Below are 72,089 nucleotides of genomic sequence, written 5' to 3'. Positions count from 1 at the left end.
CGTTCTAATTTGGATTCATGTCTCTCTCTGCAGCTCGGCTCAATCCGTGAAGCAATTGGTAGTCTGTGGCACACCCAGAAAAAACTTAGCTGTGTCGGATAAGACCTTGCAAGTTCTGACCAATGGTAACTTTATGAACATATGTAACAATTGCCCAGTCTTGAGGATTTCGTCAAGGTTAATCAATCAAGTGTGACATAGGGAAGAAGGCCAAAAATCTCTCCCACTATATTACAGACTTTCAATCATGGACAACCAAAAATCCTTTATGTATGCATACCCAGGAACTCACCCCTTATAAGAAAATAATCATTATGAGGCAATTTGACAATCCGTTCCTGGAATCTGAACAAACATTCCAGCAAGGCACAACAGTGCTTTTTGGCTGGTCCCACACTACGGAGTCTCATGTGAGACCTGAGTTTCTCCTGGCGTATACAACTTTCAAATAACTTCCGGGAATTCAGCCAGGTAACACTTTCAGCGACCGCCGATATTTCGGCGGGAGAACACCCCGCCATTTTCAAGGCAAACTGCAAGGAGGCAGTTGAGATTAAACTAGCGAGCAACCTCGTTAACAGGGATGGAGGTTTCTGTTTAAACTCTGTTTGGAATCCGGCTCTCTCCCTTGTCAAAAAACAGAGGAACAGAGTCAGTGCTGCCTCACCTGTGAATTCATAGTCTCACTATCGATATCTCTGACTTTGGTCATCTTTGGTGGCACTAGTGTTCAGTGTGTGTGTTATCTTTCCTGCTTCTGTCGCAGAACCGAGGTATTAAATTTGCATGCACGCCGCCTGTCCGTTGCAGTTTGCCTTGAAAATGGCGGGGTGTTCTCCCGCCGAAATATCGGCGGTCGCTGAAAGTGTTACCTGGCTGAATTCCCGGAAGTTATTTGAAATACGGAGTCTCATGTTTCCTCCTGGCCTTCAGATACTACACTCCTGGAAATGGAAAAAAGAACACATTGACACCGGTGTGTCAGACCCACCATACTTACTCCGGACACTGCGAGAGGGCTGTACAAGCAATGATCACACGCACGGCACAGCGGACACACCAGGAACCGCGGTGTTGGCCGTCGAATGGCGCTAGCTGCGCAGCATTTGTGCACCGCCGCCGTCAGTGTCAGCCATTTTGCCGTGGCATACGGAGCTCCATCGCAGTCTTGAACACTGGTAGCATGCCGCGACAGCGTGGACGTGAACCGTATGTGCAGTTGACGGACTTTGAGCGAGGGCGTATAGTGGGCATGCGGGAGGCCGGGTGGACGTACCGCCGAATTGCTCAACACGTGGGGCGTGAGGTCTCCACAGTACATCGATGTTGTCGCCAGTGGTCGGCGGAAGGTGCACGTGCCCGTCGACCTGGGACCGGACCGCAGCGACGCACGGATGCACGCCAAGACCGTAGGATCCTACGCAGTGCCGTAGGGGACCGCACCGAACACTTCCCAGCAAATTAGGGACACTGTTGCTCCTGGGGTATCGGCGAGGACCATTCGCAACCGTCTCCATGAAGCTGGGCTACGGTCCCGCACACCGTTAGGCCGTCTTCCGCTCACGCCCCAACATCGTGCAGCCCGCCTCCAGTGGTGTCGCGACAGGCGTGAATGGAGGGACGAATGGAGACGTGTCGTCTTCAGCGATGAGAGTCGCTTCTGCCTTGGTGCCAATGATGGTCGTATGCGTGTTTGGCGCCGTGCAGGTGAGCGCCACAATCAGGACTGCATACGACCGAGGCACACAGGGCCAACACCCGGCATCATGGTGTGGGGAGCGATCTCCTACACTGGCCGTACACCACTGGTGATCGTCGAGGGGACACTGAATAGTGCACGGTACATCCAAACCGTCATCGAACCCATCGTTCTACCATTCCTAGACCGGCAAGGGAACTTGCTGTTCCAACAGGACAATGCACGTCCGCATGTATCCCGTGCCACCCAACGTGCTCTAGAAGGTGTACGTCAACTACCCTGGCCAGCAAGATCTCCGGATCTGTCCCCCATTGAGCATGTTTGGGACTGGATGAAGCGTCGTCTCACGCGGTCTGCGCGTCCAGCACGAACGCTGGTCCAACTGAGGCGCCAGGTGGAAATGGCATGGCAAGCCGTTCCACAGGACTACATCCAGCATCTCTACGATCGTCTCCATGGGAGAATAGCAGCCTGCATTGCTGCGAAAGGTGGATATACACTGTACTAGTGCCGACATTGTGCATGCTCTGTTGCCTGTGTCTATGTGCCTGTGGTTCTGTCAGTGTGATCATGTGATGTATCTGACCCCAGGAATGTGTCAATAAAGTTTCCCCTTCCTGGGACAATTAATTCACGGTGTTCTTATTTCAATTTCCAGGAGTGTATATCCCAGGTTACACCGACTCATGCTCGGCAGACACTGCATACTATTTCTCCTAGTCTTTTCCTACATAAAGAGTGGCTTTTAGCACCAAAGAGCTTTGCGACACTTCCGTTCACCTCCCTTCTGCTAGTCTGCTAAAACACCCACAAGTCAGAGGATATAATATGACGCCTTTGCAGTAGCAATAGTAAAAGCTAAAAGAAATATTTATCAGTGCAGTACATCAGTACTGCATTAATGCAGTAAGTGGCAGTCATGAATCCTATTTCTAGTTTTCATACAGCGTAAACGATTTGACTTAATTGACTATTGGGAGGCGCACAATTATTTATAAAACACAGTATGTGAAAGTTTGAGTGTAAACTTCTATGTAACAGAGGTGGAGCAGTTACCAAGTATTGCTAGATTTAAATAAGCAAGGAACACTAGGCTGAATGTAATGAGCCATGAGAACTTAAGGGATGCGCAGTTGTCCGACGACTTAAAGCAGGGAAGAGTAGAAATGTGCAGGAGGAAAAATGCATGTTTTTTCTGTGAGTAAATTTAAGCGGTACTTAAGAAACATGAAGAATAGTGTAGAATGATAGAGTCAATAACGCTATACTGCAGGAAGCGAAACAGAGGATCCTTGAAGCATTTTTGTGGTGTTCATCACCGAAAATATATCGTAGGATGTGCAAGGAATTCTGAAAGACCTTGAATATGGCAGTAGACACTGCGGCAGCATTAGCCAAAATTGATGTGTTAAAGAACCGCGGGAAGAGGGAGTGATACTAATATAGTCTTCATCTGTTTTGAAAGTGATTGTCCCGGCTGTAATAATTGCAATCACAGGAAGCATCAACGACAAACATGTAAACAGTTTAGGCACACCGAAGAAACTTAAACACGCTATTGCCTACAGAAACAAGGAAGGCAGTGAGAGTGTTCACCAACACTCCTGCATTAAACAGAGTACTGGGTCATGTGGCCACTGAGCGATTCTCCCAGTGAGGGTAAACATTTTTCAGACCAGCTATATGAGAAGTGAATTGCGCAAGGTTTTATTAAGTATGGAATCACAAGTTCAAATATCTCTAAGCATTAGGGGACTTAACATCCGAGGTCATCAGTCCTTTAGACTTAAAACTACTTGAACCTAACTAACCTAAGGACATCACACACATCCATGCTCAAGGCAGGATTCGAACCTGCGACCGTAGCAGCAGCGTGGTTTCGTATTGAAACGCCTCGAATCGCTGGTCCACAGCGGCCGGCGGATCACAAGTGTCATTGCACGTAGGAGCATACGTGGTGAGGTAAAACTAAATCCAACACGCTGGAGGTTAAGCGGAATGGTACGCGGTGATATTCATTGACTCGATTTGGCAAATCCGAGATTCCGACTGGAGGAACGTAGTATGAAGCAATACTTGATTTAGATTTTCTGGCTGCACTTCACTCCAAAGTCGTCTACAAGAATGCATAGTGCAGCTACAAGCAAGTTGCCATGTCGGTGTATTTGCCGCACTCGAGGAGATTCCACGGAGCAACACTTGTAGCTGAATGGTGCAACCACATACACCCATCAAGAGCGTCCCGACATCTATTACACTAAACAGTAAATCATAGAGTACAGAGTAATGCCGGAACTGCCCTCTCCCTCCTGCACTCACCTACCACATTACTTAAGAAGAAAGTAAAAAATTTCTGCTTGATGTCATCAAGCAAAAGAAGTTAATATCCATTAGATACGAAGGATTTACTTTCTTTTTTTTTTCAGTTTTGCTGCGAGGACACTAGGGGCTTTTGTATACCTTAACAGGTAACAAAATGTGACTTTTGATGCTTTCCCGACCGGAACCGTCACATATATATTTCTAGGGTTTGCCGCCGGATTGTATTGTGTAACTGTAGTGGACTGTTAAGGCAGCCAGTCCACAGTGAAGTAGCCGAAGGGGCACGCGTCAACTCACGCCGTCTGGCGTTAAGTCTGGAACAGGATTCGTAATGAATGTGATAAAGAAAAGAACGTAGCTACTAGAACACTTAACTTTTATATTGTCCTTTGGTATACAGCATTCTGGATGATACAAGTGAGACTATCTTGAGGTACATGCAACGTTACAAATGGTTAATGGCGCCTTGCTAGGTCGTAGCCATTAACTTAGCTGAAGGCTATTCTAACTGTCTCTCGGCAAATGAGTGAAAGGCTTCGATCAGTGTAGTCGCTAGCAATGTCGTCGTACAACTGGGGCGAGTGCTAGTAAGTCTCTCGAGACCTGCCTTGTGGTGGCGCTCGGTCTGCGATCCTGACAGTGGCGACACGCGGGTCCGACATGCACTAATGGACCGCGGCCGATTTAAGCTACCACCTAGCAAGTGTGGTGTCTGGCGGTGACACCTCATTCCTCCCCCGCAAATCGGCGAACGGTCGTGTGATAAGGCTTCCGCCCGCCGTGGGGAGGACCCCATGTTGACGTAGGCGATGGGGTGGGGAGCCTAACAACAGGCGAGGCCGTGCGACCCGCACCCTGCCATTCGGTCCGAGGGGAGCGAGGAAACGCCTGAAAACCTAGTCCAGGGTGCACGTCAACATGTGGTGTATGCGCCCGTAATGAGACAGGAAGGGCCGAAGGGTCGACCGCCATTGCGTCGGGGGATCCGACGCGCGATGACGACATCTGGTCCGGAGTGGGCAAGAGTTCCATGGCGGAGGACAGCTGGTCAGGGGAAGCGATCGGCGGCGCGTGACCCAGGGAGGCGCTTGGCGGCTGCAGCGAAGCGTCCACTGCGGGCGGCGGCTGCGGCGGCTGCGGCGGCGGCGGCGCGACGCCATGGGGCAAAATGGAAGGCACCTGGGGATGAGGCGAGCCAGTAGATGGGTCCCCGGACGGCACCGTCGCTGAAAGCAGACGGGTAGCGGCAGAACCCAGGCGACGGCAGAGGCGCAGCTGATTGAGATGCCGACGCACCTCACCAGAGGCCCCCAAACCAAATACATCGCGCGGCCGAGGCAGCGAAGAATGCGCCCTGCGAGCCAACGCCGTGAACCTCGATAGTTGCGATAAAATACAACGTCGCCAGGAGCAAAAACAGGAGTCTGCCGCGGCACAGGAACCTGATGTGGCGGATGCATGAAAGACAACAAGGTTCGATGAGGACGACCGTGGAGCAACTCAGCTTGTGAGCGACCATCGCGGGGCTGAGAGCGATACGAGGACAAAAAGAGCAACAACGCGTCCTCCTGAGAATGCGACTCTTTCAACTTCAACATCTGTGACTTGAAAGTCCGGACCAATCGTTCAGCGGCACAGTTTGACTGAGGCAAAACGGCGCGGATGTCAGATGTTGAATACCATTGGCCTTGCAGAATGACTGAAATTCTGCGGACACGAATGGTGGGCCTTTGTCGGAAACAATAGTCGCCGGAAGACGTTCAATGCAAAATATAGCAGATAACACTCGGATGGTGGCAGATGACGTCGTGGAAGACATCTGGACAACAAAAGGAAAATTACTGAAAGCATCGACCACAACCAACCATCGAGCATTCCAGAATGGACCGGCAAAATCTATGTGCAAGCGTTGCCAAGGGGAAGTGGCGTTCGGCCATGCAAAGAATTTCCGCGGCGGTGCGGATTGTTGTTCGGCACACGCCATGCAAGAAGAGCACATATTCGTAATCGCAGCATCGATTCCGAACCAAGTACAGTGCTGACGAGCAGGTTGTTTCGTACGCACTATACCCCAATGTCCTTGGTGGAGAAGCTTTAAGACAGAGGACTGTAACGATCGTGGGACCACGACCCTGGACTGATCATTATCAGAACGCAACAACAAAACACCACGTCATACAAAAAGTCTCTCCTTGTGAGCAAAAAATCGGCAAACCATCGGATCCTCGATCCGTGACTTTGACAAGGGCCATTGCGTAGCAACAAAACGCAAAACAGTAGCAAGGACAGGGCAGCAGCTGTGGCTGTAGCTAGACGAAAATCAATCGGAAACGTTTCGACCACGTCATCGGTTTCCGAGTCAATGAACATGCAAGCAAGTTCGGAAGAATCGAATGCTTTATCCGCAGCAACAGGCAAACGGGACAACGCATCAGCTTTTCCGTGCGTAGCAGTGGACCGATACAAGATATCGTAGCGATTGGCGACCTCATAACGCAATGCGTGGGGAACATCGCGCGCTCGGAAAATTTTCGGTTGCGCGTTTACTTGCAGTTCCAAATGTGCTGCATAGTTCTCAGCGCAACCAAGGCCCGGTGCAAAAATGGCTGCAAATTCCTCACATAAACGAGAAACACTGTCTGAAGGCACAGTCTGATTCACTGATAGGACCCGATTGACTATAGACAAGTTAAACAACTGAAATAAATCTAAACCAAACAAGTTCACTGCAGTAGAAGAACGAAGAACGTAAAATGACACAAGTTGTGTTTGTCCCTTGTATGTAGCAAGAAGAGTGCACTGTCCTAGTACAGGGATAGCTGGTCCGGAATAACTATGTAACTGAACATTTGCGGCCCGCAACGGAGGTGCGCCCAGTTGTTCGTACGCGGCGTGATTGAGCAATGAAACTGCAGCTCCGGTATCGAGCTGGAACGGTATCACTTGTCCAGCAAAGTCCAAATCTACAAAAAGTTTATTCTCCTGCTGACGACAAGAGCGACTGTTATGTGCAACTTGAACAGACACTGGTACAGAATCACGCGCGACGTGACGGGACTTCCGTCGACGTCGACACACACTTTTTGGGGGACGAACACAGTCACTGTTAGCGAGAGGAACACTGGGCGGAGTGGCATGAACGACATGAATGTCCATGGGCAAAGGTTCACAAGCCTGAGTGTCCTTGGTGCGATTCCGGCGCGAAGCAAAGGGCCGGGAATGGTTGCGATTGTCTGATCTGAGCTTTTTCTGGCAAACACTTTGAACATGCCCTTTCTTATGACAGAAAAAGCAAATAGCTTGGCGTGACGGGCAATTCTCACGCGAATGTCTAGTGGCACACCGCGGGCATGATTTCACTGCATTTGCTTGCTTGCGCAGAACACGTGGCTGCGCGGACGTGTGCGAGGGCAGGTTAGCGTTCCGTGCAGCGGGCCCGGCGGGCCGGTTAATGTGACACACGGCTGGCGAAGTTGCAAATGATGCCTGAGCAAAGTCAAGTGTGTCTTGCCTATCCAATATGTCTATCACTTGTTGAAGGGAGGGATTAACTAGTTTCAAAATCTGTTCCCGTATGCGAACATCAGAAACGTTCTGAGCAATTGCATCACGCACCATAGTATCTGAATACGGGAGTCCACAGTCACATTCAAATTCACACTCCCTAGTAAGTCCTTGCAAAGTTGCAACCCACTCCCGATTAGTTTGACCGGCCGTACGTTTTGTACGGAAGAACGTATACCGTTTTGCAACTACATTAACTGTTTCTTTGAAATAGGCATCTAAAGCAGACAAAATTTCTTCGTATGACAGAGTTGCTACGTCGCGTCGGGGAAGCTATTTCACTATCACACGGTAGGTGGACACACCCACACACGAAAGCAAAAATGGCTGTCGCTCATTACCTTGAATTCTGTAGGCGGCGAGATGAAAGCCAAATTGACGGGACCATTCAGTCCAAGATTCGTTGGCTGCATCAAAACTACGGAAGGATGGCGCAACGGCGTGTTGTGGCTGCGGTAGCGATGAAGCGGCGGCGGCCGCATCGTTTTGCAGCGCACGTTGACCCTGGACGAGCTGTCCAAGGGCATCCAATAATGCCTGCGTCTGCTGATTCTGCAAGTGATAAAATTCGGACAGTACATCTGGAGAATGTGGCGAAGCAATGACACAAGCAAATGAGTGCAATACGAACGCTAAAGACCCTTTTGTGACTCGTCGCCAATGTAGTGGACTGTTAAGGCAGCCAGTCCACAGTGAAGTAGCCGAAAGGGCACGTGTCAACTCACGCCGTCTGGCGTTAAGTCTGGAACAGGATTCGTAATGAATGTGATAAAGAAAAGAACGTAGCTACTAGAACACTTAACTTTTATATTGTCCTTTGGTATACAGCATTCTGGATGATACAAGTGAGACTATCTTGAGGTACATGCAACGTTACAAATGGTTAATGGCGCCTTGCTAGGTCGTAGCCATTAACTTAGCTGAAGGCTATTCTAACTGTCTCTCGGCAAATGAGTGAAAGGCTTCGATCAGTGTAGTCGCTAGCAATGTCGTCGTACAACTGGGGCGAGTGCTACTAAGTCTCTCGAGACCTGCCTTGTGGTGGCGCTCGGTCTGCGATCCTGACAGTGGCGACACGCGGGTCCGACATGTACTAATGGACCGCGGCCGATTTAAGCTACCACCTAGCAAGTGTGGTGTCTGGCGGTGACACCACAGTAACTCTTACATTATTTCATCGATTCAACTGCTCGACATCATCAAGTGGTAGTAGCTGCTGTTGTCACTGCTGCAAGGTTCAAATGTTTCAAATGGCTCTGAGCACTATGGGACTCAACTTCTGTGGTCATTAGTCCCCTAGAACTTAGAACTACTTAAACCTAACCAACCTAAGGACATCACACACATCCATGCCCGAATCAGGATTCGAACCTGCGACCGTAGCAGCCGCACGGTTCCGGACTGCGCGCCTAGAACAGCGAGACCACCGCGGTCGGCTCTGCTGCAAGGCGCGAGTGATTTTACGACTTCCCCCACACACGTGGCACAGTCCAACATCATACTCGATTAGTATTCACTTGCTGGAGAGACAGTCGAGATGGTTATGAAATTAAAGATGTAGTGGTAGGAGGATCGAGGAACTAATAGAATATATTTATTAGATTCAAATGGAGATGCGACTTCATAGGCTAGTGGTCAGTGCGTCTGTCACGTGGATGACAAGTTAAATTCCATATGCAACTAGGTATTTCTCGTAGACAGTACTGGAACGAGATATACTCAGCCACCTGATGCTCGTTACTGATCTTCTTGGATGAGAATTTGTGACTGCAACATCTGGACAGATACCTGTAACAACGGATGGGAGAGTGGTGTACTGGACCCATGCCTTGCACGTCGCACCACTAGAGGACGGCACCGCAGCCGAACATCATCACGTGGTCCCCTTGTTCACTTCTAGGGTCTAATTAGTTTAAACGAAATAAAACAAAACTGATAATTAAGTTCAAAAATTGTGTGAAATTTTTGGATTTCACGAGGAAACTGTTTTCTAAATATTTCTATATACACTCCTGGAAATTGAAATAAGAACACCGTGAATTCATTGTCCCAGGAAGGGGAAACTTTATTGACACATTCCTGGGGTCAGATACATCACATGATCACACTGACAGAACCACAGGCACATAGACACAGGCAACAGAGCATGCACAATGTCGGCACTAGTACAGTGTATATCCACCTTTCGCAGCAATGCAGGCTGCTATTCTCCCATGGAGACGATCGTAGAGATGCTGGATGTAGTCCTGTGGAACGGCTTGCCATGCCATTTCCACCTGGCGCCTCAGTTGGACCAGCGTTCGTGCTGGACGTGCAGACCGCGTGAGACGACGCTTCATCCAGTCCCAAACATGCTCAATGGGGGACAGATCCGGAGATCTTGCTGGCCAGGGTAGTTGACTTACACCTTCTAGAGCACGTTGGGTGGCACGGGATACATGCGGACGTGCATTGTCCTGTTGGAACAGCAAGTTCCCTTGCCGGTCTAGGAATGGTAGAACGATGGGTTCGATGACGGTTTGGATGTACCGTGCACTATTCAGTGTCCCCTCGACGATCACCAGTGGTGTACGGCCAGTGTAGGAGATCGCTCCCCACACCATGATGCCGGGTGTTGGCCCTGTGTGCCTCGGTCGTATGCAGTCCTGATTGTGGCGCTCACCTGCACGGCGCCAAACACGCATACGACCATCATTGGCACCAAGGCAGAAGCGACTCTCATCGCTGAAGACGACATGTCTCCATTCGTCCCTCCATTCACGCCTGTCGCGACACCACTGGAGGCGGGCTGCACGATGTTGGGGCGTGAGCGGAAGACGGCCTAACGGTGTGCGGGACCGTAGCCCAGCTTCATGGAGACGGTTGCGAATGGTCCTCGCCGATACCCCAGGAGCAACAGTGTCCCTAATTTGCTGGGAAGTGGCGGTGCGGTCCCCTACGGCACTGCGTATGATCCTACGGTCTTGGCGTGCATCCGTGCGTCGCTGCGGTCCGGTCCCAGGTCGACGGGCACGTGCACCTTCCGCCGACCACTGGCGACAACATCGATGTACTGTGGAGACCTCACGCCCCACGTGTTGAGCAATTCGGCGGTACGTCCACCCGGCCTCCCGCATGCCCACTATACGCCCTCGCTCAAAGTCCGTCAACTGCACATACGGTTCACGTCCACGCTGTCGCGGCATGCTACCAGTGTTAAAGACTGCGATGGAGCTCCGTATGCCACGGCAAACTGGCTGACACTGACGGCGGCGGTGCACAAATGCTGCGCAGCTAGCGCCATTCGACGGCCAACACCGCGGTTCCTCGTGTGTCCGCTGTTCCGTGCGTGTGATCATTGCTTGTACAGCCCTCTCGCAATGTCCGGAGCAAGTATGGTGGGTCTGACACACCGGTGTCAATGTGTTCTTTTTTCCATTTCCAGGAGTGTATTAATATTCTACATATTAATAGTTACGTCGATTGGGACAAATTCAAGTGGAAGACTAAGTGAAGCATTTTTGACCACAAGTGTTTCAGACAGAATAGCACACTGTCGCTACTGTTCCAAAACAGCGCACATTCTTCTGCGCCGGCCGGAGTGGCCGAGCGGTTCTAGGCGCTACAGTCTGGAACCGCGCGACCGCTGCGGTCGCAGGTTCGAATCCTGCCGCGGGCATAGATGTGCGTGATGTCCGTAGGTTAGTTAGGTTTAAGTAGTTCTAAGTTCTAGGGGACTGATGACCACAGCAGTTAAGTCCCATAGTGCTCAGAGCCATTTGAACCATTCTGCTGCAAAGCGAAAGATTCCACAGGCTGTTCCTAAGCCATTTCTCCGCAATACAGCTACAGTTATTTCCAGAAAGTGTACTGGAGACTTTCTGTGTGGTTTGGAAAGTAGGAAATGAGACGCAAAGCGGAAGTAAGGTTGTGAGGGCGGATACTGAGTAGTGCTTAGGTACTTCTGTCGGTAAACACAATTTTGATCTGCTAGAAAGTTACATTATTACTTTTGTTTACTAGTATGTGGATGAATAAGTTAATTGAAGTTACAAAATATATCAAATGAAGATTAAGTGTGGAGAAGAAAAATACACATATGCTATGGGTGGGAGATAGTGCAGAACCTTCGGCAGAAATTATGAATCAAAAATCTGTTCAATGAACAGATGATAGCACAGGAGTAGGCTCAGAGTAAGCGAAGCAAGAGGTGAAAGTGAAGAAGAATAGCGGAGAAGGGAAGAATGACTTGCTTCACGTACAAACTGGTATAGATTTACGAGTATATACTCAAAATACACTCCTGGAAATTGAAATTAGAACACCGTGAATTCATTGTCCCAGGAAGGGGAAACTTTATTGACACATTCCTGGGGTCAGATACATCACATGATCACACTGACAGAACCACAGGCACATAGACACAGGCAACAGAGCATGCACAATGTCGGCACTAGTACAGTGTATATCCACCTTTCGCAGCAATGCAGGCTGCTATTCTCCCATGGAGACGATCGTAGAGATGCTGGATGTAGTCCTGTGGAACGGCTTGCCATGCCATTTCCACCTGGCGCCTCAGTTGGACCAGCGTTCGTGCTGGACGTGCAGACCGCGTGAGACGACGCTTCATCCAGTCCCAAACATGCTCAATGGGGGACAGATCCGGAGATCTTGCTGGCCAGGGTAGTTGGCTTACACCTTCTAGAGCACGTTGGGTGGCACGGGATACATGCGGACGTGCATTGTCCTGTTGGAACAGCAAGTTCCCTTGACGGTCTAGGAATGGTAGAACGATGGGTTCGATGACGGTTTGGATGTACCGTGCACTATTCAGTGTCCCCTCGACGATCACCAGTGGTGTACGGCCAGTGTAGGAGATCGCTCCCCACACCATGATGCCGGGTGTTGGCCCTGTGTGCCTCGGTCGTATGCAGTCCTGATTGTGGCGCTCACCTGCACGGCGCCAAACACGCATACGACCATCATTGGCACCAAGGCAGAAGCGACTCTCATCGCTGAAGACGACACGTCACCATTCGTCCCTCCATTCACGCCTGTCGCGACACCACTGGAGGCGGGCTGCACGATGTTGGGGCGTGAGCGGAAGACGGCCTAACGGTGTGCGGGACCGTAGCCCAGCTTCATGGAGACGGTTGCGAATGGTCCTCGCCGATACCCCAGGAGCAACAGTGTCCCTAATTTGCTGGGAAGTGGCGGTGCGGTCCCCTACGGCACTGCGTATGATCCTACGGTCTTGGCGTGCATCCGTGCGTCGCTGTGGTCCGGTCCCAGGTCGACGGGCACGTGCACGTTCCGCCGACCACTGGCGACAACATCGATGTACTGTGGAGACCTCACGCCCCACGTGTTGAGCAATTCGGCGGTACGTCCACCCGGCCTCCCGCCTGCCCACTATACGCCCTCGCTCAAAGTCCGTCAACTGCACATACGGTTCACGTCCACGCTGTCGCGGCATGCTACCAGTGTTAAAGACTGCGATGGAGCTCCGTATGCCACGGCAAACTGGCTGACACTGACGGCGGCGGTGCACAAATGCTACGCAGCTAGCGCCATTCGACGGCTAACACCGTGGTTCCTGGTGTGTCCGCTGTGCCGTGCGTGTGATCATTGCTTGTACAGCCCTCTCGCAGTGTCCGGAGCAAGTATGGTGGGTCTGACACACCGGTGTCAATGTGTTCCTTTTTCCATTTCCAGGAGTGTATATTGATTACAGTCAAGTGCCCAATTAGAAATAGGAAAGGAATTCCAAAGTAAATTTTGAAGACGATACAAGAATATCAGGTGGTAAACCATTTTTAGATAAACTGTTTACGTGTATTTTAGGTATAGCTGGTATATGTATGTGAATAAAGTAATATGGGATGAGAACAACGGGAGGATGTCAAATCAACTGGAACTCTAATATCCTAGAAGAGAAGTTTGAGAATCGTATTCTGTCTGTAGTCTTTTTAATTTCCTGACAGTGCTCATATACAACCAGCTGGGTGTATATGTACACAGTATTTAACATTAACGACACTAGAATCAGATGGCATATAACATTTATGAATTTGATATTGTAAATGGTGTAAAAACACCTGAAATTAACACTTCGAAGTAACACATATGTTACATGTTGCCAAGATCCACCTAGTTCATCATATTGTATGCTGAGGTCGTTTTACATTTGGAATATCAAAAAGTGCCACTGAATATTTCCACTTAGTTTAAAATTACATAGAGGGTGTTTAAAAAAGTGTCACATATTCCTACAGGAAGTACCTATTCGTTCCTATAATGTGCCACGGACGGGAGGGTGTCCAATGGTTACCACAGTGGACTAGCTCTCGGAATGCTTCAAATCCACGTCCGGCCGTCCATATTTAGGTTCTCCGTGATCCCCTTAGATAGCAGCAGGTAAACGGCAGGATGGCTGCTATGAAAGTGCCATTCTTAGAACTTACCGAGCTTGTGCTTCGTCTCTAATCACCTCGAAGCCGACGAGAAGTTAACCATAATCTAACTAACTTACAGTGGTAAGTCCGGAAACCGGTACCCGTTTGAGATATGGGAAAAGCTCATTACCATCTTTGGGTAAGCTTGCGGCGGTGGAGCTTCCTTGGCACGCAGCGAGAGGACGACTCTTCGCATGTGCCGTCTTTAAAGAAGATGCGCAAGGATGCTACTAGGGAATGGGATGTGAGCAGTACATTGGAAACAGAGACTCTTAGAAGCCGCAAGGACAATAAAGGCTGCCCAGCACTGTGGCGGGTCCCAACTTGGGAAGACGGCATGTTTTCAGTTTGCAAGTGGCGTCGTCATTGGTGGCCACATATAAAGTAGTCGATTCCTTCGTAGCATTTCCATTGCCGGTTTGGAGCATTTCTTCGCGGAGTTAAGCCACCTAGGTAGTTCACTTAGGTATACCTGCTGCGGGACCACTGTCGCAGTTTTTATCCAGTTACAGCTGATAGTCAACTCCCGTCCGTTTTACTGCTTAATTGGCCCAAAGACGAGTGAACATAGTACTGCTGTGTACTAATCTTAATAGTGCTCGTGGGAACTTGGCTGCCCCATAATTTATGCGTTCTTTTATTTAAATCCCAATGGGAGTACCAGCACTAACGTGTGTATGTTTTGGTTGTTTAGATTTATCTCTAACTATCGCATCGCGTGGCTGAAGTCTTGCTGTACATGGCTTTTGTGTTAATCTGCCTGAACTGAGACTCACAAGTGGACGAGCAGATCTGTTAATCACGAGTTTTTATGAGTCGTAGCTACATTCTAGAGGGATCTGTACTGTCTTTTTATACAACAGCACCTGGTTTTCACGAAGATGGATGTTGCATACCTGAAATGTTAGCGATTGTGGGGCAGGGATTAAGGTACCCGGCTACCATTCTGGCGGTATGTGTTCAGATCTTGACTGTGTACAATTTTTTTTTTTTTAATTTCATCGTACGGATGTTATGGAAAATATTCTAAAATACTCATTTTCGCTCTATCAATTTCATTAATCAATCAATCATTACTTCTCTCCCTGGAGACACCACCTTATCGTAGCACTGTCCGTGCGGGTGGGAGAGATTGCGTGTTCCTGTGATGCTAAGAGCTATACCGGTGGTAGCGTAGCTACTGGCAGGTTCAACCTAGCCGGTCAGGTCTCAGCAGAGGAGCCAGACGAAGTGTGCCTCACAACGACCTACCGTCCTTTCCTCCCTTTCCCTTCCAGTCCCTTCCCTTTCCTTCTTCCCTTCTGTCAGTCTCTTCATCGGTGTAGGAGGCGGGTAATATCGATAGGTAAACACTCACGGCTTCTGTACCGACGAAGCAAGGCAGCTGTGATGTGCCTTAAGGGCGTATGTCAGGATACTTCCAGTGGCATATGGCCATTCACTGCATCCCCTGCCTCTTGCCAGTCGTATCGGCCCTACGATCCACTGCCAACCAGACGCAGAGGACGAGAGAGTGGATCTGCATCTGCGCAACTGCTTGTCCACTTTAAATACCTTCACGCGCAGATGACTCCGGCAAAGTTTCAATGGACTATGAGCTCTGAAAGTCCTGCGGCGATGGAGTACTGATGGTGAGGCAAGGGTTTGGTGTACCTGAACCTTAGTTGGTCCTCTGCACGTTAGGCGGTCAGACGGTTATGGTCGTTCTGGTACTCGTGAGAGACGGGAGGACTGGTTCGGCAGCTCGTCAGACGACAAAGCAGCCCTATTTAGGATCGCTCTGGTTTCCCTAATCCAGGGAGGGGCCTAGAAAAGGTGGCCTAAACATAGCCCGTCTCAACCCAGCACAAGTGGCAAACTGCGGTCACTTGTTCACTAACATATGCGGTCAAAAAAATAATAAAATAAAGAGTTACCTTAAATATCTAATGATTGGAACGTCCGTACTTTACAGGATAACGACGATAATCAGTCCCCAGAGACAAAGACAGGACTTATCGCAAGGGAATTGGCTAGATATAACATCGACATTACCGCCATAAGTGAAACACATCTTAGTGACTCTGGACAGTTATGTGAACCGCTCGGAGGTTATACCTAATACTGGAGTGGAAAATCATCCACTGAAAGGGCGGAAAGTGGGGTAGGCTTTGCCATACGCAAAAAATTGGCATGTTCACTAACAGAAGTCCCAAAAGTTATCAGTGACAGAATAGTAACACTCAGACTTCACCTGGCATCCAAGAAATATCTTCACTTGATCAATGTATACGTACCTACATTGCCATCTCCGGATGAAGAGAAGAACAAGTTCTACCAAGACCTCCGACGTGTCCTTAGGGATATTCCTTCTGCAGATAAACTTCTGTTACTTGGTGATTTTAATGCTCGTGTTGGGAATGATTTCAGTGCTTGGAATGGAGTCCTCGGTCGCCATGGGATTGGAAAATGCAACTCGAATGGTTTGGATCTTCTAACTCTATGTGCCGAGTTTGAACTCTGTCTGACAAATACATATTTTCGTCTGCCTGAAAAATATAAAACGACATGGATGCATCCGCTGTCTAAACACTGGCACCTTCTGGATTATGTGATAGTACGGAAAAACGATCTTGGTGACGTACTGGTCACACGTGCAATGAGAGGCGCTCAGGGATGGACAGACCATCGACTCGTGAGGTCCAAATTAAAGATAACTTTGAAGGCACCACGCCGAGCTTCACACAAAATACCAACAAAATTGTCCTGCAAAATCTTGGCCAATGATCAGACTATGAGAGCAAAACTGGATGAAAAATTTGGTGTCTTTGGCCTTTTGATATCTGAATCTGCCCCTGTAGATGAACAGTGGAGTGCATACGCTAGCAGACTGCGTGGCTGTGCTTCAGAAGTCTTGGGAAAGCCTCAGCCAGGACTGGTTTGACGACTCATATCCAGAGATCAGAAAGCTAATTAATGATTTGAGAACCTCTCTTCGCACCCCTGATGATAACAAGCGTAGAGCAGCGCATTACAATCTGAAAGTGAAGGTACGTGCTCTCAAAGACAGTTGGTGGGCAAATAAAGCAAATGAAATACAGTTATATGCCGACACACACCAAACGGGCAGATTCTTTGAGTCCCTGAAAACTATCTTTGGTCCAAGAGTTGGGAAGATAGCACCAGTCTATAACAAAGATAAAAGTTGTCGGCTGACGCAACAGAGTGACATCCTGTCTCGGTGGGCGGAACATTTTAATGACGTTCTTAATCCCGACCATCAGACAACCGATATTCCATACATAGAAGCACTTGAAGACCTGCCAGTTGAGGAACAACTTGCGGATGCCCCTTCCTACGATCAATTCATTTCAGCACTGGCTAAGCTGAAAAATGACAAAACAGCAGGATTAGATAACTTGCCATCAGAGCTATATAAATATGGGGGGCCAAACATCAAGAAACCATTGTTTGCTCTGATCTTAAGGATTTGGGAGTATGAAATGATTCCACAAGACTGGAAAGATGCTTGTATTTCCAAGATCTATAAAGGCAATGGTGAGATATCAGACTGCAGCTCCCACAGACTGCAGACTCTCAGCAGCGGGAAAAGTCCTTGCCCACATAATTAACACCCGGTTAACACACTTTGCAGAAAAACTGCTACCAGAGACCCAGTGTGGCTCTCGCCCAAACAGAGGCACAGTGGATGCCATATTTGTTGTTAAACAAATGCAAGAGAAAAGCTTAGAGCAACATCGGCCTTTGTTCATATGCTTTGTAGACCTGGAAAAAGCTTTTGATCGTGTCCCACGGGAAGCTCTATGGATCATACTAAAGAAAACTGGGTGCCCTGACAAAATTGTCAGTTTGATTCGGCAGATTCATGAAAACATGATGGCAAAAATCCGCCATGAGGACAAGCTCTCAGAACAGTTTCCCGTGACATGTGGTGTAAAACAAGGCTGAGTTCTGGCTCCCACACTCTTCTCACTTTACTTCGCAGTTGTTATGAGAGACGCGACCAAAGCCTGTAGTAATCAAATTAGTCTCGAGACAAGGACAGACAAAAGTGTCTTCAACATCTCTCGCCTCAGAACAAAAAGTCGCGTAACCAAACTATCCACCTTAGAGATTCTCTACGCGGATGATGTATGCATGATGGCTAATTCTTGCGAAACTCTTCAGACTTACATAAATCTGCTAAATGCCTCCTGCAGAAGATTTGGCTTAGCCATTAGCATCACTAAGACGCAAGTTCTCAAACAGCCACTTAGAGGTCTTAATGCAGATGACTCCAGTATTGAGATAAATAACAAACCCTTGCAAAATGTGTCAAATTTCAAATACCTGGGAAGCCAAATTAGAAGTGACAACAGCCTGACAACGGAAATCGCAGCACGTATAGCCAGCGCAGCCTCAGCCTTCGGTAAGCTTAATGACCGAGTATGGAAATCACATGATCTCAAACTACAAACAAAAATTGCAGTCTACAAAGCAGTAGTATTATCCACCTTACTCTATGCCTCGGAAACCTGGTGCTGTTACAAAGCTGACATTAAGAAGCTAGATAAATTTCATCTTCGATGTCTGAGATCAATTCTGCGCATCAAATGGGAAGACCGTGTCCCAAACACGGAGATTTTGTGCCGCGTGAAACTGGCTGGTATTGAAGCTTTAATAATGAAACATCAACTGAGATGGAGTGGTCACATAGTACGCATGGATGACAGTAGGCTGCCTAAAGCGGTGTTCTACTCGCAGCTCTCGTGCGGGAAGAGGAGGAAAGGTGGTCAACACCTGCGATATAAAGACACCATTAAACGCCACCTTGCAGCCTGTGGCATTCCAAGCAACCGTTGGGAGGAGCTAGCATTGCGCCGATCGGAGTGGCGATCAACTGTACATAAGAGCATCGAACAATTCGAGCAAAAGCGTCTAATGAACCTGGATGCTAAAAGAGAGCTCCGTAAATCTCAGCTCAAGCCTGTCTACACGTATACTTACAACTCTGCTGGTCAACTTCACTGTGCTTCATGCAACAGGATATTCAAAGCGAAATTCGGATTCGCGAGCCACATCCGAGCCTACCACAACAAGGACAGAGAAGACTGACGGAGTCGCTGTCGCCGGACACGGCGAGGAGGACATCATCACTGCAAACTTGCTTCAGATGTGTATTTCGTTTGAAACAGCAGTAGCACCATGGACATGTGATGGAAGCTGTCGCTTATCAGGCATACCGCTTTTTCAGAAGCGATACCAGAAAAAACAGTTTGTTTGGATTCAAAAAGTCTTGCCTTTATTCGATCAAGTACGATGCCAACCACGTGTATTGGACCATTCCTGTGAACGCAGGTGCACTAAATTGATGCGGAATTACGCTATGAATTTTTGCGAAATTTTCATCCGAAGAAGTTTCTGTATTAGTCACGAGCACGTCGGGAGCATTTTGTACTTTTTTCGTGAAAATTTTAGCGTGCCATCAAAAATAAACACAGCGGGGTTTGGAAAAGTTGATTACATTTGACTGGGAAAATTTTCACGTTGGAGGTGCATAATACTGTTTCATCTTCAAAGATTTGATCGTAAAGTCTCATCAGTCTGCCCTCTCCACGAATCAATAATGTAAAGAAATTTTTCTTTCGTCGTACAGAAGAAAGACATATTTTAGAATCTCTTTGTACATCACTTTCGTGGATTTCTCTGATTTTGTGCAGTTCACAATTACAATTTTTTACTGACGAGTCAAATCGTCCATTCTTATTTAAACAATGCGACCAATTTCCCGGATGTTTCCTGGATACATATCTAAATGTAAGGATACATTTTTCTTGGTGCAGTCATAGTATAATGCGCTGTCAAAGACTGATTAATCTTGTTCAAACCGTTTTTCTGCACGGGGTCGGTTTCCACTCCTTTTTCAACAAGGGATCTAGATAGTTACTGGCAAGCGGATTGATAGGTATTAATTACGTAAACGAGGTCAAAATTAGGAAACACTACCTTCGTCTGTACCTGAAATCCTTCAGCAGCTGTTAATACTTCGTCCATCGTCGTGAACCCTTTGTAGCTCTACAATTGTTTGAAATTTTAACTGCGAACTACAAACGAAAAACGCACTTGAAGCAAGGTGCTGTAATGATTGATTCGTTAATGAAATTATTACGTAGAAAATGACCATTTAGGAATAATTTTGTATGATCTTATTATTTAATGATATTCTGTACAATTAAATTGAAGAAATAAAGGTAGACGGGTAGGATACGCATCCGTACCGCCAGGGTGTAAGCCGTTACCATCCCCACTGCCCTAAGATTACATGGATGAAACGTCGCTAATGTTGCCGGTATATAAGGTACGCACAGAGCTTCAACGTCGCTTTTCTCGGAAAACGAAGGCTGTAGCATGAAAACCCTCTCATGACTAGTTCCTCTACAGCATACCTAAGAATTACCCAAATCTGTGATTAACAGATCTGATTGCCCCCTTGTCAGTTTAAATGAGTGCACAGTGGACTATGTTCGGCAACATTGATTTTCGTGAATGCATTTGTGCTGTCAAAGTGTGGTAGAGGTGCAAAACTGACGGCTTCTGTTAAATTTTATGTAATTGTTGGTTTTAAGATATGGTGGTTTCGGAATTCTGAAACTTAATTGTCCTACTGCACCTTTAAATCTGCTAGGATGGACTGTTCGGACATAAGCCAGCTTCTGAACAGGATATTAGGATGAGGACTTTGTGTCCGTCGTCGGTTTCTGGCTGGCGGTATTGGTATAAATTACGGGTTGTGATTCTATGTGTGTTACTGCAGTTCTGTCTGTAGTGTTTGTTGTGTTCTTTGGCTTCTGTAAACAATTTTGTTAATAGCGATTTCTCTTGCAGTTATTTGCGCTTTAAATGGATTTTGACATTAAATTGTATGGTTTAATAATTGGGGCTTTTAAATTAATTTTGATGTTAAGTTGATGTTTAATTAGTGGCGCCCAAATATTTGTTTAGATGTTACACTAGGAAATCTATTCTCTGGCACGTTCAAACATTTTAATATTTATATTTGTATTGTAGACAGTTTTATAATCATTACCAGCGCATAACAGAAGAATTAAAAGCTTCAGGTTAGCGGCGTGTGCCCTATTTATACTGTTTTCAATAAACTCAGTGAATTTATTCTGCCGAGAGTAGGCCAACCGGCTTACCAATCCTTCATCCCCGCATCTTTGAACTACACTCCTGGAAATGGAAAAAAGAACACATTGACACCGGTGTGTCAGACCCACCATACTTGCTCCGGACACTGCGAGAGGGCTGTACAAGCAATGATCACACGCACGGCACAGCGGACACACGAGGAACCGCGGTGTTGGCCGTCGAATGGCGCTAGCTGCGCAGCATTTGTGCACCGCCGCCGTCAGTGTCAGCCAGTTTGCCGTGGCATACGGAGCTCCATCGCAGTCTTTAACACTGGTAGCATGCCGCGACAGCGTGGACGTGAACCGTATGTGCAGTTGACGGACTTTGAGCGAGGGCGTATAGTGGGCATGCGGGAGGCCGGGTGGACGTACCGCCGAATTGCTCAACACGTGGGGCGTGAGGTCTCCACAGTACATCGATGTTGTTGCCAGTGGTCGGCGGAAGGTGCACGTGCCCGTCGACCTGGGACCGGACCGCAGCGACGCACGGATGCACGCCAAGACCGTAGGATCCTACGCAGTGCCGTAGGGGACCGCACCGCCACTTCCCAGCAAATTAGGGACACTGTTGCTCCTGGGGTATCGGCGAGGACCATTCGCAACCGTCTCCATGAAGCTGGGCTACGGTCCCGCACACCGTTAGGCCGTCTTCCGCTCACGCCCCAACATCGTGCAGCCCGCCTCCAGTGGTGTCGCGACAGGCGTGAATGGAGGGACGAATGGAGACGTGTCGTCTTCAGCGATGAGAGTCGCTTCTGCCTTGGTGCCAATGATGGTCGTATGCGTGTTTGGCGCCGTGCAGGTGAGCGCCACAATCAGGACTGCATACGACCGAGGCACACAGGGCCAACACCCGGCATCATGGTGTGGGGAGCGATCTCCTACACTGGCCGTACACCACTGGTGATCGTCGAGGGGACACTGAATAGTGCACGGTACATCCAAACCGTCATCGAACCCATCGTTCTACCATTCCTAGACCGGCAAGGGAACTTGCTGTTCCAACAGGACAATGCACGTCCGCATGTATCCCGTGCCACCCAACGTGCTCTAGAAGGTGTAAGTCAACTACCCTGGCCAGCAAGATCTCCGGATCTGTCCCCCATTGAGCATGTTTGGGACTGGATGAAACGTCGTCTCACGCGGTCTGCACGTCCAGCACGAACGCTGGTCCAACTGAGGCGCCAGGTGGAAATGGCATGGCAAGCCGTTCCACAGGACTACATCCAGAATCTCTACGATCGTCTCCATGGGAGAATAGCAGCCTGCATTGCTGCGAAAGGTGGATATACATTGTACTAGTGCCGACATTGTGCATGCTCTGTTGCCTGTGTCTATGTGCCTGTAGTTCTGTCAGTGTGATCATGTGATGTATCTGACCCCAGGAATGTGTCAATAAAGTTTCCCCTTCCTGGGACAATGAATTCACGGTGTTCTTATTTCAATTTCCAGGAGTGTATTTCAGTATTGTTCGGTTCTAGGCGCTACAGTCTGGAACCGCGAGACCACTACGGTCGCAGGTTCGAATCCTGTTTCGGGCATGGATGTGTGTGATATCCTTAGGTTAGTTAGGTTTAAGTACTTCTAAGTTATCGGGGACTGATGACCTCAGAAGTTGAGTCCCATAGTGCTCAGAGCCATTTGAACCATTTTAGTATTGTTCGTGTACCTTCCTGGAACACATCCGGAGAATGACATTAGTGTTTCTCTGAAACCGATGTTTCTCCAGATTCTCTTCTTAGAGATTTTGCACGTTTGTGAAGGTCATTGTGTGCTATACTAGTGATCTAGTATACATGAGACAAGTGGAAAATAATGTTATGTTCTAATAAACTTTGATTAAGCGGAAAGTGCCTTGTTAATAGCGCCGCATTAGTCTCATTCAACGAGATGTGTAGGATGGGAATCGTGCATTACTTTTTATAGCAGCCCCGTCGAAACGGTTCCGCTGGAGTTGATATTTTAATTAGACTCCTAAATCAGCGGGAATCGTAATTACATTTATTTATGAGACTTGATTTTTGTACTTTTATACACACTGAAAAAATGTAATGAGTATATGCGCTAATTATTTTCATATGGTTTTGTGCAACGCAGTTCTTATGATATTGTTCAGTAATTTTGCCAACGCATCGGAAAATATTGTTTGCCCCCTCTTATTCAGATCGCAGAGGTAACAGTGGATAAGTGGAAACTTGTGAGCGATGTTCTTGAAGTATGTAAGTGAACAGGAAATTGGTTATTTCGACATTGTTCATCAGTGCTTAGATTCTATTCGTGAGTATATAAGAAATGCCTCAGCATACAGAATAACACAGCTGTTGAACACAAATTTATATGAGACCAACCCTCCACATTCAATAAATAATTAACGCTCGTAAATTGTTTCATGGACGAAAATGTCATTATTTCAGAATTGAGTTGATCACAATAAAATAAATAGTTGGGTATCTAGTATCTCTTGTTAAGGAACCATCTTCAGATCATAGTTCCTAACAAAACTAGTATCATAAAGGTCATTGTGACGCTATTTATATCGGGATCTATGATCTACAAATGGTTGTCCAAGAACCGAAAGCAGTTATTTAACTGCTTCCCTATTCTGCGACTGCGACAATTTGTAGTGAACTAATAAGGATCGTTTATCTGACTGTCGGATCAGTCTGTGTTACGTAATTTTGCAACTGATAAATCTTAAAACCAGCAACCATCAGGCTTTCTTACCTTCTATACTACTGTGACTGGAAGGATGTGACCATTTTTTTATGACAAACTGGTCCATAATACTCTACAGGCACTTCCGCTGGGCTCTTTTAAATATGTGGTTGTTTTACATTAAGTGGGGGTACTCCGTGGCTTTCTGGACAGGTAATTCAAAGCTTTTGGGCTCGATCCTCGGCCAATCCTATGCTTTTTATCTGTTTCTTATAACTTCTTGCACGTCCAGCTATGTTTGTCAATTTGAAAAATACGCGCTTGCACTGTCCTTAGACATCAACGTTCGGATGTAGGTGTCCCTGTAACTGGATGGGTAAGTCAGTTCAGAGATTGGAGAAAGGCAACTGCGTACCACCTACAGCAGGGCTTTCCATAGTAAAGAACTCTGGTGTTGATGACTGCTTTAATTATGAGGATAAACACTATACGCAATACTGAAACACTAAAGTAAGTAATGCAAGAAATGAACTACAGCATAAACTACGTAAGTCACCGCATGCTGCACCGCACTGCTAAAAAGAAGCTCATCCTTACTCACCCTGTACGAAAGGCATAGCATTCTTCCGGAAAAGCTACTTTCCCTACCTCTAGCGCTGCTCACGCTTCAGTTAACAGGTCGACAACATCTAATTTCCATAATGATTTGGAGAAAATTGTAATCTATGAAGGGCGTCTGAAGTAAGAAGTAACAGACAAGATCTGTAGATAGCTCTGACTATAATTTTTCTTCCTGTAACTTGGTAATCTAGCAACATTTGTCTTACTTGTGGGTACTACAATATTTAAGAAATAGTCACTCGATCTTTGTACTGTGGTAATAGTCGGAGAAGAGGGTTTCCATAACCTTCAATAGCCAGAGATTCGCCGCCCTATTTTTATATGTACAGATGAACCTATCTACGGGAAAGTATGAATCAGCAGCGCCGAAACAGAATTGTCTTTACCCCCGCCAAAGTGTTTACGCAGTGAGGGAGCAAAATGTTCCGAGCATCTACTATATAATGAAGAATGAAAAAAAAAAAAAAGAATGAGCGATCAAGGCAGTGTTACCTCGACGGACTGCGATGTTTTTGGGCACAACCTAAACCTAACGATTCAACTCAGGTGAGAAAGACCAGTAAATACCTGTATCTGCAGATTCATTGGCGATGAAATGAATCGTTGTATTGCACCTACCTGCTGACAAACAGACGGTTAATTCACCAGTCACTGAAACATGTGAACAGCATCACACAAATGTAGACAGAAGAATCATCTACTCAGAAAAGTACTGTGAAACACATTGCAAATAACGATGACAAGAAATTAGGGAGACGCTTTTAAGCCTTTGTATAAAGAGTTTTTTTCATTTTAAGCCAGTGAGAACAGAATTATAAATTACGAAATTTTATCTCAGTTGGGAATGATTTGGACATCAGCTGCATTAGCCTTAGAAAGAACACCAGTTGTTGAGACATGAAACTTTATGGTGGACTGGGTGTCGAACCCAGATTTCCTACATTTCGTGAGCAGTTTCCTTAACCATTTCGACTACCCGCACACGCTTCCAGGACCGATGTAAACCTCCATATGTCAGTGTCTACGCCCGCAGTGCTCGCAGCTTACCTGGATTCCCGCAACAGGGTTAATGAGACTAAAGTGTGCAACGCCAGTGTCATCACCGTCGTTTCGCCCGTCTGCCCGTTCCTTCAGACACGCTGCATGCATACATTTTAGTACCAAGGATTTCTAGAAGTCGATGACTCTGTGGAGGACGCGAAAATTTCCAGTATCATTTATGACAAGTGTATTGTGTAAGGACATAGACAAAGGGGAAAAAGAAATTTCTAAACGATAAATGGCTCCCATCCTACTGTGGAAGGATTCGGGACACATCGAAGATGAACTAAAACTTTTATCTTAAAAAAGTCTACTGGTCTTAACTAAGCGAGATGTTCTTTTAAAAACGTGAACGCTCCAGTGCTACAGATATTATGACGTCGGTGGCTACGCGGCAAAAAGTAGAGTATCTGTGTTAGTTTCTCTTCCTCAAGAATCTTAATGTCCAAGATGCTGGGACACTGCAAGCACAGGCTCCTCAAGCGACTATTTGCATCACAGAGAGAGCGGTGCCCGTAGGAATGCTGCCAAAGTGCTTGCTACATAGAGTGAAGTCGACGCTCCACAATCAGATGACCGGAACATCGAGTGAGCGTCCAGGACTGAGTGTTCCATATCACAAGCTTGATCCACCCAACTGCTGCAGTATCTGTCCTACAGACTTCAGAACAGGAGTGACGTACCCTTTATCTTAAGAGAAAGACGGAACATGTCTGCGGCAATTCAACTATTTACGGATAGTCGAGACAAAGCTTCAGCAGACAGTTATTGAGAGTAGAAACTGATTATACAACGAGCTAGAGTTCGACATAACGCTTCACTGTAGCCGTAAACCAAGTAGTTATTACACTCTCGAGATATGAGGAAACCATGTTATTGGAATATACAGAAAACCGACTGGTGCACGGTTGCAATCATCAGTGCCAAGTCGAATCATACTGATGGCTATAATGAAACTTACTTCAGCTCTATGTTACGTCGACTCCCATGTTTTCCACTAGTGAATACAGAAATTGAGAAAGAGGTGCGAATTTTAAAACAAATTGCGGGAGGGATGGGTTTACATCCGAACATAGTAGGACGTATGTATAACATACAGTAACACACAAAAGTACTAATGACAGTTAAAGTATACTGATATGAAATATAATGGAACGACATCTGATAAAACCGAGCGAATATATAAAAAACTTTCTTTATAGTGGCGTTTAAAAATAGAAAGGAATAATTTTCTCTTAGACACGATGTAACAACCATAAATAATATAAATTTATGAGTTAAGGTGTAAACATAATTACGTTTGATGAAAAGGTTTATAAAGGCTAAGGAGGTGAAGTTTTATGAAGTGTTATAAAGAACGTACACTGCACGACAAAAAGAAATGAAACACTCAAAATGAGAAGCGGAAACAAAGTGAAATTCTAAGGACTGAGAGCGTTTGTGATGTTATTTCAGTGATTAAATAATCGCCCCATACTGACAAAGAACTTTGCAGTATGAGTCCACTTATCTATGTCACATGGCAAAAAGGTTTCATAAAGCTATTGTATCTTCTCCAGAGGCTAGATGGTTCCCAAGTCTCGCAACTCATATATTCCGTCATTGGGACGGTGTTGATGTCAGAGATGGTTTCCGTCACGTTTTCTTCGGGGCAGAGATTTTGCTGGACACGGGAGTTCCTCAAAATTACGCAGACAGTTCGTAGACACATGTGATACGTGTAGAAGACCATTGTCATGCTAAAATATCGCACCACGATACTGTCGCTTTAGAGGTGACGCATTAGGACGTTGAATGCCCGTGACGTACAGTTGTGCCGCCATCAGAATTCTTTCACTATGATCCGATCTCATACCCGATGGCTCGGCACAGTACAACGCCAGGAGTAACAATAAAGTGCGCCTCCAAAACGTTCTTGGACGGTGCGACTTCCCAGGCCTCCTATATACTGACGATGGTCATATGGTGTAGTGCAGAAAAACGCGATTCGTTGGTTAACACAGTTCGACGTCATTCATTAGTGCTCCTATTCACCCTCCAGTTGCAACCGTTTGTGTTGTGCTGTTAACGAGTCCCTAAAAATTATACCGTAATTTCCTGGTCAGGATGCTATTCTGCTGCCGGTGGTATGCGGTGACAGACTTTTCCTAGCACTCCATTAATTGTTCTTGAATGCCAAGCGCAGATGTGAAGGAGTTAAGTTGTGCTTGGTATACAGTTCGGCGGTCATCCCCTGCAGTGATTAGATATAGTAGAACACAACGGTGAGAACTAGTGTACCTGCCCTCACGTTCCCATACAATCCAACGGTGGGCCACTGTCACATCCGAAAATATATAAATTCATGATACTTCACGACTCGACCAGTCCGCCTAGTTATGAGCCACAATCAAACCGTTTCTAAAATCTGCTGGGTGCGGAAAACGCTGTCTCCTCACAGGCGTACACGGAATTTCCGTGTCCTTGACAGTGATCACTTAGCGCCTGCATTGTTCACGCACTTACTAGGCCTGGTAACAGCACTTAACACGAACAACAACTAATGCAAGCTGATGGCCACTACTTTGTACGTTTACGAAGTTAATTTGACATCCTTGCATGTCCTGAGAGTCCTTCACTTTTTTTGTCAGACAGCGCATATACGCCATTAACGAGACATCATTAAGGTTATACTCACAATTCGAGAAATATGACCTTGCAAAAATCGGTAAACTTTTCTTACACGGCCAACAAGAGACACAGTCTGAACACACTGGAGGACATCGAAATTTGTACATCAAACTGTAAGAAATAGGATAAATTATTGAATGGTTGAAAGGAATCCATCACGGACGCGTATGTAGACAATGACCCCTGCTGTGAAAAGTTGCCCAACAAGAAACACACTGGCTACGATACGATATTTCGGTGCCTGTGTTATTTTGATTATGTTGCAAAGTTCCGCAATATCTTATTTATCTGCTGATACCGGGCAAGCGACTTCCTGAGCTGTACGGGAATATACATAAGATGTTCGAGAACAGGTCGTAAACACTTGCTTGACGACATTTGGAAGTTTGGTTCTGGTCGTGCACGGTAGCTCAGCGTGATCGGCCAGAGGGCTGGCTACACTCTGTAATTAAAAAGTCAGTGAAAAGCTAAACGATTAACTTGACGTCCGACGCGACCAAATGTAAAGAACGAAATAGCACAAAATGATCAATTTAACAAAAAAATGGTAGGGGACCGCTCGCGATAAGCGGTAAATCCGGGTTCGAGTCCCGGTCGGGCACAAATTGTCATTGTCGTCATTCCATTTTACAGTTGATAGTAGTCCTTATTGGCAATTGCGAATTCATTTTACACACTTGTTAATCCAGTGAGTTCCTGTCTCTGCTCAGGTTTAAGGAAGTACAATGTAAACAAACCAACAGTGGAATACGAAGCATCATGTAGTCGAACCGGACAATTCTGGGTCAATAGTTGCAAATTTTTGTAATATTCGTTTTAAACAGAGAGGAAAATTGTGTGCTTAGAAACAAAGCGATATAATTTTTGATGGAATCTTAGTGTTCTTCATTTAAATGGAACAATTTAACACAAGTTTTTCTATCGTTTTGAGACCACCATTATAATATGCCGATGGTGGATAGATTTTTAATTAACTTTTATTTTTCGACTCTACAAAGTAAAATGTGGCAGAATATCTTTCATTAATGACAAGACAAAACATTCTTGTGCACCGACTGCATATGAGAGTATTATTGTCGATTTAATTTACAATACTAAGTGTTTCTTAATGTGACAGCTTTATAGTATCAAGGCTTTGATTTTTATTTTAAGTTCAGAAGATGGGCTTCTGAGGCGTTCGAAGGGGTAATCTAAAAAGAAATCTGTGTTTGTGTAGGAGAATAAAAAGTAAAACATTTTATTCGTTGCATGGTTCAGTATGTCGGCCTTAATATCTACTATTCTATTACGTATTAAGTTTGATATTATTTTATGGGAATGTCTCCCACTCAAAATTAGCTTCCTGCACGTACTTTCTGTAGATATCCCTTCTATTAATTATATATGTAGGGAAGTGTATTTTTAGCAGAACAACAGGAATGAAAACTCATAGTACTTAAATAATAAATGAAGAGCACGAGTTTGCTTTTGTTCTACAATATTACTTATAAAGCTAATCGGTTTTCAGCTTACAAGGCCATCTTCAGACATTTACTGAGTATTATTTGGTGATAATACTCAGTAAATGTCTGAAGATGGCCTTGTAAGCCGAAAACCGGTTAGCAATAAAAGTAATATTGTAGAACAAAAGCAAACGGGTGTTTTTCATTTATTATAATGTTGTTCTACCAAGAACCGACGGAAGATTCTGTTAATAGGATTTAAATACATAGCGTATATATAGCACTTTATGTCCGGTAGATAAGACATGACCTGAGTTCTTATGAAACAACTAAACATGATCTAATAGGTAAAATGACAGGTATAAAACACTAACTGAAGTAATGAAAAGAAGAAATGACGAAGAGAAGGAAACAAACTTCAGAAACAGGTACTTGTAACTCACAATGTTCTGGCGTATGCTTGTACAAATTGTAACAATGCAATAACTAGCTGCGTGTCGGTGCGTTCTGTACTCGTCCGCAGTTCGTGGTGCAATAGCTAGCGTTGCTGCCTCTGGATCACGGGGTCCCGGGTTCGGTTCCCGGCAGGTTTAGGCATTATTTCTTGCCCGGGGACTAGGTGTTTGTGGTGTCCTCATCATTTCGTCATAATCCTCATTCGTGCCACTGGCTAGATTGGACTGTGTAAAGATTTTGACTTTTTACGGGTGCCGATGACCGTTCAGTTGAGCACCCCACAAAAACATTATCATCATCGTAAATTGTAGTTATACGTCACAGATCATGCACTTTGACGACCGCGCTATGCACTATTATGTGCAACATGTGACTTTTGTGAGGCTAGACGAGGACGACATACACATAGTTGTTACAGATGGAAATGCCCGAAACTAGTAGGACTGAATGAAGTAAAATTTTGAAATACAGCCTGTTGGTTTGATGTCTTTTTTCACTCTCAAGGATTTTTCCTGCCAATGTTCCGTTCGTATCAGACTAATACACAACTACCAGTAAATTGGCGCTAAGATTGTCATTGTTCCCGTATTACACAAATATGTAAACTCCTTCAGAATACTTTTTGTGAAGAATAACTGGCAGTAATTATATGTACTCAAATCCATAAATATTGCAGAATTAAATGAAATTATAATATAGACATGTAGCTGTCTCCTAGAAATTGATGACTTGTGAATTTTTGGTTTTCCAATCATTTTGTAATAGTCTCATTAAACAAATCTGCGTTCGGCGACGATTCTTGGTTTTCCAGTCAGTTTGTAGTAGCCTCATTAAACAAATCTGAGTTCGGCATCTGAATAACACTGCTTCGGGAGAATTCGAAATGCAGTGTAAAGAAGAAACGTCAGCTATGTTTGCAAACGAAAAAAGTTGTAAAGTAATAAACGTAAATTATACTACTGCAGCTGTGTCGTTTTAGTTGATATTTACTGCAGATGCTACAGTCAGATACGAGTCTCATTATTAGTAAATGTACCTGATGTAAATTAGTGTCCTGTGCGCTGTTTCGATGTGGAATCGAAACTCGATATAACCTGTTTGCCCGTAGCTAAGCAACCGTCACTTTCATGTTCCAACACGGCCGGCGCTTGCTCTGCCGTACGTTGAGTCAGAATCCATTGACAAAATATAAGTTCTGAATTAATAATTTTCGTTTGATAGGTTTTTGAGGTCTCATTTCGTTGAACAAAAATATTTCAGCGAACGAAATTCTACCTTCGGAAGCAGCAACTGGCGCCTCTAAGACCGGGATTCAAATATTCATGGTGAATAATTAATAGGTTTCTTAGAGTAATGTTGGAACTGTTGAATCCCGGTCTTAGAAGTGCCCAGTTGTTGCTTCCGAAGGTAGAATTTCGTTCGCTGAAATATTTTTGTTCAAAGAAATCAGACTGACTTTTTTTAAAGTGGAGGCTTTTCTAATAGGTGCGTGCTATATTATGAACACTTATTTCGTTATTTAAACTGTAATTAAATATTGGTTTTTGTTAATCAACACCTTGCCGGAATACAAGACAAAAATGGTTAAAGGCTAGCGAAAACAACGGGGGAGTTTTGATTCTACGACATTCTGTCTTATTTTTCATTCCGGCATTGAGTATGGTTTGTCATCTAGCGAATAACCCTTAAAATACTGCTACTACCCACATACCCGCTTTTGAATGCATTTTTAAGCGACGGTTGAAAATGACGTTATTTATACTGTGAAAACAAAACTGAAACTCCTACTAAAATGTCTGTGAGTAAAACACATATACACACATAAATCATAGAATGATTCTTTCTATTAACGTTGCCATTACGAAATCTAAATATAATTACTCATCATAAAAATGCGGTTTTAAATATATTAAAAAATATAAAAGTTTCTCTCTATAAAATAGTTAAAATATTGCATTTTCCTTGATAAATTTAGTGTACTTAAGTGATATTTTACTATTATGCAGTTCTTCTTTGTGGGAAAAATCTCTGAGCAAAGTCAAAACTTTGTGTTTGGAAGCTGTTGCCGTCTAGGTACCTGCTCCAGAGAATTACGAGGAATCACATACTGAGAATGATGAAGAGATTACCAATATCGATGAGGAATAAGATGAAGAAATACATAAAGGTAAAGAACAAGAAGCACTACAGGAAGAAGTTTAAAAAGACTTATAAAAGTTTCCAGTTTTGCTGCTAATACATATTTTTTGTAATAAAGCCACTAAGATAGGATAATTTTGTAATGAAAATTACCATTAAAATAAAAAAAATGTTCACCGAAAACAAGTTTTTTCCACTTCATTAACTTTTTCAAGATTCTTTTCGCCATATTGAATGCGCCATTTTGAATTTCCAAATTTTGAAATAAAAAGAGTTATCAGGAAGGTTAACAACACCATTATAACAGTTTTTGGCCATATTAGAGCAGATTATGCAGTTTTGGACTGGTTTTTTGGATTCTGGGCCATTGCGTGCTGCACCAATTTAACGGCGATTCACATCAGATTTATTTCAGTCTTTGACCGCAGGCATCTGAAGAATGACCAAGCAAAGACAAGGACCAGAAGTAAGTGGGACGTGGCTGCTATGAGGAGTTACTGAAACTGAAACTGTATTGATATTCTGTCAGCTTACGTGTGTGGAGTGTCGATTGTGGTCGGACCATACTCCTAGGATGTACAAAACCAAATTATTGAGCCGGTCAGAATGGGGAACCATCCCAAATGAACAAGCAAAGACACTGTCACTCAACAGAAACCGTCTTTTTTAAATGGATATTAATATCGGTGGCCCAATCAAGCTTGAATCAAATGGGTAGCATCCACTCTCAAGGAGAGGAAGGATCTTCTGGTGACGAATGGATGTGAATGCACACTATAACAAATAGATTTACTGTCTTTGAACATGACAATTATTCACTGACGTCTTGAAAAGGACTATGTCATTACTCTTCTGCCAATCGCTTCGAGGTGGTCAGAGAGATAGTAGACTTCCCCATGACGTGTTTCTTAAGTAGACTAATGAAATACTGTGCATATCGGCACAGCGCGAGAAAGTAGGCTCTCTCAAAAACATACAGAATAACCCATTAAGATTGGCCATCCTCAAAGTTTAAACTGGACGTTAATCTAAGGGACCGTACGGAACATTCACACGCTTTGAGAGAAGGTACACCTTGCTGTGTCTAGACAAGACAGTCTAGACACAAGGGAGGTAGCCGAAAGGGCACACGTCAACTCAAGCCGTCTTGCGTTAAGTCTGGAACAGGATACGTTATGAATGCTATAAAGAAAACAACGGAGCTTCTCGTATACTTAACTTTTATTCACTTCTGCGGTACATCGCTCTTGATAATACAAGTGAGACTCTCTCCAGATATGGTTAATGCGCCTTGCTAGGTCGTAGCCATGGACTTAGCTGAAGGCTATTCTGTCTCTCAGCAATTGAGAGAAAGGCTTCGTACGTGTAGTCGCTAGCAATGTGGTCAGTACAACTGGGGCGAATGCTAGTCCGTCTTTCTAGACCTGTCGTGTGGTGGCGCTCGGTCTACGATCACACAGTGGCGACACGCGGGTCCGACATGTAGTAGTGGACCGCGGCTGATTTAAAGCTACCACCTAGCAAGTGTGGTGTCTGGCGGTGACACCACATTCCTCCCCTGAAATCGGCGAACGGTCGTGTGATAAGGCTTCCGCCCGCCGTGGGGAGGACCCCATGTTGACGTATGCGATGAGGTGGGGAGCCTAACAACAGGCGAGGCTGTGCCACCCGCACCCTGCCATTCGGTCCGAGGGGAGCTAGGAAACGCCTGAAAACCTAGTCCAGGGTGCACGTCAACATGCGGTGTATGCGCCCGTAGAGAGACAGGAGGGGCCGAAGGGTCGACCTCCATTGCGTCGGGGGATCCGACGCGCTACGACGACATCTGGTCCGGAGCGGGCAAGAGTTCCAGTGCGGAGGACATCTGGTCACGGGAAACGATCGGCGGCGCGTGACCCAGGGAGGCGCTTGGCGGCAGCAGCGACGCGTCCACTGCGGTTGGCGCCAGCGGGAGAACAGGCGGCGGCGGCGGTAGCGGCGCGCCGCCATGGGGCAAAATGGAAGGCATCGACGGTAACTCCTGGGGATGAGGCGAGCCAGCAGATGGGTCCCCAGGGCGCTGACCAGACGGCACCGTCGCTGAAAGCAGACGGGGAGCGGCAGAACCCAGGCAACGACAGAGGCGCAGCTGATTGAGATGCCGACGCACCTCACCAGAGGCCCCCAAAACCAAATACATAGCGCGGCCGAGGCAGCGAAGAATGCGCCCTGCGAGCCAACGCCGTGAACCGCGATAGTTGCGATAGAAGACAACGTCGCCAGGAGCAAAAGCAGGAGTCTGCGGCTGCACAGGAACCTGATGCGGCGGATGCAGCAAAGACATCAAGGTTCGATGAGGACGACCGTGGAGCAACTCAGCCGGCGAGCGACCATCACGGGGCTGAGAGCGATACGAGGACAAAAAAGAGCAACAACGCGTCCTCCCGAGAATGCGTCTCTTTCAACTTCAACATGTGTGACTTGAATGTCCGGACCAATCGTTCAGCGGCACCGTTTGACTGAGGCGAAAACGGCGCGGATGTCAGATGTTGAATACCATTGGCCTTGCAGAATGACTGAAATTCTGCGGACATGAATTGTGGGCCATTGTCGGAAACAATAGTCTGCGGAAGACCTTCAACGCAAAAAATAGCGGATAACGCTTGTATGGTGGCAGATGACGTCATGGAAGACATCCGGACAACAAAAGGAAAATTACTGAAAGAATCGACCACAACCAACCATCGAGCATTCCAGAATGGACCGGCAAAATCTATGTGCAAGCGTTGCAAAGGGAAGTGGCTTTCGGCCATGCAAAGAATTTCCGCGGCGGTGCGGATTGTTGTTCGGCACACGCCATGCAAGAAGAGCACATATTCGTAATCGCAGCATCGATTCCGAACCAAGTACAGTGCTGACGAGCAAGTTGTTTCGTTCGCACTATACCCCAATATCCTTGGTGAAGAAGCCGTAAGACAGAGGAGTGTAACGAACGTGGGACCACGACTCTGGACTGATCATTATTAGAACGCAACAACAAAACACCACGTCGTACAAAAAGTCTCTCCTTGTGAGCAAAAAATCGGCGAACCAACGGATCCTCGATCCGCGACTTTGACAAGGGCCATTGCGTAGCAACAAAACGCAAAACAGTAGCAAGGACAGGGTCAGCAGCTGTGGCTGTAGCTACACGACGAAAATCAATCGGAAACGATTCGACCACGGCATCGGTTTCCGAGGTAAGGAACATGCAAGCAAGTTCGGAAGAATCGAATGCTTTATCCTCAGCAACAGGCAAACGGGACAACGCATCAGCGTTGCCGTGCTTAGCAGTGGACCGATACAAGATATCGTAGCGGTACTGCGAGAGGAAAATTGACCAGCGAATGAATTTCTGCGCTGTACGTGGAGGTACAGGCTTGTTCGGATGAAAAAGCGATGTCAAAGGTCCGTGGTCCGTGATGATGGTAAAATGACGACCATACAAGAAATCATGGAACTTAGTAACACCAAAAACGAGAGCCAAAGCTTCTTTCTCTATCTGTGAATAATTTCTTTGCGCAGGTGAGAGCAATTTGGACGCAAAGGCAATAGGGCGATCATGCGATTCATCTTTGTGCGCAAGCACAGCACCGATCCCGAAATCCGATGCATCTACCATCAACAAAAGGGGTTTCTGGGGATCGAAGGGCGTCAGGCAAGTATTTGAAAGCAACGCCGATTTCAACTGGCGAAAGGCGCGTTCGCAGTCCGTCGTCCAGCCAAACGGAACACCTTTACGGCGTAAGCGATGAAGCGGAGCTGAAATGGAAGAGGCATTGCGCAGAAAGCGATGATAATAGTTGATTTTTCCCAGCACACTCTGTAGCTGCTTCAAAGTCTGTGGCGAAGGTAAGTTCTGTATGGCACGGAGGTGCTCTGGACTCGGATGTATGCCTTGGGCATTGATGACATGTCCCAAATATGGTAAGTCACGAGCAAAAAACACACATTTGTCCTTCCGCAAGGGAAGACCATTCTGTCGCAAGACCTGAAATAAGGTGCATATATTTTCTAAATCTTCGTCTGCTGTCCTTCCGGAGATCACAATATCGACCAGATAGTTTGCAGCAGTAGGGACCGACGCACAAACAGTTTGTAAATATTGCTGAAACAATGCAGGTCCGGATGCGCACCCGAATGGCAGTCTTTTGAAGCGGTACAAACCAAGATGCGAGTTAACCACCAAGACGCGCTGGGATTCTTCGTCCACCGGTATTTGCAAGTACGCATCTGCTAGGTCCAACTTTGAAAAATACGTTCCCGGGCACAGTTTCTCAAAAAGATCTTCCGGGCGGGGCAAAGGAAAAGTAGCAGTCACAAGTTGTGGATTCACAGTTGCCTTGAAGTCCACACAAAGTCTCAGTTTTCCGGAAGGTTTTGGCAAAATGACTAAGGGTGATGCCCAGAGAGAAGCTTGCACACTTTCAATGACACCTTGTGATTCTAAATCGTGTAATGTTCTTGCGACCTCATCACGCAATGCGTGGGGAACATTGCGCGCTCTGAAAAATTTCGGTTGCGTGTGTACTTTCAGTTCCAAATGTGCTGCACAGTTCTTAGTGCAACCAAGGCCCGGTGCAAAAATGTCTGCAAATTCTTCACATAAACGAGAAACACTGTCGGAAGGCACAGTCTCGTTCACTGATAGGACCTGATTTACTATAGACATATTAAACAACTGAAATAAATCTAACCCAAACAAGTTCACTGCCGAAGAAGAACGAAGAACGTAAAAAGACACAAGTTTTGTTTGTCCCTTGTATGTTGCAAAAAGGCTGCACTGTCCTAACACAGGGATATTCTGTCTTGAATAACTCTTGAGCTGAACATTTGCGGCAGGCAACGGAGGTGCACGCAGTTGTTTGTACGTGGCGTGATTGAGCAATGAAACTGCAGCTCCGGTATCGAGTTGGAACGGCATCACTTGTCCGGCAAAGTCCAAATCTACAAAAAGTTTATTGTCCTGCTGACGACAAGAGCGACTGTTTTGTGCAACGTGAACAGACACTGGTACAGAATCACGTGCGACGTGACGGAATTTGCGTCGACGTCTACGCACACTCTTTGTGGGACGAACACAGTCACTGTTAGCGAGAGGAACACTGGGCGGAGTGGCACTAACTACATGAATGTCCATGGGCGAAGGTTCCCGAGCCTGTGTGTCCTTGATTCGATTCCGGCGTGAAGCAAAGTGCTGGGAATGGTTGTGAGTGTCTGATCTGAGCTTCTTGTGGCAAACACTTTGAACATGTCCTTTCTTATTACAGAAAAAGCAAATAGCTTGGCGTGACGGGCAATTCTCACGCGAATGTCTAGTTGCACACCGGGGGCATGATTTCACTGCATTTGGTTGCCTACGCGGCACACGTGTTTGAGAGCTAGGCCGCAGCTGCGCGGACGTGCGCGAGGGCTGTGTAGCGGCCCGTGCAGCGCGCCCGGCGGGCCGGTTATTGTGACACACAGCTGGCGAAGTTTCAAATGATTCCTGAGCAAAGTCAAGTGTGTCTTGCCTATCTAATATGTCTATCACTTGTTGAAGGGAGGGATTAACTAGTTTCAATATCCGTTCCCGTATGCGAACATCAGAAACGTTCTGTGCTATTGTATCATGCACCATAGTATCCGAATAAGGGAGTCCACAGTCACATTCAAATGCAAAATCCCTAGTAAGTCCTTGCAAAGTTGCCACCCACTCCCCATTAGTCTGACTGGCCGTACGTTTTGTATGAAAGAACGCATACCGTTTTGCAACGACATTTACTGTTTCCTTGAAATAGGCATCTAAAGTAGACAAAATTTCTTTGTATGACAGAGTTGCTACGTCGCGTCGGGGAAACAATTTCACTATCACACGGTAGGTGGACACACCTACACACGAAAGCAAAAACGGCTGCCGCTCATTACCTTGAATTCTGTAGGCGGCGAGATGAAATCCAAATTGTCGCGACCACTCCGTCAAGCTTTCGTCGTCTGGACGAAAAGTACGGAACGGCGGTGCAACTGCGGGTTGTGGGTGCGGTAGCGATGAAGCGGCGGCGGCCGCATCGTTGTGCAGCGCACGTTGACCCTGGACGAGCTGTCCAAGTGCATCCAATAACGCCTGCGTCTGCTGATTCTGCAAGCGATAAAAGTCGGACAGTACATCTGGAGAATGTGGCGAAGCCATGACACAAGCAAATTAGTGCAAAGTAGAAAGAACACGTTTACACTCGCCGCCACTTATGCTGTGTCTAGACAAGACAGTCTAGACACAAGGGAGGTAGCCGAAAGGGCATGCGTCAACTCAAGCCGTCTTGCGTTAAGTCTGGAACAGGATACGTTATGAATGCTATAAAGAAGAGAACGGAGCTTCTCGTATACTTAACTTTTATTCACTTCTGCAGTACATCGCTCTTGATAATACAAGTGAGACTCTCTCCAGATATGGTTAATGCGCCTTGCTAGGTCGTAGCCATGGACATAGCTGAAGGCTATTCTAACTGTCTCTCGGCAATTGTGAGAAAGGCTTCGTACGTGTAGTCGCTAGCAATGTCGTCCGTACAACTGGGGCAAGTGCTAGTCCATCTCTCTAGACCTGCCGTGTGGTGGCGCTCGGTCTACGATCACACAGTGGCGACACGCGGGTCCGACATGTACTAATGGACCGCGGCCGATTTAAAGCTACCACCTAGCAAGTGTGGTGTCTGGCGGTGACACCACACACCTACCTAGTGATCGATTATCTGGCTAAATGGCCTTCTGCGAAGAATTCTACTCGTATATTTCTTTCGACGGAAGAACATGTGTCCCGCAGCTCTCCTGCAGCGTGTGTTTGGAGCCACAAAGGTCAGCCTCGCTATCTGCGGACGATTGCTACTCCAGAGTATAACAGTTTTATAGCGACAAACTCCTTGCAAGGGGACACTTATCTCGCGCATCCAACTCATGTGCTTCCGGGTCTAGAAAACTTCGACCAACTACATACGAAAAGCAGAAGAAGAAAGAGTGAAGATAATCAATCACCAGAAAGGATAATCGAAATCTGCAAGTAAGGAGCAGTGTAATGAACAACTGCCTGATCGCGAAACTTGCCTATCATCCACTGAAATTTGCTAGTCAACGTTTTCAGAGAAAAAATCCCGAGAAAAACCTTGCTCAGATTTGGTAGTTGAAAGCCCTGAAATTTGGACTAAAATTCTTGTCTGCAGATATCATGGGCAAAGAGGAATTACTGAGGCTAATGGAATATTTTTTGTAGTAACTGAAGGCCTGTAGTTTTTTGTTCGATTTACATGGTAGGAGAAGCACATAACCACGTCAAGGTTTACTTTATAGCACCACTTTCAATTGCCACATCAAATTCAAATATTAAAAATTTAATGGTCATTCCTTCAATTTATACAAGGTTGTTATTTCACATGTTAAAAGAAATGTTTTACATCATCTAGCTGAAATGTTTATTTTGTAAATGTGTTTCTCCTAGATAAAGTGTTTCTCACGGCCTGGAACCTTAACAATCCCAGCTCCTTTCTTACTATCTTTTATCTCTTAGCGCCTATAGCTGTATAGTACCAAAACGTATAATCATACATATTTGCTGTCCAACGTAGTACATAACAATTGTCTACTACAAAGCTGTTAATACTCCAGTTTAATAACTGTAGCAATTAAATAAATTACGAGAACAGCACATCAAATGTTTAAGAGCAACTTCTCAGGTGCACTACATGTATCTTGAAAATGCTATTTGACAAAAGGGAATTGGTACAGTTTATGATCTTGATATGAATGGAACTGTGGTTAATTTTCACTTCTCATCCCATTTGTGAGCTGTAGAGCTGCATAGCAAATATGGATTTCTCTCAGACCAATAAACGATTTGTAAAATGAGATAATGGCACTGTCATATTTTCAAAATAATTTTAACGGATTTATTTATAAACGACAGTGTTTTTTGAATGTTGATAGATCCTCGTATGGAACAATTTCAGCACACACATATAATGACTTTAAATTTCTATGTAGAGAAATTCATGTGACCATTAGTCTCGTTCGGGTTCCCAGAAAAATGTTTAAAGTCGATGTGTGGTGGCTGACACCAACGAAAGGTGATTCCTGCACAAATGATACAGGCCCAGTATATTTGCTATGCAACAATCAGCTTCACATCTTTTACGAAAAATAGTCTAAATGAGGAACTTCAGCGTTTATTATGTGTGTTTGAACGTTTCTTCAATTTTCTTTGCAACTACGCGCCATCACATTTGAGACATTTATCGTAACGAGCATTCCGTCGCTGTGACCGCAAAGGGCACAAAAATTGTAGAAGCACTGATTTCACTATGACAAAGACAGTGCTAATAATGAAATCTTTCTTCTGTTATTGTGCCTGTTGGTATTTGTTTCTGGTGTCGTTATTATTAGCCCAAATTTATGGGTAAAATGTAGGAATTTCTACAAGAAATCCTATATGCAAACTTTCGATGCGCATGGGCTCAGAAAGAGTTACGGAAAAACAAAGTTCTATCAAAAGTAATCTAGCTTTCGGAATTTATTTAGTTCTAAAATAACATGTGCCTCAAAATTTTACGTTAAACCTAATATGACCTATATACATGCAAAGTTTGACCATAGATCGTCTCATAATGAATACAAAACCCTAAAGTAACGCATTTATCTGGTCAGAAATATTTACAGCTGTTGGGTCACTTAAATAAAAAGGAGGAGCTCGTTGAGCTGTCTTCTTCACATTTCTACCAGTATCTGGCCTCTACTGGGAGTTTACTGGCAACTTTAAGTCACAAGATTTTGGTGTTCAACTGAAAAAGTGAAGAACAGTTGACATGATGTCGATGCACGTCCCATATTCCGAGCTACTACGCAGACGGCAATGCTAAGGGCCTCGCCGCTAGGTTGAATGTACGTCTCGGGAGACTGGTAAATACGCTATATCCTGGGCGTTGCCGGATCCAAAATCTCTTTGAACTCCGACAGGTAGTTCGAATCACTCACACACAAAAAGGTAAAATTTTTTGTTGACGGAAAAACGTTACGTAATGAAACAAAAAAGAAGATTTACATGCATGCAGGATGTGTCACGGGACAGTGGAATTTAAGAATCTATCAAAATAAAGAGTAGGAAACTTCTGAACGGAAGAATGGATGTTTCAATTTATGGAAAGAATGCCCACTAGCATATACTCGTATTTTACTAAAGTCCCAGGCATCGCCTCACAAGCCTGATAAAAAATAGAAGGGATGGGGAATTTCGTGTAATAATGTCCTTTGTTCCGGAAAAAGAACGTAAGTCATTGTTAACACTACAGCCCAGTGCGTCATCTATTTTTCAACTGCTAGATATCTCAAGTTTAAAAACATTTTCTTGTAAATATACACTTGTAAGACAGAACCTATGACCGCCCACATGATAACCATTACATCCACGTTGGGCACGGATAAAAGCGACGACGCGTCGTGGCATGGAAGTAATGGGGCCTCGGTAGATGGCTGGAGGGAGTTGGCACCACATCTGGACACACAAGTCACACAATTCCGGTGACTTCCGGGGAGGGGAGCGGTGAGCTCTGACGCCACGTTGAACTATATCACAGTTGTGTTCGATCGGGTTCAGATCTGTCGAGTTGGGGGGTGGGTGAGCAGCACATCAAATGGAACTCGCCACTGTGTTCCTCGAACCACTCCTTCACACTCCTGGCCTTGTGACTCGGCGCATTAAGTTGCTGAAAAATGCCACTGCCATCGGGAAGCATGATAGTTATGAAGGGAACTACGTAGTCTACAACCATTGCACGATACTCGTTGGCCGTCATGGTGCCCAGCACAAAGTCCACTGGACTCATGGATGCCCAAGTGAATGTTCCCAAGAGCATAATGGAGCCAACGCCAGCTTGTCTCCTTCAAGCAGTACAGGTGTCAGAGAGATGTTTCCCTGGAAGATGAAAAACTCGCGCCCTCCCGTTGGCATAATGAGGAAAGTATCGGGAGTCATCAGATCACGCAACACTCTGCCACTGTGCCAACGTCGGAGTAGCGATGGTCTGGTGTCTATTCCAGTCGCAGTTGTCTACGTCATGGTGGTAACATTGGCACGTCCATGGGTCGTCGGGTGCAGAGGCTCATCGTTAAGAGTGTTCGGTACACTGCGTTTTCAGACACGCTTATACTCTGCCCAACATTAAAGTCTGATATTAGTTCCACTCAATTTACCACCCGTCCTGTTTCCCCAGTCTGCCCAGCCTAGGATGTAAAAAAAAAAAAAAAAAAAAAAAAAAAAAAAAAAAAAAAAAAAAAAAAAAAAAAATGGTTCAAATGGTTCTCAGCACTATGGGACTTAACATCTGTGGTCATCAGTCCCCTAGAACTTAGAGCTACTTAAACCTAACTAATCTAAGGACACCACACACGTCCATGCCCGAGGCAGGATTCGAACCTGCGACCGTAGTAGTCGCGCGGTTCTGGACTGCGCGCCTAGAACCGCTAGACCACCGCGGCCGGCACCTAGGATGTCCAACATCTGTAATGAGGGAAGGCCGCCCATCCCCATTATGTCGGGACGTGGTTTCACTACGGTTTCTCCACGTGCAGAAGACACACCACAACACTTCTCGAACATACGAAAAGTCATGTAGTTTCCGGAATGATCATGTTGAGTCTCCGAGCCATCACAATCTGCCCTCAGTCAGATAATTCGCTCCTTCCCAATTCTGCACACGGATAGCACTCTTACTGATACTACATACAACGTGGGAGTGTCTGACTGGCAGTAATTCCCCGTCAAGTAACGCGCTATCGCCTGGACGGGTTTATATCGATAGTAGGTAGGTGGTCATAATGTTCTGACTGACTAGTGCCTAACTCACTCACTTTAGATGTTTTGAATCTCATGTTCATTAGCATATTTTCTATATTACATGAATAATGCATACATTGGGATGACAAACGTCGTGTCGTAGCAATAAGCACATTTACAGATGGCGAGTGTATCGTGGATACAAGGTATAAGAAGGCAGTGAATTGGCGGAGATGTCGTACGTCCTCAGGTGATTCGTGTGAAAAGGCTTCCGTCGTGACTATAGCCGCGTGATGGGTATTAACAGACTTTGACGGTGGAGTGATGATTGGAGCTAGACGTGTGGGACACTTCATTGTGCAATAATTATTGAATTCAATATTCCGAAATCTACGATGTCGAGAGTGTGCCCAGAATACCAAATTTCTGGCAATACCTCTCACTACGGACTTGTAGTGGCCGACGGCTTTCACTTAACGACAGAAATCGGCAGCGTTTGCGTAGAATTGGCAGAGGTACGAGACAAACGAGGCTACGTAAATAACTCCAGAAGACACTGCGACACTGCGGCGACATTTGGCGTTAATGGCAGCAAGACGACAGACCCAAGCGCCTTTGCTAACAGCAAGACATCTCTTGCCGTGCCTCTTCTGGGCTCGTGACCAATCGGTAGCGCCCTAGACCACTAGAAAACTATTGCCTTGTCAGATGAATCGAGATTTTAGATGGTAAGAGATGATGGTAGGATTCTAGTGTGGCACGGACCCTACAAAGCCAAGGACTCGTCAACAAGTCACTGTACTGGCTTCATAACGGTATGGGCTGGGTTGACATGGAATGGTCTGGGTTCTCTGTCCAACTAAACCGATCATTGACGGGAAATCATTATGTTGGCCTACGTGGAGACCAATTTCAACCACTCATGGACTTCATGTTCCCAAACAACTACGACATTTTTATGGATGACAGTTTTTTGCAATTTGTGGTTAAAAACATTCTGAACAATTCGAGCGAATGATTTGGCCACTTAGATCGGGAGACATGAATCCCATCGAACATTTACGGGACATATTCGAGAAACCAGTTCGTGCAGGAAACCTTGCTCCTACAGCGCTTTCGTAATTATGGACGGCTATAATGCATCATGGCTCAATTTTTCTTTAAGCGACATTCAAAGAGATGTTGAGTACATGCCACATAGAGTTGCTGCACTACGCAACGCAAATGGAAGTCCGACACGACATGAGGATTTGTCACCTCAGGGTATTACTCACTTCAGATGTTTTCACCTGAATGCCTATTAGCATGTTTTCTGTATTATATTAATTATATATGGAGTCTACAAATACACTACTGGCCATTAAAATTGCTACGCCAAGAAGAAATGCCGATGATAAACGGGTATTCATTGGACAAATATATTATACTAGAACTGACATATGATTACATTTTCACGCAATTTGGGTATATAGATTCTGAGATATCAGTACCCAGAACAACCACCTCTGGCCGTAATAACGGCCTTGATACGCCTGGGCATTGAGTCTAGCAAAACTTGGATGGCGTGTACAGCTACAGCTGCCCATGCAGCTTCAACACGATACCACAGTTCATAATGTGTAGTGACTGGCTTATTGTGACGAGCCAGTTGCTCGGAGACCATTGACCAGCAGTTTTCAGTTGGTGAGAGATCTGGAGAATGTGCTGGCCAGGTCAGCAGTCGAACATTTTCTGTATCCAGAAATGCCCGTACAGGACCTACAACATACGGTCGTTCATTATCCTGCTAAACGGTAGTGTTTCGCAGGTATCGAATGAAGGGTAGAGCCACGGGTCGTAACACATCTGAAATGTAACGTCAAAGTGCGAACAAGAGGTGACCGAGACATGTAACCAATGGCACCCCGTATCATCACGCTGGGTGATACACCACTATGGCGATCACGAATACACGCTTCGAATGTGCGTTCACCGCAATGTCGCCAAACATGGATGCGAACATCATGATGCTGTAAACAGAACCTGGATTCATCCGAAAAAACGACGTTTTGCCATTCGTGCACCTAGGTTCGTCGTTGAGTACACCATCGCAGGCGGTCCTGTCTGTGAAGCAGCGTCAAGGGTAATCGCTGCCATGGTCTCCGAGCAGATAGTCCATGCTGCTGCAAACGTCGTCGAACTGTTGGTGCAGATGGTTGTTGTGTTGTAAACGTCCCCATCTGTTGACTCAGGGATCGAGACGTGGCTGCACGATCCTTTACCGTCTTGCGGATAAGATGCCTGTCATCTGAACTGCTAGTGATACGAGTCCGTTGGGATCCAGCACGGCGTTCCGTATTACCCTCCTCAGCCCACCGATTCCATATTCTGCTAACAGTCATTGGATCTTGGCCAACGCGAGCAGCAGTGTCGTGATACGATAAACCGCAATCGCGGTAGGCTACAATCCGGCCTTTATAAAAGTCGGAAACGTGATGATACGCATTTCTCCTCCTTACACGAGGCATCACGACAACGTTTCACAAGGCAACGCCGGCCAACTGCTATTTGTGTATGAGAAATAGGTTGGAAACTTTCCTCATGTCAGCACGTTGTAGGTGTCGCCACCGGCGCCAACCTTGTGTGAATGCCTTGAAAAGTTAATTATTTGCATATTACAGTATCTTCTTTCTGTTGGCTTAATTTCACGTCTGTTGCACGTCATCTTCGCGGTGTAGCAACTTTAATAGCCAGTAGTGTAGAAGTTAAAATTTGGATACTATTATGCAATAATTAAGTAAAAGGCATGTTTTTGACGTTTCTGCTACCGCGCTACAATAAGTGTAGCAATCTGTGGATGAGTTTCGAGAACTGGTCAAGGCAGTAAAATAAAAAGTTTCTCTTTCTACCAACCTGCCAGAACTTTTCAGCATTTTACTTTACCCTACAGGTCAAGTACTTGTGTTACGGACTGTGGCTGCAAGGCCTTATTGCGACGGCGGGCAGACGCGCAGCACTAGCGCTAATGAGAGGTCGCAGCGAGCAAAGCGCCGGGGCTAGCGGTGCGTGATAGCCGGCGTAGGCGGCGGCGCACCTGTGTGGCGGCGACACGCCGCGCCCCTCTGTGTGTGCGACGCCTGGACGCCTCTGCTGTGCCAAGCTAAGCGGCAGCTGCCGGCACGCCCAGCCGACTGCGTGACGCGTGCAGTTTAGTTCAAGCCCGTGTGTGTCTACCCACTCTCTCGCTCGATTGCCCTGATCGAGTCCTGAATAATCATTTTATATTTGTTCTATAGCTAAAGGCAGTAACACAGGGTTCAATTTTGGGTTCATTCCTATTCCTTATGCAGGGTATCCCTTCTGAGGGTCGTCAGGGGCATTTTCCCTGCTGTTTCAGCAAATATCTGTAGTCTGGATTTTTGAATTATATAGCTGGAGCTCAGCGACATAAACGGTTGGTTTAGTTCACATTACATCATCATCATCATCATCATCATCATTTAAGACTGATTATGCTACCACACACGTATGCTGTTAACTGTGTAACACATTGCATAGTACTGCTGGTGGATGTTACTGTGGTGAGGATAAAACAGACAGCATGTACGGATGCACAAGTCCGCCAAGGATAGATGCATACTTGTGGTGTTGTGCCTTCAAGAGAGACTAGATCCACCAGACTCCATTCTTTGGCCAGGACCCTGCTGACAATTATTGTAGTACCATACAAGCCAACGACATCTGTCTGGTAGAACATAAAACTTGAAACATTGTCACTCTTTCGATACCAGTTTCCCTATAGGTGTGAAATTCCAGCCTCTGCCATCAATGATCGCAGGTCAACATGAGTGCATAATCCAGTCACCTACCACGGAGGCCCACACGCAGCAACATTCACAAAACGGTCGTTGTGGCACTGTGTGAGCTTGTGGGTGCTATTATGTCATTCTGCACAATGGATTAATCTGAGATGTACCCTTTACCCTGTAGCTCCTGCAAGATACAATTTCCACCACCACACTACTACAGAAGTCAGACAGACACTCCTAACGTTCTAAAGGGGAATGCCAGAAAAACTTTCAGCAATAAATACCTTCTGGAGTCGTCCGCTCTAAGGAAATGACACAAAAATTCACAAAATTTCTTAAGTAACTAGAGGGCTACTTGGGTACTGGAGTAATGCTAGTTAGTGTAAGAAAAACATGAAACTATCGAAAATTATTATTTATTTTGCAAAAATTCTGAGAAATCACAATGGCACTTTTAGTTATGAACTGAACAAGTTATTTCCGGGTTCTTTTCTGAATGTGAAGTTACCTCTTAAGGACAGGATTCGGTAATGAAATTTTTATACAAAGTTTAAGATTGTTATTGACTTGGCAGAATGGCTGAGAGCTGCACCTACTCAGCTTGAATAATTATCCATTAAAATGGTGCTAGGTAAAGTCGAGGCTGTCGCGTGTGAAATGCAGGGATGTGTATTGTTGTGGAGGAAATATGGGGCTCGCAAGAGCTGTAGCGCACAATACCGTAAGCTGTAATGACTGCTGTCTGCGTCGCTCGTTGCTGACAAATAAGATAACTCTCGTTCTATCTGGATAGACCTTCGCCAATCAAACTCTCCCTATGCCTTGATGAAGTCAAGGACTCCTATTCACCCCTAGTCTAACTATTGGCGTGGTAGAGCGGTCAGATAACCAGTCCACCATGACACCACTCAAAAATTCGCTCGCAGGCGTTTAACTATAATTCTGTCCGTTCACACCGCACAATAAGTGTGGTGGCCAACACAGTGAACAACACTTAATCACAAGGACTCAGTACAGAGTCGCACTCTGATTCGCCCTCGACAGAGTTGCTCTCCCAGTGAAGTACTGAGGAGAGACTTGTTCCTCGCTCTTTGAGTACACGTACGAGCGCACACGCTCTCGTTACGTGTTCTCGCCCCAAGAGCGACAACGGAACGGCCCCTCTCCACGCCAGGCGTGAAGGGGTATATCTTTCAGTCTCTTCCATTACTCCTTCAGCTCAAGGTGTCAGGAATATCGTCTGACAATCAGCATTGCTCTTCTAAAATGGGAGAATGACGTTTCGTTTAAGGCGACCAATCCAGAAATCTGTAGCATCGGCGTTTGTCGTTTGCAGTCTCCCTGTGAAAACCTCTGAAACTGTGTGCTATGTTTGTAAAAAATGCGTAGGCTGGGCGCTCCCACACAATGTAGCGGAAGTTGCTTTTAAGCCGAACACGGGGTCGTTTTCCCTTTCACTCAGGCAAACGCTGTCTGCTCTACGGGTGGTTACTGGGCGACATAGACAGGTTGACTCGTCCTCTGAAGGGACCGGCCTCCTCGCGTGCAGTTTCCCTCTCCCAAACTAAAAGCTTTGGTGGCTGTTGTGTCTTGAATGTGTGTGTGTACGCCAGCCTCGAGTATTTCAACCTCGGTGCACACTTTTGCGATTTACTTGTTATTTGCATATTTTTTACATGAATTAATACAACACTGACTTTATCTTATCGAGTTTGGTTTCGATTGAAGCGTCCTTACGTGCGGAATATGATTGTGAGGGCGGAATATGTAAGCAATGAAGCTCAGGAGACCACGATGTCTTAGACCTGGTGGTAGCTCCTTGTTTCATCTGGGCTGTCAGCTTCTCAACTGTTGCATGTCTGTTCGATCGCAAACATTTCTGCAGCCGTGGGTTCACCACTGTCTTACTGAAGACATGGTGCACCGCAGTTACCTTAGGTACGGTTTTGGATAGCGCTGTCTTGCCAAGCACTATAGATGTAAACTGAGGTGGCACACAAACAGTTTACAAACTTGGCTGTTTCGAAAATACTTCGACCCTTCACACAAAAGACAATGATCATTCCCTGTTGGACATCAGATAAATCGCTTCTCTTTCTGTATTATGGCAAAGAGTGCGCTGTTCTCTGTGACCCCTCAACACGATTTATGAACTATCCACCGCTATGCTGCCACCTTCTGTCTGTGAGTGGTAATCGCAAGGTTCTAGACAGCGCCCTTTTGACATGAAGGGTATAATTTAGCCACAGTGACATGCGAACAGCTTAGAAACAGTCATTTCGGAAATGTATCCACCCACGAACTGAAAGTCAGTGCTCATGCCCTTTTGGACGTTAGATAAATCGCTCCGTTTCCTCATTAAAACAACCACTACACTGTTCTTTGTGTCCCTGCCACCCCCTCCCCCCCCCCCCCCCCACACCACCCTATATATACAGTAAATTCCAGTTCTATTGATGACACCTGCCGTCAATGTGTTACTATTACTCACTGACGTTTGAGATAGGCGGTGATCACATTAATGTAACTGGATCGTGTATTTAACAGTCCCTCTTGGGCCTAAAAGACTCCATGTTAATGGTGGTACAAAATCATCTGACCAATCAACATTTTAGGGAGGAAGAAAATAATACATGTCCTACACTAGAAATATGTATTAACCTTATTCACAGATTAATACTACGGTTTATTATCTTTGATCTTAGCTTACCTTCCTTTGATGTATAACAGTGAACTTACGAGGAAGGCGGCCTCGTTTACCGATTAGAACTACGGCAGCAAGGATCTCTAAGAATTTTCACATACCACCATCTTTCCTCTCTGTAATCAACAACTAGTTAAATTCAGGATGTTCAGCATGTCAACGATGTCACATTTTCTGACGCTTTAGCACAATAAACTCTAATAAACATTATGAGTTTTGGAGAAATATTTATCGCAGTGCATCTTTTACACTGTATATTTTCGTAATACGCTAGTATAACTACGAAAAGCATGAAATATGAGAAGTTAGCTTTGGAGAAAACTTTAACAACGAGCTCAAATAAGATCCGAAAATCTATGCTCACTACAACCACACCGGTGATGGCTAGGTGGTGGCTAGGTCGACCAATGAAAAGACCGCAGGAATACTTCTCGACAAGACCTTAACTGGCCAAGAGGTCTAATATTTGTAAGGTAGTGGACATGATAGATGAAATCACTTCATATTTTTTTGAATAATACAGACCATTCTTGTTTCTTTATGGTATAGTACTAATATCGATATCTTGTAGTCGACAAGTGCACTTTAACTTTTGAGTAAGTGCATTAATGGCCATAAGCGGGCATGTTTGTATTATACGGTTACAGAACAAATTCTAATCTATTTTGATAAACAATATAGAAAATTTTGGTTTCTTTAAGCTATGGTACGAAGATCGAGTTATTGTTGATCTGTGCATGTACAGGTAAGGTAGTAGCACGTAACCGCTGCAAGGGAGTTTTACTGCGATAGTTATGAACAGTAAATGTTGCAGCCTTCTTCGAAAGTTCGTTTTTAGGCACCAGTGGAACATAATATCACAGGTAACAAATATCTGTATTATTCTAGTGTAGAATATGAAGAGTTATTTTCTTACGCTTCTCCTTCCCTTTCTCCCTCAAATGATGATGAGTCTGTTGATGAATGTATGTTTTTGTACCAAAGTCACTTGTCAAAGCCAAGACATGTTCAGGTCTGGCGAAAGTATTTGTTTAGCACCAAATCTTTTTGGTAAACCAGTAAAAGGTTTCGGAGTAGTTTCCCGTTTCTTTCTTATTGATAGTGACAGTAAGTAATCATTAAAGCTTATTTCAATGATACTGAAGTGTCTTCAGGGTTATTTAGGCTATCATGCGATTAATCACTCCGTATATTAATTTAGTTAGCGTTTTAGGCTACTCTACAAAAGTCAATTGCTCACAGCAACGCAGAAAGCTCTATGTCAACAATGGCCCAAGAGCACAGATGGTAGGAAGAAGCTGCCTGCAGTGGAGTCCGATAAGATGGGATTCGGCCTGTTTGCAAACGACGTAAGGAAGCATGTGCACCGGCAACCACGAGGCAGTGGGTGTGCAGACAGTGCTTTCTAGGCCGGAGATCGGCCTGTGACGTTTTGGAGTATCTATGGTAAAATGACTTGGACACCCTCATTCAAGTTACAATGAATGTGCAAGTATGACATTCTTGGGATTTAACATCCTTGGGACCTAGTGTCGCCATGTAATTCACATATTCATAACGAATATGCTGTGGACGCACCTAGCTTCCAGTGAGACAACCGCCGTTTTCACAAGGCAGCACGCAGATGTTCCTGGTTTGACGAACATTCAGGCCTCTAAATAACTCGATCTTTGTCCGGAGCTCGTGGTCGTGCGGTAGCGTTCTCGCTTCCCGCGCCCGGGTTCCCGGGTTCGATTCCCGGCGGGGTCAGGGATTTTCTCTGCCTCGTGATGACTGGGTGTTGTGTGATGTCCTTAGGTTAGTTAGGTTTAAGTAGTTCTAAGTTATAGGGGACTGATGACCATGGATGTTAAGTCCCATAGTGCTCAGAGCCATTGGAACCATTTTAACTCGATCTTAGTCCCATACAAAGTGTCTGGGAGTAGCCATGACAGCGGGCGTAATGTAGCAATTAAGCGTCATGTAATCCTGATTTCGCCGATTTTGCAGAGAACCTCTTCGTTTTTTTTAATCACTTTACCTAATTTTCTGTATACTGTGCCACCTGCTTTCTTAAATTTAAGAGTTTTTACGTACTTTGTATAGTTTATTAGTTGTTTATAAGTAAAAATAGTTAATTTACAAGGACGCCGGTAACGTTACGCAAGACCAAAGGGAAACTAAACTGTAGAGAAGTGTTTCTTACACAGTTGATATATAAGTGACGAAACAGTGTAGACTCTTGCATTAGAATTCGCGTTCTCATCGCATTTGCCTCGCTTTCCTTCAGTGATTTAAATACTGATTCTGTTTGCTGTTCATTGCTGTATTAATGTAAGTGCATGTTGAAAATATACTTTGAAAGTAACGTATTATTCAAAGTCATATGTATTACTAATGCAATGCTAGTCACTTTGTAGTTTCAAAAATATTGTAAGACAAGAGGAAAATGTTAAAGAAAGGGTTTTTGAGGAAAAGTTTTCAGTCGGCTTCACCGAAATTTAACCATACTGTAAATCCGAAAAAGCAATTTCCGACACAGCGTTGCAGAAATCCGATGATTTTCCTGGTAGGCGGCGTAGTCAAATACTGTCACTGATTTTATTCAGATCCTAAAAGCCAAAATCATAGAGATATTTGACTTGGAGTGGACCTATTTTATGAAAACATTGATGAACATAAATTATGTTCTTACAGTGCTTCATCTCTTTAGCATTTCACACGAAAGAAAACTTTCTTGATAACGATCGATGAACCAAAGATATAGCTCGAACCCATTCCCGCTTCGTTTAGATTTTCACTGTCATAGCTAAACAAAATTAATCATAATCTCCCAGCACTTACAATATTTGAGCTTGAATAGTAAAATTTAAGATTTTTTTTTTTACTTGGTATGAGTAATTTTGTGTTACGACATCACAGACGCTTCGATAGTCTTCTTTTGCTGTTGTCCGACAGTCCTTGGTTCACTTCCATACAATTTTGTGCTCAAAATGTATATTCAGTATATTCTTGTACAACGTGTACAATATTCAAGACGAAAAAGTAAGAAATATAGGAACGAAGACAACAGGGATGTAGAGTTTCGTCCGTATTGTTTGTAATTAGAAGAAGCAATAACAGAAATAATGGAAAGGTACAACGTCGAAAGATTGTAACGTCGCGAGTCAATACGCAATAGCATTTTAATTGCAGTAAGCTATTTTGCAATACGGATCGTAGCTTTGGAGCCATTGGCGGTGATAGAAACCGCCGCTTGTATCTTAGCGTGACTCATTCGCACCTGCCTAACTGTGGGAAGCGGTACCTGTCTCAATTCGAGCGACAGAATATTCAAGCCACTAAGAATCTAAATAAACTGTATCCAGTATTATTCAATTTGGTTAAAAGTCAATATACTGCCCTTTATTATTAAAAAAAAAAGATTGTGTAAAAGTCTCAGCTTTCTAGCTGGCATACTTTCAGAACTAGAGAAAATTGCCTAAAACACCCCAAACTGACACTTGTAGAATTAAAGTCAGTTAGGATTCATGACAGTTTGTCTTTTAGTATCATTGGGCATCATTACTGAAGTTCACAAAAAGCAGAGCAATTTATTTAGATTTTCATAATTAAAAAACGATAACTGGTTTTCATTTTTTGTAATATAAAATTCAGAACAGATTATTATTTAGTTAATATCATGTTGTGTGAGTAAATCAGAATAAGTGAGAATGTGTATGTGGGACATCCGTAAAGATTCAATATTATTTGATGTACAGCATTACGTGACTATGTAGTGGGAAATATGTGTTTTCCTCACCTTGCGCCCGCATCTCGTGGTCGTGCGGTAGCGTTCTCGCTTCCCACGCCCGGGTTCCCGGGTTCGATTCCCGGCGGGGTCAGGGATTTTCTCTGCCTCGTGATGGCTGGGTGTTGTGTGATGTCCTTAGGTTAGTTAGGTTTAAGTAGTTCTAAGTTCTTGGGGACTGATGACCATAGATGTTAAGTCCCATAGTGCTCAGAGCCATTTGAACCTCACCTTGCTGAAGACAGCCAGAATAGCTATTTGCAGAGTAATAGTTTTCTAAAGTCATTTCAAGAGTAGTTTTGTTTTCATTTGGTTTTATTAAACATTTTATAATATTTGCATGATGAAGTGACGTAAATGCAACTGGTAATAGTGATTGGCGCGAGAATGACCTCAAATGATTGTGTTGATTGGCTGGTTATTTTGGCCAACCAGTCAGAGTTTAGCAGTTCCCACGCACTGCCTGGTAGTTATAGACTGTGGAAGGAGCAGCATTCAGCCAGTCGCTGGCTAGCTATCGGACGTGCAGGTCATGTTGGACGTGTTCGTCTACATTATGAGTAAAATGAAGGTGTTATTGGTTTTTCGCGACCGTATTCCATTGCTATGAAAACTGTTGCATTTGCGGACAAATTGTGAAAATTTGAGCTTCGTGAAGTGTTTTGTTAGAAAGATAAATGCGTGTGAACTTTCGGGCTTTGTAAAATTCCGTGTGGCATGTTTCATATTCGTCTATGTAATATTTGGCGAGCAATTTTCTTACTAGATATCCACTGAAAAATGACCGAATGTGAAACTCGTGAATTGTAGCAGAGTAAGCACTGTAAATCGCGGAATAATTCGGGTCGGGCTTTGGTACATCTCTGGCTACCTTGCGTATTTACCGAGTTGTCTGAGCTGTGAGTTGAGGACAGTGATATTATTCGTTAATTAAATACGAGCTGATAGAAAGTGTTTATTTTGAACATAAGAAAATAGAAAAAACTAGATTGCAGAATTCTGACTTTTTCTAAAGAGATACAGCAATCGCCCTCCACCCGAAATTTATTAAACGGTGTTACAGGACAGTTTGCTACCAGAGTTTACGCCGACTTTGCAGACGTATGTACTGACGGTGGTTTTCTTCAACGCTGCTGTTAACATCGTCTGAACAGTATCTACGCATACAGAGAAAAGGGCTGGTGATCTGACGCCTTACTGAGGTAGGTAGAACTTTTGTAGTGAACAGTACGCCGAAGGTAAGTGAACAAACATTTACCCCACATTTCTAGCCCGCCGCAAGATATCAACCAAAAGACTCGCTGATGACATCATTGTCATCTGCGAAGAGAGGAATTGCATGATCTAGTGAATACAAATAAAAGTTTAATGAGCGATGAATATGGACTCAGTGTAAACTGGTGGAAAACGAAAATAACCATGACCACGAGTTAGAGGGAGTGAAAGAATTCTGCCTCCTTGGAAGAAATATATCAAGGACGAAGGAAGGAAGGCTTAAAAAGAAGGTAATTAACGGCAAAGAAGGCATTCTTGAACAAAACAAGTCTCCTATTATCAAACATGCGGCTCAATTTAAGAAATTTCTCAGAACGTATTTTTTGAGCATAGCACTGAATGTGTGAGAGTCTCCGCAGACCTTCGCCCAATGGAGGTCGTTATCAAGGCTAGGATTAGTGTTAAACGATTTCTGTGTGACGTCTCCGGAGGTTGATTCAACTTTGGTCCGATAAGTTTATTCTTTCGTCAGCAAGTGCACAAAATGGTTTCAGATATATAGCTTTCTTTACGGAAGTACAATAGGTAGCGTGAACTATCTTCACCAAGCCAGGCGGCGGGCCTTACATGCTACGTCGGACGGCCTGAAGTATATGCCGGTCACGCCTCCAGGGGTGTCGGGGATTTGGGGTCACGTGGGGCGATTCGCTGGACTCCCACGTCGGTGCTGGGAGACGGAAGAACAGGGGGTGGTGGCCCGGAGTTGCAGCGAGTTGGGGCCGAGCAGCAGTCCCGAAATTAAATTCCAGCCCGCGACGCTCCCCGGCTGCCCGTGAAATACGGCGGCAGTCGCGCCCAGGTCCCGGGTCCAGGGTCCCTGTCCCCGCCGCCTCCGACGCCGTCACCAGCTCCGTCTCAGCCGCTGCCGCCGCCACCGCCACCCCTGCCGAGATTCGGCGACCTCCCTGACCCTGCCCAGGGCCGCCCTAGTCCTGTACGAGATATTGCCACCGATACTGCTACACCGACTCCATGCCCTGTCTCGCACATCTTCTTGACTCGAAACAAGTTCCGACAATTTTCCGCCACGTCGACTGAAAGGCTCAGGTCGGATAGAATCAGATGAAGTGGGAGTTCATGAACGATAATTGAATCTGAGATTTATAATTAACTAGTAACATAAAAATTGTGCTGAAATTTTAGCGCGAAAAAAAGCGCGAAATTAGCGGTTTTTGGCAAAATAACAGGAAGCCGTCGAGTTCTACAAGGTACCATGAAATTTGTAATTTTGTCATATAAAAATGTTTACAAATTAACTAAAATTTGCAAAGGATAATTATGATTATTCAAAGTGCATTTTGACTTCTAATGTCCACAAGGGTGAGGTTCGTGTATTCTTGTAAAATTACAGTTCATTTCCCACATAACGAACTTCGATGTGAAGACGAAATAGTACCTAAATTGGCAAAAAAAACAGCGAATTTGGCGGGAAAACCCAGAAGTTCCAAAAAATTGCGAATTTGACAAAATACACCGATTTTGGCAGTATAATAACATTGAATTTGGTAAACAGACACCGAGCACAGCAAAAATATAACGCTTGAATCTTGAAATAGTAGCACCAAATTTGACAAAATATAACCTTCAACTTCTGAAAAAAGAACAACATCAAAATTGTAAAAAAATTTACATTGATTTTAGAGAAGCAGTACCGACTTTAGCCAATAAATTACAATGCTTGCGACAAAAGATAACACCGAACATAGCAAACAATAATGGATTTTGAAAAAATTCTCTTTAATTTGCAGAAAATAACAATAATTCTGCAAAAAAGACATTGAATTTTCCTATGAAATAATGCCGAATTTGCCAAAAGTAATGGCGAATTTGACAAAACTAATGCCAAATTTGACCATAAAATCAAACGATTTTTCCGTTTGTACTGATAGCTTAATATGCTACTCATCAAAACGGGAAATTGTAAGCCTTTTGAGCTAAATTCTAAAATTTACTGAGAGGCACTAGATTTCCCGGCAAACTGTTCACTACAGCCATTAATTAAACATAATATAATTAATAATGATGTTATTAACAGAAATGTAATTGAGTCCAAAAATCTGAAGTACGGTGGAATGGGCCTACGAGAGTATCCATTTAGTAATTATAGGTTATTTCTATTTTCCAAAAGGTGAGCTACAGTTAGTAGTGTAGAATCTCAGATCCACAACTTCCTGTAGGGTCGTTGGACGTTTCTGGACATGGGTTCCTATTCAAAACTTGTGTAATTACCCCCTCTACAAGTCCTATAAGTTTGTCACGGGAATTCCCCAACACGTTCTATATAGACAACCTGGAATGAAAACTCGAACATTATTCAGCCACTAATTCCCTTAGTTTAGTCGCTAATCGGATAGACGAGCTGGATGACTCAATTATTAGTTTTAATCTCTGAGCACCCTCTTTGCCCTAGATTTTCGTGTAGGTGCATTGTCGTCATGTAACATCCATGTGTCCGTTGTTGGAATGGGTATTTGTAACGGATGTTTGCAAATAACAACAGACAACTTGCATAGATATCGTTAGCTATTAGTGTACCATTTGAACATTAATAAGTAAAAATACATTTTTGTTCCAGAAAATACTGGTCATTCTTTTCCGCTAAGTGCAACCGACCATATCGTTTTTTCGTACATGAATGTAGTCTGACATTCATTGCCACAATTGGTGTTCTTTTCACATCTTGAGACCGGTCGCTGCGGCCGAGCACTTACAGGTGCTTCAGTACGGAATCGCGCTGCTGCTACGGTCGCAGGTTCGAGTCCTGCCTCGGGCATGGATGTGTATGATGTCCTTAGGTTAGTTAGGTTTAACTATTTAAAATAGACGAACCATTTTCAACGTGATGAGGGCCTTAGCGGTAATAAGTTATTAATAAAACACTATAGCTGCGTAATTTTGCCAATTACGGACTATATTTCCGGCAAAATAACTTAGTGAATGTGTCTTCTAAGCATCTCGTGTTCATGCTTCTACAAGACGATAGTGTATGCACTAATTAGTGTATAGATCCTTACACGTTTTTAAACATGGACCGAGACATATGCTATTATATTTGTGAAATAAATGTAACAGTAGAAGTCTTGATCATAGTCGGATAAGCTTTGAACAGTCAGTTGACGTTGTATTAATTTCAGTATTCATCGTGTTACGCTACATCTGATATAACTTAAGCATTTTATAATCCGTGTATAATAATAAAAAGGACTTGGAAAGACATTAACAGGCGCAAAGCCAATTTTTATGGAATTAATTTTGTCTGTAAGTTTCAATTTTTTCTTGAAACAAGCACAGTTATCAAATCTACTACCATCAAGAAAGTGGAATGAGCTCCACGACTATGATATAATTTCCAAAATGGCAAAGCATGGCAATCAGTCGTTATTATAGTAGATCCAGATTTCGGATAGTAAGTAGCCAATATTAACACCAAGAATACAAGAAATACATAATCATAGCGTAGTATAGAAGAACTACAATTAATTACATAACCAGCATCACGAGCTGCAGTTTCTTTTATATTAAGCTCTGACTACGTACTTCTTGTATTCATATCATTGATAATGGGAACTTACATGGTGAAAGTATATCTTTTTTTTTTGTTGGTTTGTTGTGGCCCGTCGAAAATTCCTCTCCTGTGCCAACCCCTTCATGCCACCAAAACACTTTCAACCAACGTCGTCAATAGTTTGCTGGATGTATTCCAATCCCCGCTACAGTTTTTGCCCTCTACAGCTCTCTCTAGTATTCTGGATGTCATTTCCTGATGTCTTAACAGATGTCCTATCATCCTGTCCCTTCTCTTGCCAGTGTTTTCTACATATTCCTTTTCTGTCCGATTCTGTGCAGAACCTCCTCGTTCCTTACTTGATCGCTCGATCTAATTTTCAACATTCGTCTGTGGCACCATATGTCAACTGCTCCGATTCTCTTCCGTCCCGGTTCTCCATCAGTCCATATTTCCCCACCATTCAGTGCTGTGCTCCAAACGTGCAGTCTCAGAAATTCATTCCTCAAATTAAAGGCTATGTTTGAAATGCAGTAGATTTCTCTTGGGAAAGAATGCCCTTTTTGTCAGAATAGTCTGCTTGTGATGTCCTCCTTGTTTCGTCCGTCATGGGTTTGCTGATTACGTAATAGAATTCCTTAATTTCATCTACTTCGTGACCATCAATCCTAATGTTCTGTTTTTCTCTGTTCTAATTTCTGGTACTTCCCATTACATTCCCTTATTTTCCATTTACTCTCAGCCCATATCAGTACTCATTCAGCAGAACATGTAATTGTTCTTCACTTCCACTCAGGATAACAATGTCATCAGCGAATCGTATCATTGATATCCTTTCACCTTGAATTTTAATTCCACTATTGAACCTTTCATCTATTTCTATCATTGCTTCTTCGATGTACAGATGAACAGTAGGAGCAAATTACTACATCCCTGTCTTACACATTTTTTAGTCCGAGCACTTCGTTGTTGGTCCTCCACTCTTGTTATTCGTTCTTCGCTCTTGTACATACTGTATGTTACCCGTCTATCGCTATAGTTTACCCCTATTTTCCGCAGAATTTCTGACGTCCTGCACCACTTTACATTGCCGGACGCTTTTCCAGGTCGACAAATCCTATGAACATGTCTTTATTTCTCTGTAGTCTTGCGTCCATTTTTACACGCAACGTCAAATTTCCTCTCGTGCTTTTATCTTTCCTAAAGCCAAACTGATCGTCATCTAACACACAGCTTTCATTTCCGTTCTTCCGTATATCATTCTTGGAAGTAACTTGATTGTGCGATAATTCTCGCACTTGCCAGCTCTTACAGTCTCCAGAATTGTGTGGGTGATATTTTCTCGAAAGTCAGACAGTATGTGGCCAGACTCATACATTGTACACACGAACGTGAATAGTAGTTTTGTTGCCGCTTACCCCAATGATTTTAGAAATTTTGATGGAGTGTAACCTTTTCGTTCTGCCTTATTTGATCCAATGTCTTCCAATTCTGTTTCTAATGCTGGCTTCAATATCTCTTCTAAATCGACTCCTGTTTCTTCTTTTGTCACATCAGACAAATCTTGTCCTCAGAGAGGCTTTCAGAGTACTCTTTCCACCTATTTGCTCTCGCCTCTGCATTTAACAATGGATGCCCATTGCAATCTTAAAGTTACCACCCTTGCTTTTAACTTCACTGAAGGTTAATTTGTCTTTCCTAGATGCTGAGTCAGCCCTCCCGACACCCATTTCTGGTTCGATTTCTTCGCATTTTTTACGCAACCATTTCATCTTAGCTTCCGTACATTTCCTATATATTTCAGTTCTCAGCGACTTGTATTTATGTATACCTAAATTTTCCTGAACATTTTTATACTTCCTTATTTCACCTATCAGCTGAACTATTTCTTCTGCTACCCATGTTTTCTTCAAACATATGTCAATTCCTCTTCAATTGTGCTGCCTCCTCGGCTACTCCTTATTGTTTTATTAATAGCCTTAGAGAATTTCAAGGATGTCTCTTAATTCCTTAGTACTTCCTTAAGAGAGGACAAGTCACCCTCTCACCTATTTTTCGCATACGGAAAATTATTAGAGATTGTATTACAACCTGATGCACCTTGAGCGGGACTCTTTAGAAAGTTAACGGCGTGCGATCGATGGAGCATGGTAGTATGCTAAAAGCATGACGTATTTTTATGATACTTAGCTCTTAGAAACGGCTTGTTGGGAGCTGAAAGCAACTGGCGTCCAGACGATCCCTTAGTAAATCTTGCCGGACACGCCCACAGCCGTACTGGACAGACAGAGCAGCCCTTCGTCGAGACAGGGCTCCAGCAGAACAATACTAGGTATAAGCCGACGTGCCAGCAGAAGCCTGGGCTGGGGCAACGGTCTTAAGAAAGGCGTCTACACAGTGGAGTCGTAAACTGGGCAGTTTGTGCAGAGCCACACGCAATAAAAAATCACGTGTTTTCGCGTTCTCCGATAGCGCAAGTGGGCCAGTGAACCACTTCCCTGAACCACTTCCCTCAGCCTCAGTTGTATAAGAAAACGCCGGCGTCTGAGAAACGTTTAGATATAGGATCTTTATTACACCTCATAGCTAGGACTAACAAGCTCCAAGGAACAGGCGATTTAGATAAAGACCTTTGAGACCCCTCTGCGAAAACTTAAAAGAGCCAGCAATTGGCAGTTTCTTTCTTTTTTTTATTTTTTTATTTTTTGTCAGAGACACAGATTTCTTAACTCTTGCCCTGGTTCGACATGAGTTTGTGCTGTCGTGTGGGAGGGGAAATTTAGTGCCTCTAGAACCTTTTGAATGGCTCTAGATGGGGTGGAGGTGGTATATGCGAGTTGTTTGGACTGGGGAGCCTGTGGTGAAGTTCGTACTGTACCGACAGTGTGACTTCAAACGTCTTGGACTACTCGTTTGCCGAGGGCACACTTATTCGATTTTTGGTTTACCAGTCTTGAAGTTTGGCATCCTTGTGCGCTCTGCCGTATAAGTGAGCCAAATTGGTCCTTGGCACGACCAGCGAACGGGTGTGTCACACAATAAAATCTACCGTGATTTCAGGGCTCTGGTAGAGAGTAAATTGCGATCCGTCTGTCTGATCGCTAGACGGTGAGATTTTTGCATTTCTTTCGTGGCCGTGATCGATTCACAGGTGCCGCCTCCACCTCGCTCCTCCTCTGCCGCACACATCTCGCCAGATGCAAGTCACTTGGCTGCAGTAAGTAAACAGGGTAACAGTCACTGCAACGTCGTGGAGATACAATCCCCTGCTGGAATCGTAATTCTCATCAATATGTACTTCCAATGTGGAGACAGTATTGAGCAGCACTTAGATCATCTAATGAGAGTTGCCACGGCGTTGCGGGGACGCAAAGCCATGATAACTGCTGACATAAACGCAAAATTCCCCCTGTGGTACAGTGGCACAAGGGACGAAAATGGTGGAGAACCGAAAGAGATGATTATGGCTCTCCAACTTGTGGTGGCAAATAGGCCGGGCAATTCTCCCACCTACGCGGCGGGAGGGGGGCAGGGAAAAAACACTGACGTGACGCTGATCACGCCGAATGCGGCTAACATGCTGCAAGATTGGAAAGTGGTAGACAATGCCTCCACTAGCGATCATAATCTATTCACTTTCATCCTAGGAGACAGAGAGTGCCACTGGGCCATGGGGTGCGAGGTGCAAATGAACTTTAGAAAAACAGATTGGGAGCGCCTAGCTAGAGAGTGCGACATTCCTCCATTACCAGATGGTGACGCACAACAAGAATTTAATGTAGACGACAGGGCCGAGGAGCTAGTGTGTGCAGTAACAAAGGCGGTCAAAGCGGCCGTACCAACTAGGAGCAGTGTCGTCTGGTGGGAGAAGCAGAGATGGCGGTTGCTATACCTGGAGGCAAAAGAAAATTTCCAGAAAGAGCTACAAAAGACTAGGATGAAAAGCTGGGAAACATTCGTAAAGAATCAGCTTGCCCTTGACCCTTGGAGGGTGCCCTATACATTAGTAAGGGAGAAGATCCGTTCCCCAATGATGTTACCAACGATCAGGCACGGGGGCGGAATGAGGGAAACCTGGCAGGAAACTGCTGAGGTCCTCCTCCGGTCCCTGCTGCCTGATGATGATAGGAATGATCATACGGAAGGACAGCAACAGCTACGAAATGAAGACCTTGCCAGATACGAAAATGATGGAGCGTTACTCCCCTTCTCTGAGGAGGAGGTTGCCGCTCTCATCAAGTCAGTAAAAAGAGGGAAAGCCCCCGGGCCAGACGGCATTGTGGCGGAGGTGGTGCAGTTCTTAGCCCCACATCTAGTTGCGCTACTTACACACCTTTTCAATAAATGCCCCAGGAAAGGCAGATTTCCGAAGATCTGTAAAGTTGCTAATGTAGTAATTATTAAGAAAGGCCCTGAGAAAGACCCTGCCGAGGCCAAATCCTACAGACCCATTTGTCTGTTGGATGGCTTTGGCAAACTTGTGGAGAAACTGACCGCTCACCGCATGCTGCGTGGGATGAGCAACAGGCAATTTGGTTTCAGGCCTAGGCTATCGGCATCTGATGCAATCGCCTTGGCGGCCGAGGTCTGCGGCTCAGCCCCGTGTAAGTATGTTGTTGGCATCATGGTGGACATCAGTGGCGCCTTTGACAACCTGTGGTGGCCTTCGCTCTTCTCCTGCCTCCGGGAGAAACACTGTCCAGGGCTGCTGTATGGCTGTCTGAGGAGCTATTCTGAGGATCGGGAGGTCTGGCTATCATCCCCTATCAGGAAAGTCGGGAAAACTATTACCAAGGGATGCTCCCAGGGCTCCGTGTTGGGGCCCCTTTTCTGGGACATCCACATGGAGCCACTTCTGGACAGCTCGCAACAGAGCGAAGAGGTGCTAGAGGTGATAGCCTAGGCTGATGACCTCCTCCTATTGGTTGGCAGGCGAAATCGCGACAATATAGAGCCCAAGATAGAGAGAGCAATGGAAAAATTACATCTGTGGTGCCGTAATACTAAGATGACCATTTCACCTACTAAATCAACTTACCTCTTACTTAAAGGACAGCTGGTCAGAAATCCAACCGTGGGAATCGAGGGCACGCCGCTTCTTCGGAGACGGGAGACACGTTACTTGGGAATCATCATCGACGAAAGGTGGAACTTGGGCAGGCACATTGAAACTGTAACGCAGAAAGCATTAGAAGTATTAAATAACCTCAGTTCCATTGGACATAAAAGATTTCACTTACCGCCTCATCTGATAAAATTATATCATAATAGCATATTAACGTCAATAGTGGGTTACGGCTCGGAAGTCTGGGCTCACAGGCTCACGAGGGTGGCGCCCGCAGTGACAGTGAGAAGGGTACAAAGGAACATGTTACTAAGATCTGTGGGGGCTTATAGAACATCTCCAGGGGGAGCCCTGTTAGTCATAATGGGGCTCTGGACATTAAATAAGAGAGCAGGCCGCATGGTACTGGGCTAAGAAAGACAACATTACAAAAATAGAAGAAATTATGGGAGCACCTGTTAGGGATAAGGGTGAGATAAGGAGGAGGGGTGAATATTTATGGCAGGAGTTATGTGAGATGGACCAAAGTGGCTGAAGGACTTTTCAGTTCCTACCAAATGTAAGGGAAAGAATGGGAATGAAATATTTTGAGCCCACTCGGGGATTGTTCCACTTCCTCACTGGTCATGGCCCCTATCCGACATATCTATGTCGGTTTGGGAAGAGGGCGTCACCTGCGTGTGACTGTGGCGCATCAGAGGGTACTCCTGACCATGTGGTTTACGAGTCCCCCCTTTTCGATGATGTAGCAGAACGACAACAACTGCCGACTAACAATACTTACGACCTACTGAGACAAGAAGAGACCTTTCAAACACTGAATACATTAGCCAACGAGGTATCACGAAAAGTATTCACAATATTCTTGAGAGACTTTCGTGACTAGTTGCTAATCACCAATCGCGTCCAGCACTCCAATCCCGTACCGCCTGTTCGTGGATGGGTCGACTGAACAGTTGGAATCCGCCACGGGCAGGACTAGGGGGACGGGGGTGATCTACTTCACGGACTTGACATATGCACCGATTATGACGTAGATTAGTTAGTAGTTTTAGTAAAATAGAGTAGGATAGTAGATTAGGAACCTGCAGCGACAATAAACTCCTTGCCTGCCTTGTACCAGGGGCATGCTCATAGGGTTTAGCTCTATGAGCCAGGCACCCAAGTAGGTTTATACTAACACTGGCACACATGTAACGCTGCAGGCAGTTAACACAACTCACCAGTAGTTATTAGAAAGTACTGCTAACTCTAGAAATAGTCTGCCCATTAACCCATGTAATACTGCCTGTAATCTTGCAAATTTGATATGTAGTAGATGCAATCATAATAAAATTGTAGAATATTAAGACCCACTAATCGCTAAGGTGGTGGGCTATTCTTGTATAATTATTATGAACGGAAATAAAGAATTTTCTTTAAAAAAATATAAAAAAACAAAAAAACAGGGTAACGTACTGCCACTCCGGCTTTGTCAGGGCGTACAGATCTCAATCGCCACTTGCTCTCAGCTGCACCTATGTAGAGAAACTTCAGTAGATTTCTAGAATGAAATTTTCAATCTACAGCGGAGTGAGCGCTGATATTAAACTTCCTGGCAGTTTAAAACTGTGTGCCGGACCGACAATCGAACTCGGGACCTTTGCCTTTCACGGGCAAGTGCTCTACCACTGAGCTACCCAAGTACGACTCGCGCCCCGTCCTCACTGCTTTACTTCCGCCAGTACCTCGTCTCCTACCTTCCAAACTGTACAGAAGCTCTCCTGCAAACCTTGCAGAACTAGCACTCCTGAAAGAAAGGCACAGAGTTTTAATCTGCCAGGAAGTTTCATATTCAGTAGATTTAATCAATCAAAGTCTGCTCAGCGTCAGATCAATTCAGCTTGCGTTATCAATATCTTTACGGCCAGAGCACTTGACTCACTGTTCACCTAGTTACACTGTCTTAGCCAACCTGGATCCATGGATCCATCCAGTGGGGAATTAAATCACCTGTGAGTTGTTTAGGGTATTCAATCCAAAACTTGTTTAGTATAATCATTTAAATAGTCCCACTAGAGTTACCTTTCATCCTTATCACACTTCTTTCCGTATTGAATCTTCCTGATTAATCTCTCGAACTTGAGCCTACTCTTCATCACTACTACATTGTGAGCTGCTCGTGGGTACACCTTATAATACAATATCCGACTTCGGAATTTATGTCTGACCACGATGCAACATAACTGAAATCTTCCCGTATCACCTGGTCTTTTCCAAGTATACCTCCTACCCTTGACATTCTGGAGTAGAGTATTTGATACATGTCACGGACTGCGTGGCCCCTTCCACCGGAGGTTCGAGTCCTCCCTCGGGAATGGACGTGCCTGTTGTTCTTAGCACAAGTAAGTTTAAGTTAGTTCACATAGTGTGTAAGTCTAGGGACCGATGACCTAAGCAGTTAGGAATTCACTCACATTTGAACATTTGAGTATTCGCTATTAAGGATTGAAATTTTATTACAGAATCCAATTAATATCTGTTCTCTCTCATTCCTTGTTCTCCCGTAACACTCTTCTACTTTTTCCCGTACAACTGCATTCCAGTCCCCCATGACCTTTTGAAATTCATCTCCCTTTATGTACTTTATTAGCCTTTCAATATTCTCATATACTTTCTCTATCTCTTCATCTTCAGCTTGCGATGTCGGCATGTGTATCTGATATATCGTTGTTGGTGTTGGTTTGCTGTCGATTCTGATAAGAACAAAGTTCTCACCGAACTTTCCACTGTAACACACTCTTTGTCCTACCTTTATACGAGTGTTCATAACGAATCCTACTCCGGGTGTACCATTTTCTGCTGCTGTTGATCTTACTCTATACTCATCTGACCAGAAATTCTTGTCTTCTTTCCATTTCACTTCACTGACCCCTACTATGTCTAGACTGAGCATTTGCATTTCCCTTTTAAATTTTCTGGTTTCTCTGCAACGTTCAAGCTTTTGACATTTCATGCCCCAGATCGTAGAACATTATCCTTTCGTTCTTCAGTCGTTTTCTTATGGACACATTTCCTTCGACAGTCCCCTCCCGGAGATCCGAAGTGGGGACTCTCCGGAATCTTTTGCCAATGGCGACATCATCATAACACTTTTTTCAATTACAGGCAACATTTCTTGTGGATACACGCTATGCGTCTTTAATGCAGTGGTTTCCATTGCCTTTTGCATCCTCATGACGTTGAGTTTTTTGGATCTGCTATAATATCGCTAGAGTAGAAACGCCGACTGATTGCTGCTCTTTACCATGTTGAAGCACAGTTACGTTTGGAGAGATTTCTACCTTATTGAATGATCATATGTGATCGGAAAATGAAAAGAAATAGAAGAAAAAATAAATTCCGTAGACTGTGTACACATTTACGTATGTTGCAAAATTAATTTTGTGTTCTAAAGCAATAAAATCCGTATACAAATTTTCTGGATTATGGTATTATCTATTGCCGCTAGCTTAAGAAGGTGGCATACTGCACTTCATGTCGGAAAAGTTACAGAATATAAATGAAATGTAATAATGGTTGTAGAAAGATAAACAGAGATAATTATTTTGTGATTCTTAATATAGCCATTGTGTATCATATGTAACATAATCGCGCCTGCACTAACCTTAGTATTGCTAACGGAAGGGGCGCGTTGTGGGGAAAGACTTGGTAGGTCCACTGACTCATTACTTGTGTTGTATCCACTCCTCTGATACATGTATTTGAAATCAAAGCTAATTGTTCATTACTTCTTATACAATTGGATGACTACAAAATTTATTAATTAAAGCTGATTAAAGTTCATTTCCTGAGTTTATTCTCCATGGGACTTGGAAGCCCACCCCGACGGTAATAAAAGCCAAAAATTACATGTGAATGAGACTTTGCTTTTAAATATTTAAAACAATGCGAACTTTTGCATTGTTGTATTCGAAAGTATTTCTTTGAATTAGACCGTTTTATTTTCATTGATTCTGGTGCTGTTGAACAAGTAACATGAATAAACAACGTTTACGTGAAAGTTATATTGAAAGAGTGTTTCAATTAGTCTTCAATGAATCACATTTAGATTGAAGTGAAGTGGGTGATGATGTGGATGAAACTGGAAATGATTCACTGTCTAAGAAAGAAGATGAGATTCATCCCAACCCCCTAGACACTAGTGATACCTAGTATGATAAATTCATAGCCAAAAGTGGACACGAATATGTAAAGGGGCCATCTCGGCGTTCTGTACAAAATATTGTCCGTGAAAGAACGGGGCTAAGACAACAACGAAAAACTGAGTCTCCGAAAGAGGCTATAGAACTCTTTTTTACATTTCGTGTGATGAATCTAACAAAAGTACACTCAAATAAAGCGGCTCCTAGACTGAATATTCAGTTCACCGATGAAGACGAGTTATTTTGTTATGTACGGCACTTACTAATCATGGGTTCAAATCATGACAATAAGATACCTGTGCAAGATTTATGGTCTGCTTCAGGGCCGACAAGTGTACTGTGGATCGATGAGTCGGACCCGATTTCTCAGGCAGACTAAAATATTGTTCTTTTATGGTAAGAACGCAAGAGAAATTCGTCGCCAGACTGACACGTTTACTCCAGTGGGGGTAATCTGACTTGTTTGATGCGGCCCGCCACGAAATCCTCTCCTGTGCCAACCTCTTCATCTCAGAGTAGCACTTGCAACCTACGTCCTCAATTATTTGCTGGATGTATCCCAATCTCTGTCTTCCTCTACAGTTTTTGTTCTCTACAGTTCCCTCTATTACCATGGAAGTCATTCCCTCATGTCTTAACAGATGTCCTATCATCCTGTCCCTTCTCCTTATCAGTGTATTCCACATATTCCTTTCTTCTCCGATCCTGCGCAGAACCTCCTCATTCTTTACCTTATCAATCCACCTAATTTTTAACATTCGTCTGTAGCATCACATCTCAAATGCTTCGATTCTCTTCTGTTCCGGTTTTACCACAGTCCATGTTTCACTACCATACAATGCTGTACTCCAGACGTACGTTCTCAGAAATATCTTTCTCAAATTAAGGTCTATGTTTCATCTTAGGACTTCTCGTGGCCAGGAAGGCCTTTTTGCCATTGCTAGACTGCTTTTGATGTTCTCCTTGCTCCGTCCCTCACGCGCTATTTTATTGCCTAGATAGTAGGATTCCTTAACTTCTTCTACTTCGTTACCATCGATACTGAAATTAAGTTTCACGCTGTTCTCATTTACACTACTTCTCATTACTTTCGTCTTTCTTCCATTTACTCTCAGTCCATATTCTGTACTCATTATATCTATTCCGTTCCTCTGACCATGTAACTCTTCTTCACTTTCACTCAGGCCAGCAATGTCATCAGCGAATCGTATCATTGATATCCTTTCACCTTTAACTTAAATCCCATTCCTGAATCTTACTTTTATTTCCATCATGTACACATTGACCAGTAGGGGCGAAAAACTACATCCCTGTCTTACACCGTTTTTAATACGAGCACTTCGTTCTTGGTCGTCCACTCTTATTATACCCTCTTGGCTCTTGTACATATTTTACGTCGCTCCGTATAGCTTACCCCTATTTTTCTCAGGATTTCGAACATCTTACACCATTTTACGTTTTCGAAGGCTTTTTCCAGATCGACAAATCCTATGAACTGGTCTTGATTTTTGTTTAGTCTTGCTTCCATTACCAACCGCAAAATTTAATGCGTTGCGAATACATAGAAAGAAGGATCCTTTATTGTATGATTATATGATAGCGGAACAAACACTAGTAGCAGTTACTACTGTAAAATATTTGGGAGTATGCGTACGGAACGATTTGAAGTGGAATGATCATATAAAATTAACTGTTGGTGAGACGGGCGCCAGGTTGAGATTCATTGGGAGAGTCCTTAGAAAATGTTGTCCAACAACAAAGGAGGTGGCTTACACAACACTCGTTCGACCCATACTTGAGTATTGCTCATCAGTGTGGGATCCGTACCAGATCAGGTTGACAGAGGAGATAGAGAAGATCCAAAGAAGAGCGTTGCGTTTCGTCACAGGGTTATTTGGTAAACGTGATAGCGTTACGGAGATGTTTAGCAAACTCAAGTGGCAGACTCTGCAAGAGAGGCGCTCTGCATCGCGGTGTAGCTTGCTGTCCAGGTTTCGAGAGGGTGCGTTTCTGGATGAGGTATCGAATATATTGCTTCCCCCTATTTATACCTCCGGAGGAGATCACGAATGTAAAATTAGAGAGATTCGAGCGCTCACGGAGGCTTTCCGGCAGTCTTTCTTCCCGCGAACCATGCGCGACTCGAACAGGAAAGGGAGGTAATGACAGTGGCACGTAAAGTGCCCTCCTCCACACACCGTTGGGTGTCTTGCGGAGTATAAATGTAGACGTAGATGTAGATGTCAGAATTGCCTCTTCGTGCCTTTTAACTTTTCTAAAGCCCAACTGATCGTCATCTATCACATCCTCAATTTTCTTTTCCATTCTTCTGTATAATATTCTTGTCAGCAACTTGGGTGCATGAGCTGTTAAGCTGATTGTGCGATAATTCTCGCACTTGTCAGCCCTTGATATATTCGGAATTGTATGGATGATATTTTTCCAAATGTCTGATGATATGTCGTCAGACTCGTACATTCTTCCCACCAACGTGAATAGTCGTTTTGTTTCCACATCCCGCAATGATTTTAGAAATTCTGAGGTAATGTTATCTATCACTTCTGCCTTATTTGATCTTAATTTCTCCAAAGCTCTTTTAATTCTGTTTCTAATACTGGATCCCCTATCTGTTCTAAATCGACTCCTGTTTCCTCTTATATCACATCATACATATTTTCTACCTGAAATAGGCTTTCAATGTATTCTTTCCACCTATCCGCTCTCTCCTTTGCATTTAGCAGTGGAATTTCCGTTGTACTCTTGATGTTAGTACTTTTGCTTTTAATGTCACCGAAGGCTGTTTTGACTTACCTATGTGCTGAGTCTCTCCTTCTGACAATCTTTTTTTTTCGATTGCTTCACATTTATCATGCTAAGACTTCGTCTTCGCTTCCCTGCACTTCCTATTTATTTCATTCCGCAGCGACCTGTATTTCTGTATTCTGAGTTTCCCGGAGCATTTATTGAATTTTCTCCTTTCATAGATGAAATTAAGTATTACTTCTGTTACCCATTGAATCTTCGCATTTACCTTCTTTGTACCTGTGTTTTTCTTTCCGACTTCATTGATGGTCCTTTTTAGGGTTGTACGTCTTACAGTCTAATAATACCGTACGTTGTTGATAGCTTGACGAGTGCATGTGATTTGTTTTCAACACAGGAAACATAGTTATCAGCTGAAATTCAGATCTGCAGTAAATATTCAGACTGGATTTGCGATTGATTGCTGAATTCCTTTTCTGTTTTGGACCAAAACCGCTTGTAGACTTTCCACGCTGGATACCAATGTTCACAATTCATGATGGATGCACGGTTTCTCCAGACCAGTGATGGATTGTCTCACCACCACACCACCATCACTACAGGCATCACACACACACCGCATACACGCGCGCGCACACACACACACAGACACACACACACACACACACACACACACACACACACACACACACACACACACACACGTAACAAATCAGTGTCAAAATTCCGTCCCTCCTGTAATCCCACTGCCTATTCCCTTTCCACATCTGATCATCCCATATTCCTTCCTGCTTGGTTCCAGAAGCGACTGCTTCAGTCTTCGCATTATTATTTATAGTTTCGTCTTCTTACTTAATATTTCATTCGCCTGTCTCCAACTCCAGCATGTCCAGCAGTAATGCTTGTCCCATGAATCACATTTTCACCAACGGTCACGGTAGTTTTCAGCATTACCACGGGTGCTACCAATGTCATAGTAACAACAGCAGCACCGTATGCAGCTCCCGTGGCTGAGGTCATCGTCATCACCATTCGATAGACTCCCTATATTCAGTCATGTCTTTCTACATTACACGTACTGCAATCTAATTCCCATCAAAAGGCTTATGCCTCTTTTAGGACACCTGCTGCCTATATCCCCTTACAGGATGAGGGTATAGAATAAGAATAAAGATAAAAATATTTCGCATAGTATCAATGCCTTATATTAAGTGGGGTGCAATGCTGTAAGTACACATATGAAGCAAAGTTTCAACACCATCTGCCTAACAACATGTAGGTCCATGTATGATGAAGAAATTACTTCTTGTTATGTTTTCTGGGGAGGCATCAGATGCAAAATGAGCTCATCCGTCAATTACAGGTTGGTGGCTTGACGATGCGGGGCTGACCCATTATAGTGTCTCTGATTCATTCCATAGGAATGTTTAGTGGCCATGACATCCATGTGAGATCTATATCATGTTGCTCGAATCATTTTTGCACAATTTTGGACTTGTCACAAGGATATGTGTCGTTTTGGAAGGTGCCGTCGCCGTTGAGTAAGACATCAAGTATGAAGGACATGAAATGTATTCGCAATTGCGAATATGGACAACCATCAGGTGTACAAGAGAATGACGAAAATGAAAATTTGTACCGAAACGGTACTCGAACCAGGATTTTTTCCCTTGTCGCTTCCCACTCCCAATAATAAGGGAAATCCGCGTTCGAGTCCCGGTCCAGCACAAATTTTCATTGTCATCATTCAATTATATACCTGATGGTTGTCCATATTTGCAATTGAGAATACGTTTCATGTATTTTATAACAAAAAAAATGGCTCTGAGCACTATGGGACTCAACTGCTGAGGTCATTAGTCCCCTAGAACTTAGAACTAGTTAAACCTAACTAACCTAAGGACATCACACACATCCATGCCCGAGGCAGGATTCGAACCTACGACCGTAGCGGTCTCGCGGTTCCAAACTGCAGCGCCAGAACCGCGCGGCCTCTTCGGCCGGCATTTTA

Source organism: Schistocerca nitens, chromosome 4 (genome assembly GCF_023898315.1).
Source record: "Schistocerca nitens isolate TAMUIC-IGC-003100 chromosome 4, iqSchNite1.1, whole genome shotgun sequence".
Taxonomy (NCBI): Eukaryota; Metazoa; Arthropoda; class Insecta; order Orthoptera; family Acrididae; genus Schistocerca; species Schistocerca nitens.
Note: the sequence above shows the minus strand (reverse complement) of the source record.